At 42.8% G+C, this 72,089-nt stretch overlaps 1 protein-coding gene across 1 annotated transcript; it reads right to left on the bottom strand.

Moving 5' to 3' along the window:
- Positions 1–41,209: 41,209 nt before the first annotated feature.
- LOC143297615 (uncharacterized) lies at positions 41,210–56,191 on the bottom strand. Its single transcript, XM_076610031.1, has 5 exons — positions 56,125–56,191; positions 51,146–52,264; positions 44,133–44,794; positions 42,217–42,923; positions 41,210–41,308 (listed from the first exon to the last, which is right to left on the bottom strand). Exons 2-5 carry the CDS (start codon positions 52,234–52,236, stop codon positions 41,210–41,212), a joined length of 2,559 nt encoding a protein of 852 aa, XP_076466146.1. The 5' UTR covers positions 52,237–52,264; positions 56,125–56,191.
- Positions 56,192–72,089: the final 15,898 nt, after the last annotated feature.

A 72,089-nucleotide genomic window follows, 5' to 3' on the forward strand; every position in this document is an offset into this window, starting at 1 on the left:
GCACGAGGAAAACTGAAGTTCTCCATCAGCCAGCCCCAGGGAAACCCTACGTTGAGCCCAACATCACAGTCAACGGTCAGAGACTCAGTGCGGTGGAGCGGTTCACATACCTTGGCAGCACACTGTCACGAAATGTGACAATCGACGATGAAGTGAACGTCAGGATTGCAAGAGCAAGCGCAGCTTTTGGTAGACTCAATGCAAATGTCTGGAACAGAAGAGGCATTAGTCTTGAGACCAAGCTAAAGGTCTACAGAGCAGTAGTTCTCCCCACACTACTGTACGCCTGCGAAACTTGGACAGTGTACCAACGACATGCCAAGAAGCTGAACCACTTCCACACAACATGCCTCAGGAAGCTACTGAACATCAAGTGGCAAGACAAGACCCCTGACACAGAGGTGCTTGCAAAAGCCACCCTTCCCAGCATCTTCACCATCCTGATGCAGTCCCAGCTTCGCTGGGCTGGACACGTGGCGCGCATGCCAGACCATCGGCTGCCCAAAAGGCTCTTCTATGGCGAGCTGCAACAAGGGAAGAGATCACACGGAGGTCAGAAGAAGCGCTTCAGAGATACTCTGAAAGTCTCTCTGAAAGCGTTTGATATCAACCCTGACTCCTGGGAGGAATCTGCAGTGGACCGTGACAAATGGCGCGCTGCTGTGCACAAAGGCGCCAGGTTGTGTGAGGCCAACAGGACTGCTGCAGCTGTCGAGAAGAGGCAGGCCAGAAAGTCACGGGCAAACAAGCTCCCTGACAATGATATGCCTGTCTTTGTCTGCCCCAACTGTCAGCGAACATTTCGTGCGCAGATTGGACTATTCAGCCATCTGCGCACTCACAGATAGATTCATGAGCATCCTTCCCCCCACCCCACCACCACCCTCCCCCCATCCCCCATCCCCCATCTGGATGACAACGATGGTCATCATCGATCTCGATGGACACACCATAACTACTACTACTACTATACTGTTGCTACTATACTTGAACACCCGGGGAATTTGTTGTTTTTTTTTCAAAATATGTAGTTGTCCGTAGGTTCTGCAAGGTGAACAGACAGTCCTTGAGACAAAATAAACTTCAGTCTCATAGGGTCTTTTTTCGGGGGCGTTGGGCGGGGGGAGGGGGGGGCGTAGCATGAAAGGCAGTGGGAAGTGGGGAGTAACAGCAGATGCACATGCTTCAGAACCAGCTAAAGCTTTTTGAGAAGAGGTGTAGACAAAGTCTCTCTGTCAGAACTAATATCGGGGACTTTATGAATACAAATATCCACGTTTCTTTCCGCACTCTCTGCTGGACCATTCGCGTACGATCGAGTGTAAGTGATTCTACAGCCCCCGCACAACGAATTGACGGAAAGTGAGATGTGTGATGCTGATTTATTTTTAAAGCTATGCTATCAAGTGCTGCTGGACGTAATTTGCCTATTGAAGCGTTGCTGTTGTTCTGTTGGTATCAGGGAATAATGCGTTTCCTTCAAAGCTTTATGAGTCCTGTGGCGTAAGCTTCGGTTCTTGTTTGACTCTGCTCGCACAAAAAGTTTGTGTGTGTGTGTGTGTGTGTGTGTGTGTGTGTGTGTGTGTGTGTGTGTGTCTGTGTCTGTGTCTGTGTCTGTGTCTGTGTCTGTCTGTGTTCATTTAATCATCCGAGCACTGAAGCAAACGCAAAACGGATGTACTTCCTTGCACTTGCTCTAAATGGGTATGTGATAAACCAATCACCTGGGGCAAGATTTACAGATGGGAACATTTCAGTGGTCCACCGTTGCAGAGCATGAAGTGAAAAAACAAAGAATGTTATTGTTTTATTCGCGAAGTCAGTTTGGATTTGTGTTTTCATGCCGTCTGCTCGTGTGTGTGTGTGTGTGTGTGTGTGTGTGTGTGTGTGTGTGTGTGTGTCTGTCTGTCTGTCTGTATCTTTCTGATTTTCTCTGTCTTTATTCTTTATGTTTCCCTTTCATTGTCTCTGTCTCTGTCTCTGAACATCAAGAGTATCAAAGCTTAGAATTCATCACCCTTCTCTCTCTCTCTCTCTCTCTCTCTCTCTCTCTCTCTGTCTGTCTCTTTCTTTGCCTATTTCTCTGTCTGTCTGTCTGTCTTCTCCTACTCAACACCATTTTCTCTCTTCTTTGGTCAGTTTTTTTTTTCGTGCCAGACTAAACGCGAATGTACGAAGGATGAACCAACATTCTTGGCAGCAATGCTTCTAAACTGAATCTTACAGGTCTCGGGATACACCCATCTACTGTGTACACACAGTTTCAGATACCACGACCAGTTTTCTAATGTATTTCGAGAGCCCTGTTGAGACAATGTTTTGAGCTTTAAAAAAGTGTATCTTTTGACAAGTCTTGAGCCGATTAAAACTTGCTTCCCTGAAGCTTCTCCCTCGAGACCGGAGACAAACTAGAGTCGCAAGAAGTGAAACCATGTCTACAAGATGGATGAGAGAAACCTGTGACCTTTCGTTCCTGTTGGTGAGTCACAGTTGTTGTCTTGTTCGTCATTTATCAGATGGATTCCCCCGTCTCCTCGACGAAGGCGGCAGTATGTCGCAGGGCCTCCAGTCCTCCGTAGAGATTCCGGGCCGCTGGGATTGGATCGGGCCAGGTTTTCTCTCGGAGCACTTGGTGGAGCGGGCAGAACTGCAGCAGACGTTCTGTTGTCTGGCTGCCTGTTCTGCAGGGGCACTGCTCTGTGTCACCGATACGGACTTTGGTGTATAGGTGGTGTTTCAGGCGGTTGTGGCGTGTCCTGAGCCTGAAAATGGCTACCTGTGAGTCACAGTGATCTTTGGTATAAAGAAACTGATGATATCATCATCAAGAGGAAGAGTTTCTCAAGTGCCAACAGTACAACGTTACCCGGGCGGACTGGATTACTTTCACTGGCACATGATCTCAACATAGCGTGTAACATTGAATGTGAACCTCTTTTTTTTTGCATGAAATGTTCATTCATATATGTCAGAATATCCATATTTTATTACTATTTCTCTGTGTGAAATTCGGGTTGCTCTTCCCAGGGAGAGCGCATTGCTAAACTCAGAGCGCCACCCCTTTATACTGCCTGCAGTTTTATTTGTTTTCCTGTTAAACTGGATTTTTCTGCATAATTTTGCCAGGGACAAACATTTGTTGGCGTGGGTTCTTTTACGTGCGCTAAATGCATGCTGCACACGGGACCTCGGTTTATCGTCTCATCCGAATGACTAGCGTCGAGATACCACTCAAGGACTAGTGGAAGGGAAGGAAATACTGGCAACTGTGGGATTTGAACCAGTGCACTCACATTCTCTCGCCTTCAAGGCGGTCACGTTACAACTAGGCCAACACTCCATATCTCTCTATATATGTACTAGACAATCTACTTCACACACAGCCCGCCATTCCCAGCAAGTCCTTGACATTGCAAAACCGACAGATCATCGGAGAGAAATGACAAGGAAATGTTCGCGCGCGCACACACACACACACACACACACACACACACACACACACACACACACACACACACACACACACACTAAGGGGCACACATTTACATCCACACCTTCTTGCACGTGAACTATACAAGTGTAGACGTAGTTTCTGTGCAAATGATAGGTCGCAAACTAATAGTAATTAAGACAGCAATTGCAAGAAGAAGAAGAAGAAAGGACCCGAAACAAATCAGCAGGAAGAATGTGCAATTTCTATATTTGCTCAAGCTCTTATTTATTGACATTAACCAGGAGGTAGATGGCAGAGTGGCTAAGACATTTCTCTACTAATACAGTGTTCGAATCCTGGTCTCGTCTTTTCTCCAACGTTTGACTGGAAAACCAAGCTGGGCATCCAGTCATTCGTATGAGACAATAAGCATAGGTCCATAGGGCAGCATCTTCTTGGCACAGTGAAAAAGAACAAATGGCAAAAAAGTTTTCTTAGTCTGGCCAAATTCAAAAGAAATCCACTCTTTAAGACACACAGATATATGCATGCACTCAAGGCCTGACCACTGTTGGGTTATGCAGCTATCGGGCATCTGTCTAGCAGATGCTGGTGTAGCGTGTGTGGATTTGTCGGAACGCAGTTATGCATCCTTGAGAAATTGAGACTGGAACCGAATGTAGCATTAACCACTGCAATTTATATTGTTGCATATCATGTCAGAATTTTGAATGAACAAGCAATGCTCGAAACGAATTACGTATATTTAGCAACAAGGTCTTGCAAACTGAAACGCACAGCAAGAGGTCTTTGGTGACTTTGAAAGCCTGGACAAAACACAACGTGCCTTTCATTCTCAAAAGACAATCACATCTGTTTGTACTGTTTATTTGATAAGCTATAAACCGGTATCCTTTTCCCTCCACCTGATTACACAATCCTCTCAACATATTCACAGACCAAATTCAGACCAATATCGCTCCTGAATGTAGAAGGAAAAATCTTCTCTGTCATGGCTGCAAAACTGACAAAATACCTCGCAGAAAATGAGTACCTGGATGTCAGTCCAGAAAGGCGGCATACCAGGAATTTCTGGTTGTGTAGAACATGCCACAATGATCTGACATGCAACCCAAAGAGCAAAGGCAGAAAAAAAAGGTTCTAGATGTGGTATGGATTGATCCGGCAAATGCGTGCGAGACAGTTCCTCGTGAGATGATCTCTCGAGATGCACCATGTACCAACGCATATCAGGGAAATGCTGAAGAAGTACTTCTAAGTCTTATCAATGCAGTTCACCACCAAAGGATTACACGACAGATTGGATCAATCTGAAAGCTGGCACAGCCATGGGCTGTGCAATTTCTCCAATCCTGTTCATGCTGGCAATGGAAATAATCTTGAATGCCTCAATGAAGGGCACGGATCGAGCCGACCTCGACAACAGCTACCAGACACCACCTTTGAAAACCTAATTGATGACACAACAGTCCTTTCAACAAAAGAGGATGACACCCGTGAAATATTGAAGCGGTTGGACAAGCTAGTTGCCTCAGCCAGGATGGACTTCAAGCCAAAGAAATCACCCTCACTGCGTAGAGGAAAGGCACCTGAAACAGTCACATTCACTGTAGCCAACTAAGCCATTCCAACGGTGTCAGAGCCTTGGACGATGGTATGATGAATCCCTAAAAGGTGCAAAAAGAGGAAAGGAAAGGAAACCAAGAAGACAGCAGAAGAAGGCCTGCACATGATAATCTGGTGTGTCCTTCCTGGCAAATACAACGTGTCGTGTCTACAAGCTATGCTGATACCAAAGCCCCCGTGGCGACTCCTGATATATGATATCAGTTGTAGCACAGTCAATTCGATTGAAGCTAAGATCAACAAGTACACACGCAAATGGCTTGGTATCCCACCTGGTCTCACTGACGTGGCACTCTACTGTCGCCAAGCAAAGCTGAGGTTACCTCTGAAATCCCTTGTCGAAGAATTGGGAAGGCAACACTTCTCAGCATGCTCCAAGACTCAGGAGAGTAGTGTGAGATCCAACCAACCCAAGCTGAAGACTGGCAGAAAATGGAAAGTCAGGGAGGCAGTCAGTGCAGCGAAAGAAAGTCTCAAGACGAAGGAAATAGTAGAACAAACCCAAACCAACAGACAGGGCCTGGGGTCGACAACGATGGAATGGTGGTCCAAGGCAAAGGGGAAAGCAAAAAAAGAGACATGATCATGCAGGAGATCAAGAAGGAAGAGGTTGATAAAAGAGTCCAGAAGGCAGTCCAGCAAGGCCAGCAGGGGCAGTGGACAACAGGGGAAAATGTACTCCAAATGTGCCTCAGCTGGAGCGACATGTGGAACATGGCCCCTCTGAGGATCAGCTTCATCCTCAGAGCTTTGTACGACCTCCTTCCCTCGAATACAAACTTGGTGACATGGGGGAAAGCAGAGGACCATGCATGCCCACTCTGCCATGGCAAACAAACAATGGAACATGTCCTCAGCTCATGCAAAGTGGCGTTGAGCTAAGGACGGTAGACATGAAGGCATAACCAAGTGCAAAAAGAAATTGCACACGTGGTGAGCACTGCTCAAGGAACACCCACACCATTAGAAGTCCTATTAGAGTTCCTTTCTGCAGAAGGCAAAACTTCTGGCCAGGAACAGCTGTAACATCCAAAGCATGAAAACGTGGGTGCTGGATGGTGCCGAAGATTGGGAATGCACAGTTTACCTACCAGAGGGGAAGAAACACACGGAAATCATGAGCAAGAGCGGCATGAGACCTGATATAGTACTCCACACCAAGGCAACGAAACCAGCGATTCTTACTGTGTGCCATACGAAAGCAGAATGGAGGAAGTCCACATCTACAAGACCGAGAAGTATGCTAGTCTAGCCAGCAGCCTGAGATAATCTGGCTTCCAAGCCAAAGTCCTCGCCATAGAGATTGGAACAAGGGGGGTTGTAAGCGCATCTGAATGAAGCCTCATCAAACAGCTGTCGATTTCTGGCAGATAGAGGAAATGGGCTCTCAAGGCAATAACGGAATCAGCAGAAAATAGTTCTATCTGGGTCTGGTCTACTCAAACTATGCGTACGGTGGCTCAGTGGTTAAAACGTCTGCCAGAAAGGTGACTCAGTCCTGACGTGGCGACAAACTTGGAGGCGTGGGTTCGAACCTGCTGAGGACCAGGTTGGAAAAAAAAGTAGCAATACAAGGTGTGACAGAGTGAGTTACGAATGCCTGTGGCCAGAGGAAGAACGAGAAAATTTGTTTGTACATTTACAATACCTGTATGAATATGAAAATGTGTTGCACGTGGTAAGTGTGGCTGAATCGTGAGCTGTGCATGTTCATGTGTGTGTGTGTGTGTGTGTGTGCTGTAACGTCAGTCTGAATGCATCAGAGCTCGGGTGATGTGTGTCTGTGGGACGGAGTGTGCCTTGACTGTTCCGAACATCAGGTGGGAAAAAAAATAAGTTTTTATTTCATTGTTTATTCAATGATTGGTTGCTGGATTATTTTATTCGAAATTCAACTTATGATTGAATAGTTTGAAAATTTAGTAGTTTTTGCTGTTGGTTTTGAAATGTTTGCTTTTTGATAAATTAATATTTTTTTTGTGTAATTTATAAGACGAAGTGACTCATAAATGAATATTGTATTGTTAATTGGAAAATTGTATGAATGCATGAGTGGTGTGAAAGGATAGCAAATATAAGAAAATAAAATAAGGGGACACTAAATGAAGGGGGAACATTAAAGAGGATTAGCTGGATGCTCGTTCAGTGTGTTGAAAGGAATAATTTAAATGGAGTGTGCCAAGAGCTAAAAACATGGAAAAAGTGTTATCAGGGCTCCATGTTGACCGGCCATTGAGTGGAGGGACCCCATGTGGAACTGGAATGTTCACGGAGGAAGAGGTGCCCGAGTTTCCCACGAGTGAGTGGGGTGGACATTGATACACTACTACTGTGAGTAGACGTACCTGGCCAGCCCTAGGACTCAGTTCGATCCTTGGATTGGATCAAGTTGTGCGCAGAGAGAATTGGCTTGCGACAGTTAAGACGTTTTGTTCCTGTCTTTAAAAAAACAAAAACAAAAAAAAACAACAAAAAAACTTGTTTCCAGGTGGAAGTGTGCATGAGTGGAGGAAAAAACTTTCTTTTTCATCTTTGCTTTAATAATTATAACTGGCTCAGGGGGAAATTCCTTGTGTCTGTTTTCTGTTTACTAAGAGAGCGAGAGACTGAAGACTGAAGCGAACTCGCTATATACTTCTTTCATTATCCTGTCTGTGCTCCTCGCCCACTTAAAAACACAACGGCATCCAGGAGTCAATGACCTGGGTGCGGCCCGGCCACCTTAGAATGAAATGAGTTAAGGGCCGAAACACTTGACAGAGGCTTGACAGAAGGCATGTGAAGCTGTAAAAAAAACAAACACAAAGGCGGGTGCTCCATGACCTGCATGCAACAAAGGCCACAAAGAAAAAATAGGACTCTCGCTACCTGTGTGGACGCTCTGTCAACGAGACCACCTCTCCGCTATCAATATTTTTAGTTTGCCATTGTTCATTCGTTCGTTCGTTCATTCATTCATTCTTTCTGTCTGTCTGTCTGTCTGTCTGTCTGTCTACCTGGTTGTCTTCTTCTTCTTTGCTGCATTAACTTCCAGAAAGACAGGGTACACTGTTTTAATGGAATACGGGGAAATGTTAGATTTTCCGTTCTCTCAATTAAACCAAATGAACACAAGAACAGGGAACACATGTGATTTTTCTCAAACAAATCAATTTTAATACATTCAGCCTTTGTAGTCACAGACAGGCGAAGTGCCTTCAGCGTTGACACTGATTTGCTGATGAGCCGCGTTGCTGTTCTGGTGGATATTTATACCTAACCATCGTAATATTTGTTCTTTCTTCACTACATTGGAGCGGATGCAAACACGGACGACATCTTCTGCCACACTCAGTTCCATCTTGGGCAGCTCAGACTGCATATTCCCTAGAATCTTCCTGGTTCTTTGCTGCAGTTGTGCAGTTCTTCTTTTCTCCAGTACTGCATTCAAAGTATACAGAAAAGGATTCAGGGCAGAATTCAGTGGCAAAATAAAGATGGCAGCCCAGACATTTACCTCACCAGGCATGGGAACTCCACGATTGGCCAGCAGGCCCATCAGACCAATAGGAAACCAGCAACAGAAGTCTGTGAAAACTACAAGGAAAAGGCGTCGAGCAATGGTCAGCTCTTGTGACCGCCGTTGTGCTCCTGCTAGTTTACTGGCATTGCAAACTGTATAGTAGATGACAATTTGTCCAGTCCCAATCAAAACAAAGAACAAGAAATTTAGGACAATGAAAATCCCGAAAGCGTAATACTGACCAGAGAACCGTTGGCGTGTGACTGGAAGAGGGAGGCAAATGCTTGTCGAACCATAAAAGTCTAAGTTGAGCAATAATGGTGCAGTTGCAATGGACAGACCAAGAACCCACACAATACCACAGACAACTAAGGAAGAACGCCCTTTCAGATGAAACTGACTTTTGAATGGAAAATACAAGACCAGCAGTCGGTCCAGAGTAATAAGACAAATAACCATGGCAGCCACCTCACTAGATATAAGGCCTAGGAATCCTGTAATTGTACACAATGAACTTCTCTTCCATTCAGTTTCTCTGGACACATAGATCGCACGGAATCTAGTGTCTGCGATGCCAATGATCATCATGTAGATACCCATGAAGAAGTCAGCAGTACAGAGGTTACTGACCAGTACACGGAAAGCAGGAGATGAGACCTGCTCTCTCACAAACATTCTGTACAACAGAATACAAGCGTTGCCTGTAACAGCCATTGCAGAAAACGTCCACAGAAACACCCTGAAAAAGTCTGACCGTAACAGGTCAGTGCACGAAGACAGTTCGTCGACAGGTGCATGGCACTCAGTCAAGGTCGGGTGAAAGTAACTGCAGCATAACTTTTGGTCATCAGTGAGCAGAATCTGCAGATTACTCAAGCCAAAAAAGATGTCTTTGTCATATGATTTGATCTTGTTCCTTCGGATATCTAAAGTCGTCAGCTTCATCAGTGCATGTAGCGCTCTATCTTGAACTGATTCAAGGTTGGTGTCAGTAACTACAAGATGTTGAAGACTCATCAGATCTGACGACTTTATAAACGTAGGGAAGTTCGAATCTAAAACCCTAACGAATGGATTTCCTGACACGTTCAACGTTCTCAAACTTGTCAGCTGCTCAAAGTCCAGAGATGACAAGTCAGCTAGATGATTAAAGCTCAGGTCAACAATTTTCAGCAGTGACATGTTTCTTAGATATGAAGAGTTTAAAGCACAATAGGAAATATTTAAAAAGTGCAACCTTTTCATAGACTGCAAGGAATACAATGAAACATTAACACTTCCACTAAGATCCAAGTAACGTGCTTGCCACAGAGCCTGTGGTTCAGACAGGTTGGTACAGAAGTAGGCATATCCTTCACAAACACAGTCTGTTGGGCAGGGAAGATTGCAGTAACGTTCATCATCTTTGTAAGGACAGTGATAGATCCCATCACAAATGAAGTCAGGATGCATGCAGTCCATAGAATATTGACAGATGTAAAACCCAGGGCATGTGACATTCTCAGAAGGGATATTCTCATCTTCACCAAAGCTACAGTCTTGCTCACCATTGTTGAGCAGGTAGGACGGGATGGAGAATCCATTATTGCATCGAAACACCCCTTCCGTATTACTTTCATCAGCGTCAGTGATCTTGGATGTCCCATAACCATCAAGAGTCACAACAGAATTAATAAATACCATAAAATATTCATGTCCTGCCTTTCCCTTGGGACAGCTGTCTATGTATCCAATGTATGCTGCAGGGACGCAACCTGTCCCTGTACACAAAACATGTTGTGGAGCACATTCTGAGCAGTCCACCTCGTCAGAGTCGTCAAAACAATCAACGATGCCGTTACACCGTTGTGATTTTACGATCATTTGCAGGTTGTCACAAATAAAGATGTCACCCGGCACTGAGGCGTCTGCCGTTGGTTCACAATCTAGTTCATCACTTCCATCAGCGCAATCACTGTTCCCATCACACACCAAGGCATAGTGAACAGATGATCCGTAACGACAATGAAACACAGCAAAACCGTTTGGGGACAATTGGTTCTTGGCATCAAGCTGGCAACAGTGGAACGTCTGTACCAAAGAATTATCAACACATTGCTTTGAGGGTATTTTGTGAAGTGGGCGACTGGGTGGAGGAAAGTGAGCACTTATGGATCGACGTACACCCACCCTGGTCTGAACAGAGTTACGTCTCATACAGACATAACCATCAGGAAGCAGGTCAGGAAGGACGCATCTCAAGGGTCGCAAATGAACGTATGGGAAAGCCTCAAGAGTTGCGCAGTCTAGCATAAGTCCAACTCTCTGGAGTTCTTGCTGTTCATAGGCTATGGGGCTGCCTTTGTCTCCCCATTGCCATAGGTATCTGTATGTATCATCAAGTAAAATAATCACGATATGTTTTAATCTAAGTTTCTGCATCACATTCATAAGAACTGAAAACAGAACAGTACGAACAATGGGTTTTATTTCATGTTAATCGTTCACTTGTGATTTGGTGGGCATTTTGTCTTTCCTTTTTCAGATTTCAGTTTATATGAAGTTTAAAATTGTGGATCTCTCCATATACACTATACCACATATGTTTTATTAAAAAGGGAGATGTCTGACCTAAACAGAGACCCAATGCGCTGATTAGGTCTTGGGACCCTTTCAAATGCTGGCAAAAACCAAAAACCTGTAAAAATTCAGTCTCTTTCTGTCTGTCTCTCTGTTATTAGTACTCTTCGGAATTATTATATATATATATATATATATATATATATATATATATATATATATACATAGAGAGAGAGAGAGAGAGAGAGAGAGAGATGCTTCACCTCCTCGCCCTTTGTATTTTATCTATCTATTTATTATATTTAATTCTTTCATTACTGCAGGAATATTTTTGTTATAACGGAAGAGTTGTGTACTTCTTACCCCCGTTTGTCTTCCTCCACTGTAATGTATGAAATTGATTTGGTCCCTGTGATGACTAGCATCTCTTCGGTCCAAGTAAAGGCTAATGTACACAATATTGCTCATGTATCAGTTTCCCTGATAATGTTTAGGTCACGAGAGATGAGTCGATAGATTATTTATGAATTATTTCATTGGTCACTGTTATTTCATCTTTCACAATAGATTTTGTCATCTCCCCCCCCCTTTTTTTTTCGATGGAAACCATTGGATTGTGATGTCTGGGGGGGGGGGGGGGGGGAATACCATGGCCACGATCTTCCACAAGGAATGAAACTAGTTATAACACGCAGATAACTGGCGGAGAGAAATCAAATCAAATATTCCTTGGTTGCTGATTTTGGATGTTTTATATGTCCAAAATTTCATCCAGCCTGTCCTTTTCAAAATGTAATTCACTTTATTCTAATTCTATGACTAATCTGATTAGTTCCTATTCATTTTCGAACCTCTTAGCAAAGTTATTTTGTAATGATGGGAGAGCTGTTAGCCTGCACGTATTTTCCTCCAGTATATATGTATATATATGCATAATGTTTCGGATATGGGGCAGTGTTTGAGGGGTGGTACCTCTGGAGGGTGAGCTGTCACACTATCTGGAGTGGCTCATCTTCTTTCGGTCCCAGTCAGCACCCAGCTTCAAGCTCTTACATGTGGCTTGTAGTAGTTATTTGCATGCAGAAGTGGCCACCTGCTTGGCATTGGCTTCGACAGGCCGGCCTAATCATGTCACGGTAGCAAACGGATTCTAACCTTTGGTGAGTTAGGGACTTTAAGCATCCCAGCTTGTGAAGATTGCTACGGCGAACCTGGCGGAAGAAATTTCCATGGTTCAGCATTTGGGAAAATGTATGACTCTTGAGCATTGTGGATTGATCAGGGCGTGACGGAGCACAAAAGACGTCACGTCAATTCACGAAAGCCAAAGAAGACTCCAAACATGATGATTTTCCACACATATTAAATGTGGCTTCTGTGGCCGAAAGAGTGAGATTGTTCCTGTACAGCAACAAAAACTCTCCCTTACAGCCTGATTCCACTTCATTTAATTTTGGTAAACTCCGTATGTAGTTATCACGATTTACCTCTCTTGACTTTCTATATCTCCAATATGCCTCCCTGAAAAATAGATCCAATCTGTTCTTCATTGAATAGAGTTGGTAAAATTTATTCGCTCTCTTCGACGTTTGGAGGAGACAGAAAATCTTTTGAAAAACTCTTTAATATACAAGAGAGGTTTGATGAAATTTTCCTGACTTCAGTTGGACTTTGTAAAAGAGAAACAGTAAATGTTTGGTTAGCTACAAATAAACATACAATTTGACATATTTAGAGAACAAAAAATATATGAAATGGAATCCTCCTAAATTCAAAACCCTTCAACTCAGATTTGCTAATTTATCAGAAATTAACATGTCAGATTATTCAACATTTGGTGAAAATACCTCTGGGCTGGTTAGCAGTGCTCGAATCACTTATTGTGCAGAAACTGGTTTAGTTGATGATTTGTTGCCAAACCCACCTCAGAGTTATGTGAAACAATTACAAGATAAGTGCTTTCAATTCATCATTCATCATGGGATATATGTATATAATGCTTACAATAGAACGAGATATTCAATGCTCAGGTAGAATTAAATAAGAGCAAAGAAATAGTAGCAGATAAATCTGTTTAGAATCAACAATAGATATTTTCATTTTAAAACCAGGACAGATAAAAGCATAGTTTTTGTACAGTATATCACAATGGAAAGGTTTCAAACCATGAGCAACTTAAGAGGGTGTTGAATATAAATCAATTGCTTTAAGTTGTGCTCATGCAAGAAAAAGATACATACAAAGTTAGAATAGTAATGATAAAAAAAAAGACAGGAGGATACTGAAAAAATATGTGGAATGAGCAAAAGAATAAAACCATATCACAATTTGCACCAACAAAAAGATTGAGATATTATACATCAAAGCCCTTGTAAATTGGGAAAGTAAACTGAATACGTAAATTAATTGTTCGACTGTATTGGAAAAAACGCAAAGAAATTAAACAAGTAGATTAAGTGGTTGCAGGTCAAAATTTCAGTATCTGTTTTAGTAGCAAATGATATTTTGAAAATAATGGGTGGAACATATAATGATAGGTGTAATTTTTTGTGATATTGAAAACGATGTGTGCAACATCATTTATGGTTTTGCCCAGTTACACGTACCTTCAAGCCAGTTTACACGCATTTATTACTGAACTCAAACATAAGCATAGAATAGAAAATTAAACTCCTATAATGGAAATGTAGTATCTTGAATTAGTGATGGAAGAAACATTAAACTAGTTTCTTTTTTTTCTTTTTTTTTGTGTGTGTGTCTTCCTATCTTGTTATATAGGCAGTGTGAAATCACATGTAATCAGTTACCATTGCACTTAATTATGGTCAAATAGAAAATCAGGGGTAATCCTGCAAATCTAAATAAACATAATTACCCAGCTTCTGTATTGAAGTTCTTGTGATTCCTGTGATCCATGAAATTTGATTGTCATTTTAAAATGTGGGTTAAGAATTAAGGTTTCATATTCTGCGTGCTGATCTACGCTTATGTTTTGTATTTTCCCTTTGTTTGCTTTTTTGTTAAAAATTCAGTAGCAGGTTGCTGTGATATTGTACACGCAATACAGTTGCAAAATGTGTTGTAAGTTGGCATTCTGTTACACTGGTGTTTTGTATAGACTGGGACTGTTAAGGTGATGATGGTGTTCAAGAGAAAATACAACCTTCTACGCAAGGCAAAAAAAGGTGAAAAATTGCTGGAGGTAGTTGGTTCCCATGAAATGTGGAAAATGAACAGGAATGGCCTGCTACTGTTGAGTGGATGTGCTGAGCATACACTGTGCTTTACCAACACCATCCTCCGGCAAACTGAGAAGTTCAAAACATGTGATCCAACGAGGTCAAAACAGTGACACCCGATTGGCAACGTCACAGTCAGGCAGAAAGACATACATGACGTAAGCATTACATGCGCCATGCAAGATGCAGGAATGATTGATGGACAAGACAGCCAAGGGAGTTAAAAACCATGCTGAAACCCACAACTCATAACAGTTCTTAAGTTCTCTGAAAGCCATTTAGGGGCCTTCAAAGTCAGAACCCACCCCCTTGCAATCTACAGATATATAATTTTAAGGACCCGGAAGGCCAAAGAAATAGTTGCGAAGAACATTTCAAACCGTGTTAAACGCGACATCAATAATCAACCCCGTTCCACTAGACCGAGTACCACAACAGCCTGAAAGAGACAAAATCAATCAACGTTCTTTGAAGGAGGTGACAAAGCATATCCTGGCTGAAGAAAACCTGCCAGAAACTCAGTGTGGCCTCCGCAAAGGCCACGGTATGGTGGACGTGATATTCACAGTGAGGCAGGTTTTAAGAAAAGTGCCGTAAGCAAAGGCCCAATTTCTGTCTTCATCAACCTCACCAAGGCATTTGATACCAAAAGCACGGGTGCCCTCTGGTAAGTGTTAGCCTGAAACAGCTGTCCACAAAATTTCTGTCCAGTTCATCATTCCACGATAGCTTGGTAGGGCGATCAGTCCAAGCCTCTCGATATTTCCAACAGGATTAAACGGATGTTTTCTGGATCAGTCTAGATCAAGGTGTTGTTTGCAAGTGTTATCAGACAGGTAATGCAGCAACTGGAAGTAGGTGTATACATATATTACCGCTATGATGACTTCATATTCCGCCTATGCTGACTGGCTGCCAAAAAGATACTTTCAATTACCACCCTGAAAATTCGTTTTGTCTCCAAGGATGGTTCCTTGGACAACGAGATCTCAGCCAGAATCAGCAAAGCAAGCCAAGCTCTGGGATGACAATGCACAAACTCTGAGTGTACAATGTTGTCGTTCTCCCGTCACTGTTGTCAGACAGTGAAACATGGACGGTCTACAGAATGTTGGAGAGATTCCATCGACGGTTCCTGTGTTCCATTCTTTGAATACAGTGGTAGAAAAAAGTCACCAACACATACATAATTAACAGGATTAAGTCTGCCTCTATTGAGGTGACTGATTTGAAGGTACTTCTCTGTTGGTCAGACCATGTCATAAGGATGGAGGGCTCTGTATCCATCTGCTGTTTGGAGAGGTCGCCCATGCAAAGGACATTACGACATGGACGACAGTCTACCAGTCTACAGGTGTGTGACATCTCTCCTGCTGAATTTGTCAGCACAGCATAGCCATGAATACACTGGCATGCTCTTACAATAAAGACATGGAAGTTACTTATCGAGAAACGCCACAAGACTCAGGCAGCCAGAGAACTTCGCCATTGAGAAGCGACTGTCCCTGCAACAATCAGTCTCGGCCTGCAGAGCCACTTCCGTAAGCATAGATGATTTTATTACTACACTATCATGTCATCCTTTAGACTGAGGGAGAACCATGATTATAAATGCATCACATAAAAGAACATCTCTCTCTCTCTCTCTCTCTCTGTGTGTGTGTGTGTGTGTGTGTGTGTGTGTGTGTGTGTGTGTGTGTGTGTGTGTGTGTACAGAGAGAGGGGGAGAGAGAGAGAGAGAGAACACAAACCAAGCTAGTTTTCTGATGCTACAGTTACAAATTGACTGCATACCACATAGAGTTACAGGTTATATGAATGAAAGGATAACCCTCACTTTGCAAACCACCACACCCACACCCGCCCAGAATACAACAGAAAAGAAAAAAAACATAAGACAACAGAACAGAAAAGCAAAATATGTTGTTGTTTATCTTAACGATTTGCTACAGGTATCTGTTTATTGAAAGAAGTGGTATCTAGTGATGACAAGAGGCATAACTGGTGTTCTAATGTGTGACTGCAATATTTTTGCAGCTGCCAACCTCATTGTTCGTGCAGAAAAAACAACTAAAAATATATCAGCACAAGCAATTAGGCACAGCGATTCATATGCACACCCATTTACAGAGCTCATGCAAAGATAGAGGACCTGTACAGGTTGCGGAGCTTTTTAGACAGTGGTTTCACTTTCTTGATGCCCACAACCACGTTGGAGTGACCACTCTGACGTAACATGTTGCCCACCAGTCTGATTCCTTCACGATCAGGCAATCTGGCCAGAATAGCCCTGTACTTCGAGGCGCATGTTTCCTCCGCTACATTGGGGAAGGTGGGAAGAGACTGACCAAAAACAAAGCTGTAAGTCCTGACAATGTCTAATTTCAAGCATTGATCCTTGTAAGGTACCCACCCTTTCTCACACCCCAGCGTTGTGTACTCACACCCCTCTTCATCTTCGTTAAAGACACATTGCTGGACCATGTTACATCTAAAAGCTGTGGGGACAGTTAAATTCCCAGAGCAGTCATATATTGAGAGACTTGTGATAATTTCTGTGTCATGCTTCACTTTGAGAGGCATTCTTGAGATAGGATGGGCAAAGAAAGAAATGTTTAAAATCGAAACTGTGGGTTTTGGGGAGATATTTGGGGCATCTAACACAACTTGGACTTTTGGTGCATGGAGCAGAAGAGGAGTAAAGTTCCAGGTGTCAACCGTGGGGGTAAACGTTTTCTGTTCCACTCTCTCTGTTCCCTCAACAATGGTGAATATCTGCAACTTCACTGACTCAGGAATGTTTCGCAGATGTATATGATTGAACTGTAAGATGATTCCATCACTGACAGAGGTCACGTGGAGATCCCACGTCCACATATCATTGCAATCTCGAAATTTCTCTCTTAATATGATGGTTCCAGCTCCTACCTTTCTTATTTCTTTCACATTCTGACATGGAGATTTATAGACTGTGGTGGTTAAAGCAAAAGGTTCATGGGTCAAGTTCCGGTCATTTAATCCCCCACTTTGTCCATTCCATGAACTGTCATCACTTGGAAGTCGGGTCACATTCAGATGCCTAGTTTTCACAGGATTATAAGATGTGTAAGTGGGTGACTCATTCCCACGAGACGAGATCAATAGCTCTGACTGTAATGGATGTTGCCATAGAAACAGCATCATAAAACAATGTAGACATCTTTCCCACAATCTCCTCGATCTTCTCTCCATTTCCATCACCTACCCTCGTGTTTGACATGAAACAGAAAAAAATGAGCGAATCAATTGATGGTTCCGTCAGATTAGCTACCAAGAAAAAACACAATAGCATTGCGACGATAAAAAAACAAACAAAACATTTTTATGAAAACACTAAGTCAGCAGTAATAGTAAATGGAAAAACAGCCAACTGGTTTTTAGAAGAAAGAGGATATCGACAGGGAGACCGGCTTTCTGCAAAATTACTTATTTTGTATGTCGAAATATTTGCAATCATGATTAGGGAATACAGTGATATGAAAAACATTGTAATAAACAATGAGGAGCATACAATTTTTCATTTTGCAGATGATGCACAATATATGAACAACGGAGATAGAAAATACGTTAATTTGGTTTATAAATTTGGAAAGGTCAGTCATGCATGCATATAAAATACAAGAGTGTGGCAATGATGCAAAAGGAACTTTCAAACAAGATATATGCAGCAATCGAACATAAAATGGAATCCAAACAAATTACCTTTTTTATTATTTTTTTTCCCGAACTGAACCTGGAGTGTTTAGTTGTTGGTTTTGCATCACCACTAAAGAATATGCATACACTCTGTACTTGGCCTTCTAAAGAAGGACTGCGCATAGGTTATCTAAATATCAATCACGCATTAAATAAATTGAATGACATGTCATTGAACTTAGAAAATTCCGGAAATCCTTTTCATTTGTTTTGTTTCTCAGAGTCACGTTTATCTGATCGCATATGTGACTCTGATGTAACTATCCCAGGTTATAAGATACTCCGCCTTGATCCAAAAGCTTCAAAGGAAACAGGTCTGTTAGTGTATTTCAGTCAAGCAATCACATTAAAGCGAAACATGAGTTTAGATCAGTTCGACATTAAATCCATATGGCTAGAAATTAAAATAAAACATCAGTTGGATTTATTTACAGAAACCCGGCTGAAAGAGTTAATTGGTTTGATGATTTTATTTCAATTATGGATGCTGCCATACTCGAAGATAAAGAAATTATTATGTTCGGTGACTTCAACATTAATCTATTAAAACCTCAGCTGCAATGGAATCGGATATATACAGCTTACAGTTTAGAACAACTTATCGATAAACCAACACGAGTAACTACTAGTTCCAGTACCCTCATTGATCACATTTATGTTTCATGTAAACAAAATATTGTAGAAATTTGTTCTCCAGTCACTGGAAAGAAAAGGTATTAAAATTCCAAAAGCAAGTCACAAAACCATTGAATATAGATGTTTCGACAACTTTAACACAGATACTTTTTTGCATGATTTACTTTCTTCTAAACTTTCAATACACCGATCCTGAAAAAGCTTTAGATTTTTGGATAAGAACCTTTAGTAATATTTATAGTAAGCACGCACCAATCAGGACTAAACGAGTGAAACACCGTATGCTACCTCCATGGATTTCTAAAGAAATAAAAAATGAAATGCACCTTAGGGATCTTCTAAAACCAGTAAATCAAGAAGAATATGTTATATATATAAAAAAAGGAATAAAGTGAATTCAATGCAACGAAAAGCTATGCACAAGTATTACCAACAGAAAGTGACTAACAAAAAAGACTCAAGATCTATTTGGGATGCCATTAACAGACTAACCAACAAGCACTATACTAAATCACAAAATAATACTAATGATATAACCCCAGATACAATTAACAACCATTTTATAAGTATAGCTGAAAAGTTAATTACTAATGATAGATGGAAATATAATGATTTAGAACTGGTAACTGATTACTGTCAAATATAAATTCAAAAGTTTTTATTCCTTGTATATCAGTTCCCGACGTTTTTGCCTCTCTAATATCCATGAAATAGTCAAATACCAAAGATATACACGAACTGGATAGCAAAATCATGAAGATTTCGGCACCAGTAATAACAGTCTCTTACCTACATTTATAATCTCTGCATTGATAAAAACTATTTTCCTGTATGTTTCAAACAGGATAAAGTTTTTCCACTCTTCAAATCAGGTGATCCTTCTGATCCTTCCAACAACAGGCCTATATCTATACTATCGGTTCTTTCAAAAACCACTTGAAAAGCATATCCAAAAACATATACTGTGTCACTTAAACAAATATCAATTGATTCACCCAGTACAGTCAGGTTTTAGAGAAAACCATTCTTGTCATACTGCTCTGACACAAATGATAGATGGCTCTTAAATATAAATAATAGTAAATTTACAGGCGTTGTCTTCGTTGATTTTGCTAAAGCCTTTGACGTAATAAATCACTCTCTTCTTAAGAAACTTGCTTGTTATGGCTTAGCTAAGAATACTTTACAATTTCTTTCTTCCTTCTTATCAGATCGACAACAACTGGTCTGCATTAAGTCTTCCAAATCAACTTTTCAAGAAATAAGGTATGGTGTACCACAAGGACCAATTCTTGGCCCCCTTCTTTTCTCCTTATACATTAATGATTTACCTCTTTATATCAAATCTAATTGTGAATTGTTTGCCGATGACAACTCCATACACTCCGACCATACATGCTTTAAAGTTCTGACATCCAATTTACAAGACAGTGTCAACAGATTAGTTAAGTGGACAGAACATAACCATATGTCTCTCAGTGCTAAAAAAAACTAAACGCATGCCTGTAACAACTTGACAGAAACGCCAGATAATGCCAACAATTTTTTTCAATATCTTCATTTCCAATGTTAAAATTGAAGAAGTCAAATCACACAAAGTTTTAGGTATAGTTATCGATAATGATTTATCATGGTCTGAACATATAACTTATTTATGTAAAAGGATGTCTCAAAAAGTATTCCAGTTATCAAAAATAAAACACTTTTTAAATACACATGCCCGAAAACAATTCTTTAATGCTCACATACTGTCGATAATAGATTATGCTTCTACGTTGTGGGATTCTACTAGCACTAATACTCTAAAACATCTTGTTAGATTATACAAACGTGCTTTGAAATTAGTTTTATTAAAGTCATGTTCATTAACTCCTAATGATTATAGGTCACTTGATATCCTCCCACAGGAGCTAAAACTAGAATATAATAAGGCTGTTTTTATGCACAAAATAGTAAGTGGCTACGCACCTCCTTCAATTATAAATAACGTCCCAGTAAATAACATAAGACATGTACATAAGGTGCATATACCTCGTCCAAATCTTGATCTTTTTAAGTCCAGCCTAACATACAGCGGGGGGCCGTATTGGAATAATTTACCATCATATTTAAAAAATACAACTAACCAGAACTTTAAGCAAAATCTAAAAATGTACCTATTCACAAAAATTGACGTCACCTGAAATCCAACATTGCTTTCGACAATTTGTGGGTTCCTCTCACTCTCTCTTGAGTGGGTGCATTTGTGCGCGTTTGTGTGTGTGTGTGTGTGTGTGTGTGTGTGTGTGTGTGTGTGTGTTTCATGATTTTTTTTTCTTTTCTTCTCTTCTTCTTCCTTTTGTGGAATGGCTTTGAATGGTGAAATAATGGTGTATTTTGATTGTGTTTTGATTTTGTGCTCATTTTCGCTTTTTTAGCTTTATTCCCTCTTTAGGGCGAGGGCTGGATGTAAAAAGGCATGTTACTTGCTTATCTATTACCCTCGATAATAAAGATTTTGTCTTGTCTTGTCTTGTCTTTTGTAATAAAACATTGTTTTAAACGGAAACAACACAATAAGTATAACATTTGATAAACAAGGAAATCTATTGCACTTCATAAACATTGATGGAAAATTTCTTTCGCAAAACGAACTCAACAGAAAGTATTCAATGAATGCACTTTTTAAAAGTTTCAATGGATGTTTAATGACTATTAAGACAAATGTACAGTATCAAAACCATACAACCCAACGCACGATACACCTTCAGCGTTAAACATCATATACTTTGTATTCAAAGGAACCAGGACATATTACAATACTTTGCTATCTGATGAAAAATTCCCATCGGCTGTTTTAGTGGTCTGAGAAATTGGAAGAGGAAGTTTCGTGGAAAAAAGTGATTGATAAAGGGCAAAAAATAAATAAATAAATGAATAAATCATCATCATGGCCTGGCTTCGCTGACGAAGATCTAGGAAGGGCGTTGTCCACGTCTGATGCAGGCACGCTCATGGCTGACAAGGCCAATGCGGGAAAAGCAGAGTCGGCCACAGCGGTTGCAAGGGAAAGTCTGGTCTGGGTTCGCGGCTGCAGCGTCGTGGTTCTTCCTCCTTCTGCGTTTGTCCTCAAGGCTGGCCCTGCGGTTGTTTTCGAAGGAGGAGACAGCTTGGTGGATGGTGCGTCGCCAGGTCTCTCGATCAGCGGCTACTGCGGACCACTGGCGATGGTCAATGTGACAGGCACCGAGAGCTTTCTTCAAGGAGTCTTTGTATCTCTTCTTGGGTGCTCCTCTGTCACGGTGGCCAGTGGACAGTTCGCCATACAGCGCGATCTTGGGCAGGCGGTGGTCTTCCATCCTGGACACGTGCCCTGCCCAACGTATCTGGGTCTTTAGCAGTACTGCCTCGATGCTGATAGTCTTTGCCTGCTCCAGGACCTCGACATTTGTGATGTAGTCACTCCAGTGGATGCTGAGGATGGTGCGAAGGCAGCGCTGGTGGAAGCGATCAAGCAGTCGTATGTGGTGCCGGTAGGTGACCCAGGTTTCGGAGCCATACAACAGGGTGGGCAGTACAACAGCTCTGTACACGCTGATCTTTGTGTCTTTCTTCAGGTGTTTGTTGTTCCACACTCTCTTGTACAGCCTGCCGAATGCGCTGTTTGCCTTTGCAAGTCTGTTGTCGATCTCCTTGTCGATCTTGGCGTCAGACGAGATGGTGCAGCCTAGGTAGCTGAACTGGTGGACCGACTTCAGGTCTGTCTCATCGATGTTGATGTGAGGAGCGTGGAATTCTTCCCGTGGGGCAGGCTGGTGGAGAACTTCCGTCTTTCTCAGACTGACTTCTAGGCCGAAGAGCTGCGCAGCCTCTGCGAAGCAGGACGTTATACGCTGCAGGGCCGCTTCTGTATGGGCGACGAGGGCAGCATCGTCGGCAAACAGAAGCTCTCTGATGAGTTGCTCCAGTGTCTTGGTGTGGGCCTGTAGCCGCCTCAGGTTGAATAGGCTGCCATCAGTGCGGTATCTGATGAAGATACCGTCGTCGTCGCCAAGATCTTCAGTGGCCTGTTGGAGCATCATGCTGAAGAAGATCGTGAAGAGGGTCGGCGCGAGGACACAACCTTGTTTCACTCCATTTCCAATTGGGAAGGGCTCCGAAAGGTCGTTGCTGTGTCTGACCTGTCCACGCTGTTCCTCATGTAGTTGGATGACCATGCTGAGGAATTTTGGGGGGCATCCTAGACGTTTCATGATCTCCCACAGACCTTTTCTGCTCACAGTGTCGAAAGCTTTCGTGAGATCGACGAATGTCGCATACAGTCCTTTGTTCTGTTCCCGACATTTTTCTTGTAGCTGTCTGAGAACGAAGACCATGTCAGTGGTGCCTCTGTTGGCTCTAAAGCCACACTGACTCTCTGGGAGATGTTCTTCGGCGATAGTAGGCACCAGCCGATTTAGGAGGACTCTGGCGAGGATCTTGCCTGCGATGGAGAGCAGAGTTATCCCCCTGTAGTTGGAGCAGTCCGACTTTTCTCCCTTGTTTTTATACAGGGTGATGATGACTGCGTCACGGAGGTCCTGTGGTAGTTTGCCTTGCCACATTTCAGCTGTTCAATGGCCTTGACAGTCTCTTCTAGGGTTGGTAGCTCGTCCAGTTGTAATTTCACTGGCTGTTGTGGGATGCGGAGAATTGCCGAGTCTTGAACCGTGCGGTTGGCGCTGAAGAGGGCCTGGAAGTGTTCCGACCACCTGTTCAGGATCGACATCTTGTCTGTGAAGAGCGCCTGGCCGTCTGCGCTGCGCAAAGGACTCTGGACCTGGTATGAGGGACCGTACACCGCCTTCAAGGCTTCGTATAAGCCCCGGTAGTCACCAGTGTCTGCACAAAGCTGAGCCCTCTCTGCCAGGTTGGTCCACCACCCATTTTGAATCTCACGAAGCTTGCGCTGGAGGTTGCTGCATATGAGCCGGAAGGTTGCTTTCTTCACCGGACAAGACGGTTGTGCAAGGTGAGCCTGGTGGGCTGATCTCTTCTTCGCCAGCAATTCTTGGATCTCCTGGTTGTTTTCGTCAAACCAGTCCTTGTTCTTTTTCGACGAGAACCCTAGGACTTCTTCAGAGGACTGCAGGATGGCTGATTTCAGCTAGGCCCATAGTGCTTCTGGAGAGGGGTCTGTGGGGCAACTGGGGTCTTCAAGTTTGTCCTGAAGCTTCGCCTGGAATTCAGCTTTCACTTCAGCTGACTGAAAGTTGCCGACCTGGAATTTCTTCCTAGGAGCTCCTCCTTTCTTTGGTTTGGGCTTGAAGTGGAGCCTGAGCTTGCTGTGGACGAGGCGGTGGTCAGTATGACACTCCGCGCTGGGCATCACTCGGGTGTGTAGGACGTCTCGTACGTCTCTCTGGCGCATCAGGATGTAATCAATGAGGTGCCAATGTTTGGACCGAGGATGCATCCACGTTGTCTTCAGGCTGTCCTTCTGCTGGAAAATGGTGTTGGTGATGGTAAACTGCTGCTCTGCACAGAACTCGAGAAGAAGGCGCCCATTGTCGTTGCAATTACCAACGCCATGCTTGCCAAGGACTCCTTTCCAGGCTTCTGAATCTTGGCCAACTCTGGCATTGAAGTCGCCAAGGATGATGACCTTGTCGTCAGCAGGGGTGTTCTGAACGAGGTTGCGCAGATCAGTGTAAAACTTGACCTTTTCTGTGGGGTCCGCTTGGAGGGTTGGAGCGTACACGCTGAACAGAGTGACATGCTGTTTGTTCCGTAGTGGGAGGCGCATGGACATAATTCGGTCTGAGTGTCCTGTTGGCAGGTTTTCAAGCTTGGAGGCAATGGTGCTCCTGACCATAAAGCCTACGCCATAAAGGCGTCTCTCGGTCTCTGGCTTGCCTGACCAGTAGAGGGTGTACCCAGCGCCGTGTTCCTGGAGGCTGCCTTCCCCTGGCAGCAATGTCAATGTTCAGTCTCTGAAGTTCTTGTGCGACTAGAGCGGAACGCCTTTCTGGGTGGTTGCTGTCTGCAGAGTCACGCATGGTTCGGATGTTCCAGCATGCTACCTTTAGTCCTTTTGCACCTAATTGTGAGGCAGGTGCCGGCCTTTTCTTCTCTATTGTTGTTCGACCGCGTTTGGAGATGCCCGTTGACCGCGGTTAGCCAACTGGGGGGTATGGAGATGAGCATTTGTTTGGACCACCTTTTCTAGGCCCCTCTCCGTGTGGAGCAAGCAGTGCTGTCCCTAGAAAAGGCTGCTTGGTCGTTCAGGGTGCTGCCGAGTGATGCTGTCACCTCCGGGTCAACAATCACGCGACCAATATCCTGAACCGCCTGCATTCAGGATTGGAACTGCGGCTTCCAGTGACATCTTCCACCGGCCGTTTTCGCCCCTTTCCCATCGCTACAGGGCTTGGAATAGTTGGTGGCGCGGACGTGGACGTGTCCTTCAAGCCTGCGCAATGGAATTTTTAGGTGGAGTGCAGTGTGCGCAGTACTGGCCCCACCCTTTACACCCGTGGTTCATCTGCCATAGCCTAGCAAGCTGGGACGGTGACAGTGAGGTCCTCAGGTCGTAGGTTTTATATCAGACTGTCCTTGTCCTAGCCTCTGGCTCAAAAACCTTCCTCGGAGGCACGGGGGCGCGGCTACTGAAAGTCGGGACATGGCCATTGACCTAGGGTCAATGCATGTCGAGACTGTCCTGCATTCCTTAGCACTTCATGGGTTTTACTTCAGACTTTTCCTTGTCTTAGATGGACTGCCTTCCCAGGCTATCGAGCTCCATCTGCCCACATGTGACAGGTAGCACAGGGTTACATGGTACCTGTGGCAGGTACAGACCTGACCTGACCTACAAATGAATAAATAAAATAAAATAAATGACATAAACATTAAAAGGCTACACTTAAGTATAGCACACAGAATTCTTGGAACTAAAGTTTTCCTGAAAGAAATGGCACTTGTAAATGACAATTACTGTGATTTCTGTATGGAAGCAAAGGTTGATATTGAACATATATTCTGGAGATGTATTAGCACAAAACATTTTAGTACAATTTCGAAAAGCTATCAAATGTTGTTGTTGTTGTTGTTGTTTTTCAAATTGCAGTGTGTACAAACATAAGGATTACAGAAAATATGGCATTATCTGGCATCGCGGAAAACGTGCGCACACAGCCAGGGTTTGACTTTTAATACCTATTTGTAAATTGTATATTTCTGGTACAAAACGGAAGATCACACCGAATTTACCTTCTTTCAAAAGCTGCCTGTTTTCGCGATTCAAAATTGAAAAACATAACGCAAGAATGGCATGGACAATAAATCACTAAATGGGGTTTGGCTTTTTTTTCTTTTGGCTTTTTTTTTTTTTTTAATGACGATGATTTTTTTTATTTTTATTTTACTATGATTCTTTTCTTCTTCTCCTTCTCTTTTCTTTAATAGTCATTGTCTGTGTCTAAATCATGAAATGTTGTGACGCTGAAACTACCCTGCTCATTTCAAAGAACTTTTACGCATTGTCTGATTTCGCCTTTAAAAAAATGAAATGTTTGTCCTTTTAATTGTGTTTATTATCATTTTCTTTCTTCCCTCTTTCTAAGTGTTGATTGTGTTATGAAGTGCAATTTTACTTCTTCTTTTATATTTCGTATCATTAATCTTTCACGTAAGAATGCGTCTGTTTTTAATGAGGTACCTCTTGGTTTTACAGGAAACTGTTATTCCGCTTCCTTTACACTAAACAAATGCTTCAGAAGTAAAGAAAGCTAATGCTGTTTAAAGTGTAATGAAAATTTTATTTGTTCACTTAGAATTTCTCTCTGGTCAGTAATAATTTCGGAGTAGAACACGATTAATGCATGGGGAAACTGATATGTACTCAGTCCATATTAATGATCCCCCCCCCCCTCTCTCTCTCTTTCTCTGTTCGTTTCATTTACAAAGTGAAAAAAAAAATCTTCTTTCCGTATACATATGAAAGATACATATCTTGATTTTTCTACAACACCCGGTAGATTCCTATGTTAGAACACAAGCTGTAAACCATTTTAATATAACGACCTTTCCTACCCTGCATCAAGTTTGTCTTACGCAAGTCACATCATTTTGTTCAGTACTTCTCCAGAACTCCAAAGATTTCCTCAAATGTCACAGATTCGATCAATAATGATTCTCTACGGATGAAAGTCTGGCTGTTAGCTCGGCTCGGAATAACAGTTGTGTCCGGTTGACACCATTGCACTTTTATCTATTTCACCAGAAGTGAGTTCCATCAATCAAATTAGAATCTCCACTATACTTTCTTTTTTACCCTTGAAAATCGAACGGTTTCTTCCTTTGTTTGAATTCACATAAATCAAGCATGTGATACACAATTACTGACAATATTTACGAGAAGTATCATGGACAAAATGTACGCCGCATCGTGCATTGTGTGTGTGTGTGTGTGTGTGTGTGTGTGTGTGTGTGTGTGTGTGAGTGTGTACTTACTAATGACTTTGACTCTGTGTGTTTGTGTTTGTGTTTGTGTGTGTGTGTGTGTGTGTGTGTGTGTGTGTGTGTGTGTGTGTGTGTCTAAAATTCAAAAATCGAGGAAAAGGACGGGCGAGCCCCTGTCCACTACCTCTACCACCACCACCCTATTACGAGGAATGTTCATTAAATATTCCCCTGACTTACTTCCTGTTATTGTAGGAGACTGAAATTGTACGTGTATAATACATGACTCCATAGCTTGCATGGTAACTGGATAATGGAGACAGTTGAATGCAGAGCAGTCACCAAGTTTCTGTACTTGAGAGACAGCACACCAAGTGATACGATGAATTGAAAGAGACTTTTGGGGAGGATGCCCAATCGAATATATATATATATATATATATATATATATATATATATATATATATATATATATATATATATTTTCTGGTAACAACGAATATTATTGTTATCGCACCTTGATTATATGGGGCTATGGCTTTAACGAATAAACCATCTGAATCTCTCTCTCTCTCTCTCTCTGGCTTGCAGACCCAACTAAGCAGTCTTCAAGAACATACACATAGATTGGGATTAGCTATAAATGTGGACAAATCTAAGGTGTTAGTGTTTAGGAAGGGTAGGTTTTAGGACTGAAGAAAAAATGGTGTTTAGATGGTAAAAAATTGGAAATTGTTAATACATACAAATTCTTAGGACAAACGTTTTCAACACGACACAGTTGGACGGCAAAGAGAAGTACAACAGAAATTCTTATAACCTTGAATAGAATAGATTGTAATTCTGCTGATGTATTTTTAAAACTGTTTGATATGCAGATTTTTCCAGTTTCAGAAATTTGGGGATTTGACAGATATGAACAAGTACAAAGGATTCAGCTCTATACTTGTAAACGTCTGCTGCATGTCACAGATAACACTCCTAACGATATGGTACACAGGGAACTGTGCAGGTATCCATTGTGGATGAATTCAGTCATTAAATGTATAAGATATTGGTTTCGATTACTGAAGCAGCCTGAACAATTATTTTCAAAGAGAACTTATAAAATGTTGTTAAAAATGTATTAGCATGGTACTCTCACTTGGGTGACCAAAGTTCAGAATGTTCTGTGTGAAAATGGATTTGAGCAAGTATGGTTGTTTGGATGTGGGAATGAGGGACTATTTTTCAAATAACTTGGAGAAAGACTGTACAACTCATTTTGTTATCGTTGGCATGACCACTTTGAAAATAGTGTAAGATACTCGGTATAAAAACAATACAAGACTTGCTTTGGAAGAGGGAAATACGTGGATGTTTTATGGATGAATACATATCGTAACACCCTTGCTCAGTTTAGGATGGGTATCATAAATTAATGTTCACAAATGCCGTTATTCAAGGAATAAAGAAAACTGGAATTGTCCATTTTGTAGTAATTCACTTGAAATAGAAATTCACTCCATTTTTGAGTGTCCAAAGTATGAAGACTTAAGATCTAAGTATTTACAGAACATTGTCAATTTTAAAAAAATCATAATCTGGAATTTGTGAGAGTTCCAGTAGAGAGTATTTTTGTTTGTGCGAAGTTTCTTTTTTATGTCTTTAAGCTTAGATCCCAGATCTTGAATGCAGACCAAAATGTACAAATATAAAGCAGCGTATTAAAGAAACCGGTTAATCTAGGTATCACGAAAATAATTATTTCCATGAAGTATTTGCTAATTACTTATGTATGATTTTGTTTGTTTATTGGGGTAATTATTGGGGGTTTTTTTGCTTGTTTTTTGTTAGTTTATTTTTGGGTTTTTTGTTTGTTTGTTTGTTTTTTGTGGTTTTTTGTTTGTTTGTTTTTGGTGTTTTTTTTGGGGGGAGGGGGGGTGTCTTTTTTTCTTTTCTTTTTTTTTTATTGAGGGGGTGGGGGGGTATTTTTTTTTTGTTTTTGGTGGTTGTTTTTCTCTCGTGTAAATAATGATATATCTGTCGACTGTGAACCCCCATGTAAAGGGGCTTTGGGCTATTCAATAAACTAATGTCAGTGTCAGTATCTCTCTGGCTAGGTAGCTAGCTAGCTATCTCTTTTCAGTGTATCTGTGTGTGAGTATGTGTGTGTTTTTTGGCTAATGGTTGTTGGGATGGGGGGGAGGGACGGGCGTAATCAGGAGAAAATTAAGCAGATTCATTTTCCTTTGTTTTTAGATGCTGATTCCTTGAAGCAAGTTGGTTTTATTTGATTCATCGAACAGTATGATAGGTCATTGCAAAGGGAAAAAAGGCAAAAAAAAAAGTAATTAAATATAGTCGAAAATCAAATGTAATCATCCTACACTACCCCTCATCCTCAACGCGTCCTACTCTTCCTTCCTCATACCCCATCCCACCCCCCTTATCTATTCCAATGTCCTACTCTCCCCTCCTACCCCCATGCCCACCCCCTTGCCCTCTCTTCACCCGTGCCCCCTTCACCGTTTTACATTACTGTGCATCCCATACCCTCTCCCGTGTCCTGCACCCCGGTATTCCCTCCTCTCCCCCACAGGCGAGGTGTGGTTGTGTGAATACGAAAGTACAGACGCTACGTTGATGACGATAAAGACAAAATATAACGACAACGGCGATGAAGAACAGAAAGTGACAAAAGGACGACAAAGATGAGACCAGGGAGGACAAAGTAAAGTACGACGATGAAGACAAACGTAGAATTCCTGGTAAGTGCTGAAAATATCGAATTGAAAGGCCAGAGAACACTGGTGATGGACGACAGTGGAAGGCGGATGAAGTAAATGAAAGACCTCGGAAATCAAGGAAAGGCAGTGAAAGCTAAAGGAAGACAGTGGGAAGCGGAGGAAGCCAATGAAAGACCCCGGAAATCAAGGAAAGGCAGTGGAAGCCAAGGGAAGGCAGTGGATGGTCAGTGGAATGAAACGGAAGTGGGACCACTGAAACACAGCATAAGACTATTATACACTGGTAGGATTCACTCCTGCACCCTCGATTGAACAAGCAATAGAAGTACACCTAGCCAAGAACTTACCAAAATATTTCCCCCAAAACTTTATTTTACCTCCTTCCCCAACACATAACCCCCAACACATAAACTATATCAGAGTGCAATTATGAACAGTAAGGTTATTTCAGAAGGAGCTGACACATAAAACTGTCTAACATTACATTAATAAAGTCTCGATGGCCGACAACAAAACCGCCCCCCACAAAAAACAACAACAAACAAATAGATATGACGGAAAAGGAGGTAGCTTTCATGTGCTAGTTAATATCATATACAATGTAACCTTCCGTGCAAAAAAACATTAAAAGCCAATCAGAGAAAACTTAATCCAGATTTTGTTTGAACCTATTCAATAAACGTAAATGATCACATCATCACATACTGATGAAACATGTTAAAACGCATACACATCCTACACAGGCATATAGAAACAGCAATGAAAATATTTACATTTACTTAAACTCCCATTCATCTCTCTCTCTCTCTCTCTCTCTCTCTCTCTCTCTCTCTCTCAGCGTTGTTGTGATTCACCATATTTTTTTGTGAATCTTTAGGATCAAGTCTAAATCACTGAATTACAACTGTTCAATTAATGCTCGTGAAGATATGTGGAATATATCTGTGTGAGTTTTAATGTAGAAACTATTCTTCGACTTAAAATAAACAGCTTTCTGTGTTTCAGACTGTGGTTATGAACACTCCCTGTTTCGTGTTACGGTGACCAAGATACACAACATACCTGTGTCTGTGTCCGTGTCCAGTGGAAGCAATTAAAACCTGAAGCAAGTAATGCTCCCTTCGTGTATGATCAGCGGCCCTGATCTGTAGGAGTCCTAGCCTTCAGTGGATTTATATGCTTTCAGTGGATTTATGTGACGTGACAAAGTCATAGTGATTCATGTGTTTCTAAACACCCGACGAGGTCCGGCACTGCGACAGACTTCACCAGCATGTGTGACTGTAAGTACTGTGTTGTGTTTTAATTCACTACATATAAGGCAGACACTGATACAGACTCGTGTGATACCAAACTGAAACCTACAAAAGATTACATACAGAAACGTTTTACGTAAGGCAAAGATGAACTGCCTGTTTGGAGAAATTGTCTCTTTTACCGCTACTCTGTAAACCAAGCGGAGGAGATAGCTGTTCAATGCAATGACTACGATAACAACGGGACTATTCTAACTCCATCATCGATTCTTACAACCGTGCCTCCGTCACCGGCTATTTCCAAGTATGTTCCTCATATTTTATGGAAGTCGACAAAATGTATAACAACACTTTTTTTTTTTTTTTTTTTTTTTAGGAGAAATCAGTGGATGCCTAAAAGTTCTGCAAGTGAGCAGGATAGTTTCAGCATACCTGGAAGGTTTTTTTTTTGTTGTTGTTGTTGTTGTTGTTGTCTTTCGTTGTTGTTTTTTATTTTTTTATTTTTTTTATTTTTATCTTTTTGTCTCTTTTTTTTTTTCCCTTCCATCATCATTTTTCTCCTTTCTGTTGTCTTTTCTTTTTTTCTTTCCTCATGTTTTTAATCTGTCCTCTTCCCAATGGCATGTTCAAACACCTACAAGACCATGCAACATATATTACACATACATGATGGCTTCACACAAAATCATATTCCCTGAAAGAGAGGCATGGTATACATACACACACACACCCTCTCACTCTCTCTGAGTGTCTCCTTTACTCACTCAATCCCCTCCCTCTCCACAAGCTCTACACCTAAGTACAATAATATGTATGTGCACACTGAATACTACCCTCAGGATTTTTTGTGGGCCTGACTCAGTGTTCTGGTATCTTAACGGATACTGATCATAGGTTACGTAGGCTGAGTTCTGATTCAAAGATAAGGTCAAGATTTTTGCACTTGCCGTATTTAAATTTGGAGATGGACAGTTTTGCTATTAACAATATCGTATTGATTTCCTTTCGTTTTTCATCAGTTGGAATGTCCATTTTTGTTGTACCAAACACAGCTACTTTTTCATCCATGGGAATCAGCGTATCGTAGCGTGTGAGAATGAGTTGTTTCACATGTTTCCAAAAAGAGGAAAGTTTGGGGCAGGAGTAAAAGGCATGTTCAATGTAATCGGTTTCTTGGCACCAGTTACATTTGTTTGTGTCCGTTACACCCATTTTAGCAAGCAGAATATTCGTTGGGTAAATATTATGTATGAATTTGAAGTGAAGTAACCTCAGTCGTGATTCTTTCGTACATTCGTATGCTAATTTGAAGTAGTCGCTTATATTGATGTCTAGCTTACGTTTCCAAAACTGAGCTGCACATATTTCATGGTTTTGTTTGAAGTAGTCGCTTATATTGATGTCTAGCTTACGTTTCCAAAACTGAGCTGCACATATTTCATGGTTTTGTTTTCGGGCGAATGTTTTCCTTATTTGTTTATTTGACAAGGTATTGAGGTTCCCCTCTTTTGTTGCAATGTCGTTTGGATTTTCATCGTTGTGGACATCATTAGCTAGATGGAGTTTCCATGTTTATGGGATTGAGTTTATTATGGCATTGTATTCAAAAAGAAGGCCAGGGTCAGCGCCTAATTTACGCACTATTTCTTCATACGTCATTATATTTCCGTGCTGCCAAAGGTCCTGTACGACACGGATGCCGCCTTTACTCCATTTTGGAAAGTGTAGCGCAGTTCCTTTGTATTTTATATTTCTGTTATTCCATAGCGGTTCTGTTTTTATGTTTTCTATCGGTCTGTCTTCGTTAAAGATGGCCACCGTTTTTATTACATCTCTCCAAAAGACTGACTGCACTTTTTCCAGTTTTTTTAATTTCTTTGGGTGAAACGTTACACTTGAAACTGCTATGACTATCTTGAAAAAGGGGACATGTTGTGTCTCGCCAGAATGCTCCAGTGAAATTTTGTCTCTTTAAGGAGTCTGGTTGCCCATTTCACCAAGAACATTTGCTGCTGGTGTTCGATGTTGATCATGTTTAAACCACCATCTTCTTTGTCGAGGCTGAGAACGCCTCTTTTTATTTTTTCAAATGCTTTTTTATTATTAAACGTTTTTTTCCAAAGAAATCTGTGCATTAATGTGTTAATGGTGTTCAGAACTTTAACTGGTACAGACGCTACCTGTAGGACGTGAGAGAATTGTGACAGTAGAAAAGTTTTTGCCAGAATAACTTTACCATATAGAGAGGGGTTTCTGCGTTCCCATTGTTTTATCACCTTAGTTATTTTTTCAACTTTGGATTTCCAGTTTTCTTCGATTTCCGAAATTTCCATTTTTACTGAGAAATATATTCCCAGAAGTTTCAGTCTGTCAGATCCCATGGGAATGCCATTTATTTCACCTGTTTCATGTTTTCTTGACCCTAGCCACATGCCCTCAGATTTATTTTTATTTAACTTCAGACCTGAATACTCCTCGAACTGCGTTACAATATCTGTAGCTATTTGAATATCTTGTTCACCTTTAAGGGTTAGTGTTGTATCATCTGCAAACTGCTTTATTTTAGAGTTGTTGCTATGGTTGCACATATTGTCGAGCGGAGTTAGGTCAATCCCTTGAATATCTTTATTACTTCTAATTCGAATCGCCAGTATTTCTACAGCAAGTACAAAAAGAAGAGGGCTGAGGGGGCATCCCTGTCTGATCCCTCTTTCTGTTAGAAACCAATCAGACAACCATCCACCATTGTGAACACAGTTTATTGTCTTGTTCATTATGGTCGAAACACAACTTGTGAATCTTGGGCCAAAGTTAAAAATATCTAAGGCTTCGATGATACATTTTTTTTGATAATGTATCAAAAGCCTTGGAGAAATCAAGGGCAATGAGAGTCCCTGGTTGATTGTTTGTGTTCAGATATTTTGTGAGATCATCGAAAAATCTCAAATGGACTGCGATGTTTTTACCTTTTATGAAACCTACTTGATCTTCATTTACAACTGATTTGATTACATTTTGGAGTCTCATGGCCAGCGCTTTCGTAAATATCTTGTAGTCTGTGTTTGTAAGAGTAATTGGTCTATAATTTGCGAGGTTATTTCTGTCCAAGTCATTGCCTTTGTGTATTAAAGTTATGATTCATTTTTCATTGAAGAAGGTAGTTCTCCTTTCTTAAGTGCATCTGTAATACAACGATAGAATGGTATTTTTAATTTGTCCCAGAACGTTTTGTAGAATGCTGGTGTCAAGCCATCGCTACCGGGTGCGGAGTCTTTGTTTAAATTAGTAAGGGCTAGTGTCAGCTCGTCCAAAGTTATTTCTTTGTCACAGTGGTCTTTTTCTTCTTCTGTAAGTACTGGATAATCTTCATTACTCAGGAAATGGTCTTTTATATGTCTTCCTCTTCCTATGCATATGTCCTTCTTGTATAGGTTTGTGTAAAATTTCTCGATCTGGTTCAATATTTTCTGTGAATTGTCTGTCATGTTTTCGTCTATGCGTAGAGATGTTATAATGTTCGCAGCTCCTTTGATCTTTTCAAGGCGGAGGAAATATTTTTTGTTTTTTTCACCATCTTCTATCCATTTGGCTCTTGAGCGGATCTGAGCACCTCTTGCTTCGTTTAATTCTTGTAGTTCTATTTCTTTTCTTAGTTGCCCAGCTTTCATTAACATATCTTTATCATGAATGTTCTGATGTAGTTTTTGTTCTATTTCGTTTAGTATTTTGATTTTGGCGTGTTTATTGGGAGATCGATTTTTGGCGGTTTTTGAGCAGCTTATGCAAAATGACTTGTATCTAACATTAAACATTTCCCAGGTCTTTTGTGGGTTTCGTTCTTGAGATTGTGAAAAATGCGAATCTATAAATGTGCTTGTTTCTTCTAGAAACCGTTCCTGAGATAGGAGTGAGTTGTTAAATTTCCAATATCCTGGACCTCTTTGAAACTTGTTTGGACTAAATATCGCTTTCACAAGTTTATGGTCTGAGTGAGGGAATAATTCAATGTCTGCTTTCTTCGCAAGTGTAATGGAAGTAGTGTCGCTGAAAATATAATCAATTCTTCTAGCTGTAAAAGGAGCAGATCTTGACCAAGTGTATTCTTTGGCATCTGGATGGACAGACCTCCACGTATCTTCCAAGTCAAAAGAGGCTAACATTTCTAGAAGGGCTTCTTTTTCTCGTTGTGAATGAGGCTTGCCGGCTATGTTATCTAGAGCATGGATTGTAGTGTTAAAATCACCCAGAACCCACAGGTGGTCGTAATCTTGCTTATGTAACAAGTTGCCGAGTTGGTTAATGAATGATATTTTGTCAACGGTCGTATTGGGTGCGTAGCAATTAGCTATGATAGTTGATTTGTTGTCGTGTACAGTTCTTATTAACAATATTCTCTCTGTTGCTTCGATGAGTTCTGCATGAATCTGTTTATGGCTGGAAATTAGAATTACAAGTCCATTGCTTCTATTTGTACCTACGCTATAGAATACACTTCCAGACCACTGCACATTAATTTGAGGCAATATATCATCTGTCACGTATGTTTCCTGCAAACATGCAATGTCTAACTTTTGTTTTTTGAGGAAGTCAAATACTACTTTCCTTTTTAGGTTATTTCTAAGCCCTCGAACATTTAGAGTACCAATGCATATGTCATTATTCATATTTGAAAAGGTGGTATCAATTTTTCAACTTTCTGATGCGGAATTTATAATCGCCGATCGTTAATCAAAAGTCCGTTAATCAAAGCCAAAGGTCGTGAGGGAGTGGTCAGGCTGGCTGGGAGAGAACACGTGTCAAGTGTTACCCCCCTCCTCCGACATGCTTTCCGCCTCTGCCTCTCCGTTGTGTTCTGGCTGTGTCAGGACAGCGGGCCTTTGTTTTCTGGAAGAAGACTTGTGGTTGGGGGAGACTCGCTCCTTTCCCTCTTTTTTTCCGGCGCTGCTCGCTGTGCCATGAGCAGGCTTCGCGTGGCTGGTTTTCTTTGCCGCATCGCTGGCGCGCGCTGGCGGCTGCACACGGTGTGTTGGTGTGGTGCTGCTCTGAGCACTGGGCATTTCCTCACCCACTTGCTTGTGCTCGGTTTCTTCAGACTGCTCTGCTGCTGTTCCCTCCTCCTCTGTAGCAGGGGGCACAAGAGAGGGGCAGTCACACATTTTGTGTCCCTGTTGCAGACATCCCCTGCACACCACCTCTCCCTCACAGTTTGCTGCCAGGTGTCCGTCCTGTAGACACTTGCTACATTTTATTGGTTTTTGCTTTTGTTCCTTATGGTAGAGAGCCGCGGTGAACACACCAAGTTTTAAGACTGGTCGCAGCGGTGTGCTCGGCACAGAGATGAACACAAACCTGCGGCCAGTCTCGAAACGTGTCAGCCGTCCATCGGGGTTCCTTGCTTGCTCATTTCGAAGTGAGGATCTGATCTCCGCTCCTAGGTTCTGCAGTGCGGCTTCAATGTCTTTGTTGTCCACACTGAGAGGTACATTGTTTATCCACAGTTTGGTGGTTGGTTTCTCATCAGTCTGGTCTCTGATAACGAAAGGATTTTTGTTCAGGAGAGAGACACGTGCTCCCCTGAACAAGAACCCCTCCAACAAGAGCTTGTCTCTGGTTTCATTTGTTTTCGGATAAATCCGCCACAGACCACGTACACGCTGAGCACCACGAATTGTCTCACGCCCACAAACCGCTTCCGCAGCTACACACACATCGTAGACTGTAGGCAGCGACTCATAGTCTGGCAGTGCACGCGCCGTAACATAAACTGGGGCTACTGGCGGGGCCGGCGTTCCCGCCGCCATGATCACTTAGGCAATGAAAAACTCCTTTCCAATGAATTTTTTTTTGGCGTTCTCCACACAGAAGATGTTATTTAGATAAACACAATACACACCACAATACCTCACTCACAGACTGTGCTGGTGAACATTTAACTGATGTCTTAGGTATATTACTTTCACAGTTTTTTTTTTAATGATAATTAAAAAAATAAATAAATAACAACAACACTTTATTTTATACATGCCTCTGGTGGAACTTCACTTTGTCAAGAAGCAAACTTTCCACTTGGGATACAAAAGAATGTGAAAATCTAAAAACACTTCTGCTTGATTTTCTAAGGGACCATAATGTTACTGAATTGTCATACTCAGTTTTACGCACACCACTGTTATGGCCATGGAAAATGTTTCCTCTCCAGACAAAAGTTTCACTTCATCACCCCAACAGTCCCAGCTCTTGATCAATCCTACTTCAAGAACACAAGACAATGTGGTTATCCTCCCCCCAACCCCACCTGTGGCCCCCATCCACCCAGATGAACTGAGTGACCAAACTCCCACCCCCACCCCCCAAAAAAAGACCACCCTTGTTGTGAAAAGAACCAGGAGTCAAGTTCGACATTCTCTTTGCCACTCGTCACACGCCCGCGCTGTGCCAAAATCCACTTGTATGATCAATGACGCAATGGCTTGTGAAAAACGAAATCCGTGTGTGCATTTCAAAAAACATGATGCGCCCAATACTGAAAATGAAAATACAGAATCAGCTGTTACAAACCTTGAAAGAAAAAACAAAGAACTCGCCAAAGAAAATAATTCAATGAAATCCCAGTTGGGTTCTCTCCACTCATGAATTGAAAGAAATACAATCCAATCAATCAAGCAAAAGTTGTTACTCAGACCCCAGTAGATCATGTATGTCAGCAAAAACATATTACTTCCCAAAATGATGTTGATATTCAAACTGAAAAACACATTCTCTTTACTCAAGGTTCAGATACCAAAACACCAAATAGCGACACAAAACCCACAAGCACTGATAAACAGTCACACAGTGATCGTTCAGTCAATGATGGTCAGAAAGAAAATCTAGCACATAATACAGACTGTTTACCTCATGACAATGTCACAATCCACGAAGACATTTCTACATCAATTCCTTTGCAGTTCTTGCTGATAATGACTGAGAACAATTCCATTCCACACAGTCCCAGCAAGCAAAACAAATATTAACAGACAAACAGAAGAACCCATCAGAAAATGATTCAAGCCCCAGAGATGTTTTGGACCGTATGACAGTTCCCGAAAAGGCAACTATGCTGCTTCTTGGAGTTCAGTTTCAGTTTCAGTAGCTCAAGGAGGCGTCACTGCGTTCGGACAAATCCAAGCTGTGCAGTTTGGGGCAGCTGATCTTTCGAAGAGCCCTGAAAAGGCCGTCTCTGCTGACTAGGTCAAAGGCCTTGGTGAGGTCAATGAATGCGACATACAGGGGCATCCTCTGCTCTCTGCACTTCTCCTGGATTTGGCGAAGGGAGAAGATCATGTCTACCGTGGATCTCTCCGCTCGTAAACCGCACTGTGATTCCGGGTAAACGCGTTCGGCCAGTTTCTGCAGGCGAATTAGGAGGACCCGAGCGTAGCCTTTGCCTACAATGCTGAGACGTGAGATGCCTCTGTAGTTGTTGCAGTCGCTCCTTTCACCCTTGTTTTTGTAGAGGGTGATAATCTTGGCATCCCTCATGTCCTGCGGTACAGCTCCCTCATTCCAGCATTGACAGAAGACTGTGTGCAGAGGATGCAGAAGAGTAGTCTTGCAGTGTTTAATGAGGTCTGGGGGAATTCCGTCACTGCCAGGTGCCTTGCCTGATGTCAGGCTGTTAATGGCCTTGCTGAGTTCGTCCTCAGTTGGCTCTGCATCAAGTTCTTCAATGACTGGCATGCACTTGATGACATCGAGGGCTGAGTTGGACACCATGTTTTCTGTGGAGTAAAGGTCGGAGTAGTGTTCTGCCCATGTGTTCATCTGCTGGCTGGCCTTTGTCAGTTCTCTCTCTTTTGCTGTCTCCTCTCTCGCTCTCTTGCTTTCTCCTCTCTCTCCCTCTTTTGCTTTCTCCTCTCTCTCTCTTGCTCTCTCTTCTCTTTCCATGCAGCTCTGTACATATTTGATAAGACCTGCGCCAGTCAAATTAAGCGATTCCGCTTGAGCTTCATATGCTCAAACTGATCCGTGGACGCCAAATCCAAAGGAAACAAAATCACCAGCCAATACAACCATGTTAAGTGATTTTTTTCGAAGTACTGCACTGATGACTTTTAAAGAATAGAACAACTATAACAATACTAAATATCTTTAGCACTGAAAAATATAAGAAATGCAATTCAAAACAGAAAACATCAAACGAAACAAACACGTAAGTCAGGGGTCACCAATTGTAAAGACATCCAGTCATACCCGTTCAGATATAGACAGAAAAGTTCACTTTTCACTCCTCTCAGTCAGCCATGTTCACGTGCATAAAAAAGAATCACACAGGAGACGGATATCTTTGCAAATATTTATATACAACAACAAAAAATATTTGAATATTCACTCATTCACTCACACACCCATACAAGATATGGTTGTAGGGCAACAACACACAACACACTGCACAACACATTGTCCTTCAAGTAAGTTTCACTCCAGTCCCCAGTTCCGGACACAGGCTGCTCCTCAGCGCCTTCTCCCCAGCTTGGTTGCCCTCCACAGTGGCGCCGTCAGCGGTTACTGCTGCTGCTGCTGTTGCTGTTGCTGCTGCTGCTAGGTCTCGGCCCAGCGCCAACCCACAAGCACTTTGAATCAAAATAAAAATACTTTGTTCATTTTTGCTGGTGTACGTGTTTATGCTTGTCTACGTATTGTCTTGTCTTGTCCGTTAGTCCCGTCAGTCACATGTGTGTGAGTGGGTGCGTGTGTGCCCTGTACTAACTTCCCTAGGTTCAGTCACACATCATCCTCACCATTAATTTACCAGTTATAAATTCATAATTCCTTAGCTGTCGTCTTCGTAATAGTAATATTTTTAGCCTCTTTCTGTCTTTCGAATCCAGTCATGTATGTTTTCTAAGCAAGCCCTAGTAATTACATATCACAAATTTATATTCCATTATTCGAGCGTTACGAAGAATCAAATCAAATCAAAGTATGGTGCTTGAAGCCTCGCCGACCACCAACGCCATCCCAAGGCTATCGCCACGTTAAGCGTTAAGAAGGAAGTCTCAGTCGAAAGCATTCTAATAATGATACAAAAAATAGGTAAAATCCAGTGTAAGCAAAACAATATTCTTTTCTCCCTGTCGCTGCAGCAATGACATTATGTGCACTTGGACAAAACGGAATCTTACTGCCAAGTTTAGAAACAGTGTGATACAGTGTGACCATCAAATGCACATACAAATACATTTATTCAAATTACTCCATGTTTTTATCCACTCTCACCTGTGCACTAGAGTCACAGAGCCAAAGTTCTCTGGAGCTGTAAGCCGAACGGCCGCACAGGTACGACGACAAACAAGTTGTGCCAGAGAGCACGCATCTACCTGAGCTCTCACCTGAACATCCGTATAAGAAAACTAAATGTTCACTCGAGCGCCCCATGCGCCTTGTGCAACCACACATATATCTTCTTCTTCTTCTGCGTTCACTCGTATGCACACGAGTGGGCTTTTACGTGTATGACCGTTTTTACCCCGCCATGTAGGCAGCCATACTCCGTTTTCGGGGGTGTGCATGCTGGGTGTGTTCTTGTTCCCATAACCCACCGAACACTGACATGGATTACAGGATCTTTAACGTGCGTATTTGATCTTCTGCTTGCATATACACACGAAGGGGGTTCAGGCACTAGCAGGTCTGCACATATGTTGACCTGGGAGATCGTAAAAATCTCCACCCTTTACCCACCAGGCGCCGTCACCGTGATTCGAACCCGGGACCCTCAGATTGACAGTCCAACGCTTTAACCACTCGGCTATTGCGCCCGTCACACATATATCAAAATTGACTCTCTCAAGAAAGTGTTATGCCACACGAAAAAAAAACGTCAACTTCGTTGTGATGATTTCGATCACAGAGTTGTGTGGGACGCATATATCATTGATCTTGTTATTTGTATTCGAATTGTATTCTATGTGACTTGTTATTTGATGACGGTAAAAACTTTGATATATTGTTGACCTTATTACTTGTATTCGATTGTATTCTATGTGACTTGCTATTTGATGACGGTCTAATCAGTGATTAAGTATATTGCACACTTTGTGGATGGCGACGAGCTGAGGGGAAGCTGTGGAAAGTGCATCCCGCAGAAGGGCCATCACATTTTCTCCAGTCTGCAATATATACGTTGATTGTTTCAGTTCATTATCTGATCTGATTCTTTTTTTTAATGGATTCAGTACATATTTCTTGCAATGATTATGTCTCATAACTTGATTTACTTAAGTGCAACGGAGACTACTGAAAATGACATTTCATGAAAGAAATTGTCGAAAAACAGCAGAAAGGAAATACGTTTTAAAATAGAAAGAAAAAACAAGAAAGAAAAGAATGCTTTGTTTTTCTTGTTGTTTGTTTGTTTTTGGTTGCTTATTTTCGTTGTTTTTGTTTGTTTGTTTGGGTTTTTTGTTTGTTTTTTTTTGTTGTTGTTGTTTTTGTTTTGTTTTTGTTTTGTTTTGTTTTTGTTTTTTTGTGGGGTTTTTTTTTGTTTTTTTTGGGGGGGCGGTGAAGAAGGCATGTGAAGCTGTAAAAAAAAGCGGGTGCTCCATGACCTGCATGCAAAAAAGGCCACAAAGAAAAAATAGGACTCTCGCTACCTGTGTGGACACTCTGTCAACGAGACCACCTCTCCGCTATCAAAAATTTTAGTTTACCCTTGTTGTTCATTCGTTCGTTCATTCATTCATTCTTTCTGTCTGTCTGTCTGTCTGTCTGTCTGTCTACCTGGTTGTCTTCTTCTTCTTTGCTGCATTAACTTCCAGAAAGACAGGGTACACTGTTTTAATGGAATACGGGAAAATGTTGCGTTAGATTTTCCGTTCTCTCAATTAAAACAAATGAACACAAGAACAGGGAACGCATGTGACTTTTCTCAAACAAATCAATTTTATTACATTGAGCCTTTGTTGTCACAGACAGGCGAAGTGCCTTCAGCGTTGACACTGATTTGCTGATGAGCCGCGTTGCTGTTCTGGTGGATATTTATACCTAACCATCGTAATATTTGTTCTTTCTTCACTACATTGGAGCGGATGCAAACACGAACAACCTCTTCTGCCACGCTCAGTTCCATCTTGGGCAGCTCAGACTGCATATTCCCTAGAATCTTCCTGGTTCTTTGCTGCAGTTGTGCATTTCTTCTTTTCTCCAGTACTGCATTCAAAGTATACAGAAAAGGATTCAGGGCAGAATTCAGTGGCAAAATAAAGATGGCAGCCCAGACATTTACCACACCAGGGATGGGAACTCCACGATTGGCCAGCAGGCCCATCAGACCAATAGGAAACCAGCAACAGAAGTCTGTGACAACTACAAGGAAAAGCCGCCGAGCAATGGTGAACTCTTGTGACCGCCGTTGTGCTCCTGCCAGTTTACTGGCATTGCAAACTGTATAGTAGATGACAATTTGTCCAGTCCCAATCAAAACGAAGAACAAGAAATTGAGGACAATGAAAATCCCGAAAGCGTAATATTGACCAGAGAACCGTTGGCGTGTGACTGGAAGAGGGAGGCAAATGCTTGTCTCCCCATAAAAGTCTAAGTTGAGCAATAATGGTGCAGTTGCAATGGACAGACCAAGAACCCACACAATACCACAGACAACTAAGGAAGAACGCCCTTTCAGATGAAACTGACTTTTGAATGGAAAATACAAGACCAGCAGTCGGTCCAGAGTAATAAGACAAATAACCATGGCAGCCACCTCACTAGATACAAGGCCTAGGAATCCTGTAATTGTACACAATGAACTTCTCTTCCATTCAGTTTCTCTGGACACATAGATCGCACGGAATCTAGTGTCTGCGATGCCAATGATCATCATGTAGATACCCATGAAGAGGTCAGCAGTACAGAGGTTACTGACCAGTACACGGAAAGCAGGAGATGAGACCTGCTCTCTCACAAACATTCTGTACAACAGAATACCAGCGTTGCCGGTAACAGCCATCGCAGATACCGTCCACAGAAACACCCTGAAAAAGTCTGACCGTAACAGGTCAGTGCACGAAGACAGTTCGTCGACAGGTGCATGGCACTCAGACAAGCTCGGGTGAAAATAACTGCAGCATAACTTTTGGTCATCAGTGAGCAGAATCTGCAGATTACTTAGACCAAAGAAGATGTCTTTGTCATAGAATTTGATCTTGTTCCTTCGGATATCTAAAGTTGTCAGCTTCATCAGTGCATGTAGCGCTCTATCTTCAATTGATTCAAGGTTGGTGTCAGTAACTACAAGATGTTGAAGACTGACCAGATCTGACGTCTTGATGAACCTAGGGAAGTGTAAATCTAGAACTCTAACAAATGGATTTCCTGACAAATACAAAGTTGTCAGATGTGTCAGCTGCTCAAAGTCCAGAGATGACAAGTCAGATAGATAATTAAAGCTCAAGTCAACAATTCCCAGCAGTGACATGTTTCTTAGACATGAAGTATATAAACCACAAAGGGAAAGATTCAAAAAATGCAAACGTTTCATAATCTGTAAGGAATGCAATGATACATTAGCACTTCCGCTAAGATCCAGGTAACGTGCACTCCACAAAGACTGCGGTTCAGAGAGGTTGGTACAGAAGTAGGCATACCCTTCACAAACACAGTCTGCTGGACAGGGAAGATTGCAGTATAGTTCATCATCTTTGTAAGGACAGTGATAGATCCCATCACAGATGAAGTCAGGATGCACACATTGCCTGGAATACTGACAGATGTAAAACCCAGGGCATGTCACATTCTCAGATGGAATATTCTCATCTTCACCAAATCCGCAATCTTGCTCGCCATTGTTAAGCAGAAAGGACGGGATAAAAAATCCGTTAATACATTGAAACATCACTTCTGTGTTACTTTCATCAGGGTCATTCATCTTCGACATTCCATTGCCATTAAGAGTCACAACAGAATAAAAAAACACAAAAAAGTTTTCAGTTCCTCTACCTGTCTTTGGACAGACGTCTAAGTGTTCAGCGTATTCATAAGGAAGGCAGACACCACCCGTGCACAAAATATGGTGTAGAGCACATGCTGAACAGTCCATCTCGTCAGATTCGTCAAAACAGTCGAACATGCTGTTACACCGTTGTGAGCTTTTTATCATTTGCAGGTTGTCACAAATAAAGATGTCATCTGGGACTGAGGAGTCTGCCGCTGGTTCACAGTTCATTTCATCACTCCCATCAGCGCAATCACTGTTCCCATCACACACCAAGGCGTAGTGAACAGGCGGTCCGTAACGACAATGGAACACAGCAAAACCGTTGGGGGACAACTGGTCCACGTCATCAGACTGACAGCGATGGAACGTCTGCACCAAAGAACCGTCAGCACACTGCTTTGTGGGTATTTGGTCAAGTGCCCGTCTGGGTGGAGGGAAGTGAGCGCTTAAAGGTCGACTTACACTCACACTGGGCAAAGTGGGGTTGCGTCTCATACAGACATAACCGTCAGGAAGCTCGTCAGGAAGAGCGCATCTCAAAGGCTGAAGATGAGTGTTTGGGAAAGCGTCAAGCGTGGCACAGTTCAGCATTACCCCAGTTCTCTGGAGTTGTACTTGTTCGTAGGCTATGGGGCTGCCTTTGTCTCCCCATTGCCATAGGTATCTGTACAGGTGATCAAATTGAACAATCGCATTTTGTTTTGTGTTAGGTTTCTGCCTCCCATTTATACAGAAATCTGATTTCTATCATTAAGATAAACAAAAAAAATAACCATTGGTCTCGTTTCATGCTGTTCATTTATACACGTCAGGGATACTTCTATCGTCCTTGTCTTAAATTCAAAGGTGTATATGTGTACTTAGATGTACGAATTCATGTCCACTATACAGCAAATGCTTTTGAAAAGAGAGAAAGAAAAGGAAAGGGAAGAAGCTGCAGAACTGTACATAGACCCATCGCGATGCAAAAGCCTTGAGAGCCTACCAAATACAGGAAAAGACACAAATACATGAACAGAAAAACATCTCTCTCTCTCTCTTTCTCTCTCTCTCTATATATATCTATCTATTTATATATATATATATATATATATATATATATATATATATATATATATATATACACACAAGTATATGAAACTTTTCTCTCTTTATTTGTTTTGTCTTTCTTTGTTTTGTTTTTTTGTTTTTTTTTGGTATTTTTTGTTTGTTTGTTTTTTTGGGGGGATATATATATATTTTTTTTCTTCTTTTTTTTTTCTTTTCTATCAACATAATACCCTTTTTGCTGTGTATGCTAACTGTCCATCTGCAAATTCAAAAGTCTAACATGAGCAGTCACTGCGGCCCCACATCTACCTCTTTTCCTGGTTAAAATCAGTTTTTAAGGTTAAACATTTACTTGATGCTCCTTCACTGCGTTTTTGAAAAATGAAGTGACCAGGGCCAGCAGTTGTTACTGACTCTGTTATTGGTATCCTGCAGTATCCGGTGAGTTCTTCTGGTGGGCGTCTTGGCGTATGTATCTCAGTGTGTGTGTGTGTGTGTGTGTGTGTGTGTGTGTATGTGTTTGTGCGTGTGTGTGTGTGTGCGTGTGTGTGTGTGTGCGTGTGCGTGTGAGAGAGAGAGGGGTGCCGCGGCAGAATTGGTTCTTCTTTGAACTTCTGATCCAATGTTCATCAGCGACCGGGGTTCGAGGCCCCGTTTCGGCATAATGTTTTGTCCCTGGAAAACGCAGTTTACTCTTATTCTCTTCACTCCACTCCACCCACATGTGACTGGGGAATGGGTGCCTGATTTCGGTCAAAAAAAACTTAGTGGAAGTATAGGATTGGACCGTGTATCCTATGGTGAGCCCTAGACAAAGTATCTCTCTCTCTCTCTCTCTCTCTCTCTCTCTATATATATATATATATATATATATTATATATATATATATATATGTGTGTGTGTGTGTGTGTGTGCGTGTGTGTGTGTTTGTGTGCGTCTGTGTGTGTTTGTGTCAGTGTTTGTGCACGATTGTGTGTATCCAGGACAGGTCTTCATTCCCACCAGCGGAACAACCACCCATTCTTCGTGCCGTGGAAAGACTCCACGATAAACACTCATGACACACGCTCTTGCTTGTAGATCAGTTTGGTCAATTATTGGTGGATATCATCCTTTCGGTGACGAAAGTAAGGACTACCATATACAACACTCCCACCCTGGCAGTGCTCATTTGCCTGACATTGCATGGGTTATAACAGTCCAGCTCCCCTCTCATGCTGTACTCACAGCTGTGATATTTGCATCTTGTTCGCATTCCCAGGAATAAGGTGCACACACACAAAAAAATAATATTTAGTATGTGCTCCATTAGCTGCTATTTCTTTTTCGACATACAATTAGTCGTCTTGTTTACTTCTTTTTCATTACCCCTCATGGGCAGGTTTTGGAAGTCATTGTATTGTGATTGATTGGTGGGTTTCTTTCCCGCGATGGCTGAGCACTATTAATCTGTGACAAGTGTCTCTGTATCACTGACATGCCGGAAGTATCTTGCTAGTCAACATGGGACGAAACTGTGGTGACATCAGACATACTTTTGCTCTCTCCTTCAAGAGAAATCAAATGGTTCTCAACTGTTGTCTTCAAAGTTTGTTTTTTTTTTATATCATCATCCTGCAACCTACCCCTCCTCCATCCCCCCCCCTTTTTTTTATTCATTTTATTTGTTGCTTCGTTTTATTTTTTACTTGTTTGTTTTATTCAGTGTTTACACATCTTTGATACACTGTAACAGAAGAAACATTGTTTACTTGCTACCTGAACATGTTCTCCTCCATAAGTATATTGCTGAATGCGTGCACGTGTGTTTATGTGTGTTTGTGTGTGTGTGTAGATGTGTGTGTGTGTGTGTGTGTGTGTGTGTGTGTGTGTGGAGAGAGAGAGAGAGAGAGAGAGAGAGAGAGAGAGAGAAATAACGTGTGTGTGTTTTTTTTCAAAATTCACTATGGACCATAGCCCCTCATGATGGTGTGGTGTGAAACCCTAGTTCATCAGTGATGGAGTCTCTCGTCGGGCCGACGGATGAGTCAGCAGGCAGGCTTATCTGTCGGTGTGTGCTTTGCTGTGACTGGTGGTGAGTCCAAAGCGCCTGCAGGAGGTTGAGCGCGCAGTCATCAGCGAAGAGGAACTCTCTCAACAGTGCCTCAAACACGTTGGACCTGGCGTGGGGTCGCCGCAAGTTGAAAAGTCCATCTGTGCGAAACTGAATGTAGATGTCCCGGTCACAGTCTTGGAAGGCGTCGATCAGCATGGCAGAGAAGAGAATGGAGAACAGTGTGGGAGGTTCCCCAGGATTTCAAGGATGCTTCAATTGTCCACATTATCTTCGCCCCCATCATACTGAACAGTCTGGTTGACCATGTCTCCAATACAGTAATCCTTGAAGCACAGTGCGGCTTCCGCTCAGGCAGGGGAACATGTAACATGGTGTTTGCCGTACGTCAGATGCAAGAGAAGTGCCGTGAGCAGAACAAGGAGCTCCACATGGTCTTTGTACACCTGGCTAAGGCCTTCGACACGGTGAACCGCCGTCGTCTGTGCAAGATCCTCCTAAAGTTCGGCTGCCCAGAGAGCCTAATCTAGCTGATTGCGTCATTCCACGATGGCATGCATGCGAGAGAACAGGAAAATACTGACATGTTGGATCCATTCCCTGTGGTAAATAGAGTGAAGCAGGGCTGCGTCCTGGCACCCACACTGTTCTCCATTCTCTTCTCTCCCATGCTGATTGATGCCTTCCAAGACTGTGACCTGGGCATCTACATTCAGTTTAGCACAGATGGCAAACTTTTCAACTTGAGGCAACTCCATGCCAGGTCCAGGGTGTTTGAGGCACTGGTGAGAGAGTTCCTCTTCGCTGAAGACCGCGCGTTTGCTGCACACACCCATGAGGACATGCAGTTCATTATGGACAGGTTCTCAACCTCCTGCAGGCGCTTTGGACTCACCATCAGCCTCAGCAAGACCGAGTAAGTGTACCAAATAGCGAGCTCACAGAACGCCAGTGCCTCCCCCCCTGCCCCCCCCCCACACACACACACACCATGCAATCACGATCGATGACACAGAGATCAAGTAAGTCGACAAGTTTTGCTACCTGGGCAGCACCCTATGCAGCAACGGAGCCCTTGATGCAGAAGTAATGCTACGCATCGCCAAGGCCAGCTTCCGCCTTTGGCTGACTCAACAACAGGCTGTGGAACAACAAAGGCATCAGGCTCAGCACCAAGATGAAAACCTACAGAGCTGTTGTGCTGACCACCTTGTTGTACTGCTGTGAAACATTGACGACGTATCGCCGTCACATTCAACAACTTGGGCAGTTTGACTAGAGATGCCTACAAAAGATCTTCGGCATAAAGTGGCAAGACAGGGTCTCCAACCTCCAGGTCCTAGAGAGGAGCGGCCTGCCCAGCATCGAAAGCCTGCTGATCCAGTGCCAGCTACGCTGGACAGGGAACGTTGTCCGCATGACAGACAGCATCCCGAAAATGCTTTTGGGGTTTGCGAACTATCACAGTGTCGTCCAGTTGAATTTCAGCACTGCAGGCACGTCTTTCACCATCGGGTACTGCTTCATCTTTTGTTTCTTGTTGGCGCGGTGTTGACAGATACTGGCGTCTACCTGTGACGTGGACTGCAACTTCACGGGTACTTGGGGAAAATTCTCTTTGACTTGACACCAGACTAAGACTGATGCTGTTTGATTAAAGACGCTCGGAAGTTATGCAGTAACTTAAATCGTTCTTGTTTCCACATGGCTTTCCTTCAATGTGTTGCACTTGAATTCGTGGGTGTTAGAAGCTCTACTTCGGTGAAATGATGGAGTAAGTATTAATGATGTCTAACAGTTAGTCGCCAGAGGGTAAAGTTCCACAGAAATCAACACTTACTTATGACCAGGGACTTCTTTGGTAGGGGGGTCATGCTTTGGGATTCAGGGTGGTGATCGGGGATGGTTGACTGGCATGCCAGGCAATATTTGATAGTGTTCTCCAACTGGCGGTCGATATGAGGATTTTCACAGTTTTCTATGAATTTAACTATACCCTGGTGTCCTTCATGAGCATTTTTTGATGACGAGTTGCTGCAAAGATCGGGGAGATGACGATTTGTGTACTGTGAAGGATTTTGATTTGTCCATTGCTTTGCACAGTCTGGTGGAGTGTGATAAAGTCCAATATGTACTGACTTTATGACTGCTTGGTATGTAGGGCCATGCTCTGTGGCATGGGCGATTTTGCCCCAGGGTCAAGGCCTTGTCGTTGGTCATGAAGTTGACGTATTCATCTGCGATCTTGGTCATGTGATTGGTCTTTGCGTCAGCCTTGTACATCGGACATCTGCTCAGAAAATCAGCTGGGTTCCTGTCTCCAGGTTTGTATTGTAAAGAAAAGTTGTATGGCTGAAGTCTAAGGTTCTGTCTCTCGATTCCGGTTGAGATCCGAGACATTGTCGTGTAGATCCCATGAAGGGGTTTGTGGTCAATGGTGATCATAAAGTGTTGACAGAACAGGTACAGGTTGACATGTTCGCATGTCCACACGACAGACAGTGCTTCATGTTGTTTGGGAGAATTGCGACGTCAGTCAAAGCTCGGCTTGTGCAGGCTACGACACGGACATTGTCATTTTTGTCTCGCTGTAAGAGAACACAACCAATACAAAATGGGTTCGCGTCGACAGTAACTTCTTTCTGGAGATCAGGTTTGAAATATTTCATGACCTTGACACCGGTAATCTTCTCCTTGAGTTGAACAAACACCTCCCTGTGTGCCTCTTGAAGTCCATGACCAGGGTGTATTCTTGCTGGTGAGGTCAGACAAGGGGTTGTTATTTCAGCATAATCCATGGTGAAGTGCAAAACATAGTTGTTTATGCCCAGAAAATGCAAATTTCTTGTGCGTTCGCTGGTGCAGGCATGTCATTTTGGAATCTGGAGAGATGCCGTTTTTCCCACAAACAAAACCGTAGAATTCAATGAAGACTTGCACTTGTTGAACTTGCACTGACATGCTGACTGGCATACTTACATACTGCGCCGAAGCAATACTGGAATAAAGCCAGTCAGTTAGTCTCATATTAAGAGAGATAATGTGACCATCACCACGAAATGTGTAGGCTATGATGTCACCACCATTTTCAAAGAAATGTGCATTTCCCTTTCAACACTGAAAACTGTTTGTTAAAAAAAACCCGGACAAACAGTACTAAAGATACGAACTGTTCATGTGATATCATCTCCACAGACTGTTTATAAAATACTATGCTTAAGTTTTCTGATGTCATTAATAGTGACTTGATAACGGGCAAAGTTTATCCATTATTTGTAATCTGCTAGCTCCTCTGATCCTTACCAATAATGGGCAAGCATTGTTACCCATTAATGGTAATGTGCAAATTAACGCTCTGTGTACCATAATGAAACTGATTTTCTAAACCTGACTTCACAAATTTAACAGCATATGATATGGAGTTTTGGAACACGTGGTGTGATCAGTGCATTAGGTTTGTGCAAAGATCAGACGTCTCCTGCCTTTTTTTCTTTTATTCAGAAGATGTAGTGTGGTGTATAAGGATCAGTTAGTATGCTTTAGCACGCCCTTAAAAATGAAACTGAAACTAAAACAGTTGGAACACAAAAAGAAGGTAACCCTTCACCTTACAAACCACCACCACCTATGGCCCCACCTGACACCACCGCAAAAGAAAAGGAAAGAGTAGGTAAAAGGACAGATTTTTTTATATACAAACCTCCGTTTAGTTTAAGCAATGATAGGGGTATTATGTTGTGTGACTGCAAGGTTCTTTTTTTCTTTTTTTTCTTTTTTTACAAATCTTACACTCGTTTGTCGTGCAGTAAAACAGACGGACTTACATACATTCATTCATACATACATACATACATACAGCCACAGCAAAGAATGTGCACTCGCCCATACAGCGCTCGTGCAAAAAATGAGGACCTGTAGAGGTTGCGGAGGTTTTTAGAAACCGGCTTCACTTTCTTGATGCCCACAACCACGCTCGAGTGACCGCTCTGCTTTACCATGTTGCCCACCAGTCTGATTCCTTCATCATCAGGCAATAGGGCCAAAGTAGCCCCGTACATAGAGGCACACGTTTCTTCCGCTTTAGTGGGGTAGGTGGGCTGAGACGCACCAAATATACCGGAGAAGCTCCCCATCAGGTCCATTTTTAAGCACTGATCCTTGTAAGGCACCCATCCTTTCTCACACCCTAGCGTGGTGTACTCACATCCCTCTTCGTCCTCGTTGGATTTGCACTGTTGGACCATATCACATCTAAACGTTTTGGGCACAGTTAGATTCCCAGAACAGTCATACATTGGTTTACTTGTTACAAGACTTGTGTCATGCTCCACTATTGAGGGCATTCTTGAGATGGGATGGGCAGAGTAAGAAATTTCAAATTGCGAATACGGTCCACTAAAGACGAAATCAGGAGCATCGAACACCACAAGGACTCTTGGTACTTTCAGCAGAAGAGGATGTAAACGCCAAAAGAGAGGGTTTGTGTCGAACCTTCTCTGCTCCACTTTTTCTGTTTCACCAGCTAGGGTAAAGATCAGAATTTTATCAGTATAACTTTTCCGAAGATAGATATTATTGAATTGTAAGATGATTCCGTCACTGAGAGAAGACACTTGCAGGTCCCACGTCCACATATGGCTGCAGGTGTGGAAAGTGTGTATAAACAATATGAGCCCGTCTCCTACCTTTCTTACTCTTTCTACGTTCGGACATGGAGTTTCCTGCATTGATTTGGGTGAAACAGTAGGTTCATGTGTCAGGTACTGGTTAGACAGATAACCATTATTTGATCCCCCGTTTTGTCCGTTCCACGAACTGTTGTCAGTTGGAAGTCGGGTCACATTCAGATGCCTAGTTTCCACAGGCTCCTGTGACGTGTACGTGGATGCCTTGTTCCCATGAGATGGGGTATATTGTTCTGACCGTGGGAGACATGGCCAGAGAAACAGCATCCAAAGACAATGTAGATATATTGCCCAGAATCTCCTCGATCTTGTCTCCATTTGTATCCCGCTTCCGCGTACCTTCGTGCTTAACATGAAACAGAAGGGAAAAAAACGAATTATTCGATGGTTCCTAACTCAGCGTAATCGGATGAATTAGCTACTAAGGTAAAAACAACAACATTTCGATTATAAGTATGCACTGAACTGTTGAAACAAAGTCGCAGATTACTTTTTTTTTCTGTGTTCCCATTTCCAAACAAATTAATGGAAGTCTTTCTTATTTTTGGTTACCAAAAGCTTACCTATGTTTCTGAATTTCCAGTTCTTAATTGTTTTTTGTGTTTTATTTCTTTTTTTCTTTTTTTTCGTTTGCTCGTTTGTTTGTTTTGGTTTAATTCATTTTTTCATCTTTTTTTTTCTATTTTACACATTCAAGAAACATATAATCTGATCACATGTTGCATTTTCATATTCGTTTTCTAAGAATCTGTTTGTTGCTTCCTCTGTGGTTGCTGTACATGTCTTTAGAGCGCAGTTCCATTTTTGGAACATTATTTTGTTCGCGCACTATATTTTTATGATCAACAATAAAATGATATTATCGTGGTCCTTTAATGAGTCCAGTTATTTTTTCTTATTACTTCATTCCTTTTCTGAGCTTAGTGGGGTTTGGGGGTATTTTGTTTGTTTGTTGCGGTGTTGAGTTCTCTTTATTGTATCTCAAACCTGAGTTTCTCTCGTTTTACCGGTCTGCCTTTGAACAAGGTTTGTTTCACGGTGAACAGGTGTGCCTGAAGACTTTCATTCTAAGGATAGCTTACTCCTCTTTTCTTCTAATTTTTAAAGGCAATGTGGAAGCTGACGAAAATCATTTTCCTTTTGTGACAATATTTTACAAAAATTTAAAAAAAAGCATCCGTTGTTATCATTTTACATATTTCCAATTTTTCTTTACTATTCACTTTACTGTATTTTACAGGCAAATTAAGAACACAGTGTTCCTTTTGTATGCAAAGTCGTCATTCATCAAAGAAATGTTGTTTTAGTGAGGAACAGGGAAACAGCATTTAATTTTAAGCACAGCTGATTTGTGATCCAAATCTGGAAAAGTCCTGTGTATACACAACGCACATGAACCAATACTGCTGTCGGAAACAAGATAATCATCCAAGCGATATGCTATTAATAGTCTAAATGGACACCCTGTAAGCCCACGATTTATCGAAATCCACGAGTTCTCTCATTTTGAGAGAAAGAATGAGGGGCGCCCCCACGATTTCTCTAATCGTTGGATTGCGGAAAATCGTGATCACTCCCCTGCCACGTTTTCTCTCAATTGCGAGAAATCGTGGGGGCGCCCCCATGATTTTTCATAATTTGTGAGACATCGTGGGAAGTCCCCCTTATTTTTATCAAAAATATTTCCTTTATCATCAGAGTTGGTTTCTTGTCTTTTCTCAAAGTAAGTCTCAGAGAAAAATAAGAGAGAGAAAAAGACAAAAGAAAAAGGGGTGGTGGCAACAACAGCGACGATCATGACAATGACAGTGGCGTGAGCGAAAGCATCAATAGTAATGACACTGACACACAACTGATCATTGCATTTCACATAAAATAGATCACTGAAATGCATCGACCTCAAATTCAACATCGGAAATCAATAGCGAAAAACGAAATTCAGGCAATGCGCATAACTCAAACGGAAATATATGATATAATATCAAATAATATGACTTGAACCGAATCTTTCCTGGATGCTGAGAATTACATGAAAATGATTCATTTTTCTACATAAATGTGATAGCAAAAAGGTGTTTCACAATGCTTTTACCTCGCGTAGGGCGCGTGAAAAGTGGACGAAATAGTTTTGATGCTTGTTGTGATGCAACCGTTTCTGTCACATTTATTTAGAATGTTCTTCATTTCATGCTTGCTCATTTGTTCATCTGTTTGTGACAGCATCCTTCCCCATGCAAGGCTGTGCTGAAAATAGACTCTCGGTTTCATAACTGACACTAAGAAATGAACATATTTTAAAAACAGAGTGAAAGAAGACCAAATCAACCAGCCAAGTAAACATATATAAGGAAACACACACACACACACACACACACACACACACACGCCGCGCGCGCGCACGACGGTGCCGTCACCTTCACCCTCTATTGTTGATGCTTTCGCTAACGCCCCTGTCATTATCATGATCGTTGTCGTCATTTCCTCCATTTCTCGTTTCTCTCTCTCCTTTTTTTTTTGGGGGGGGGGGGACAAGAAACCAACTCCGATGACAAATATATATTTTTTTTTATAAAAAAAAAAAAAATAAGGGGGACTTCCCACAATTTCTCGCAATGGAGAGAAAACGTGGGAGGGGAACAACCAAAGTGAGAGAAATTGTGGGATTGCGAGAAATCGTGGGCTTACACACTTCGTGTATACCTTAACGTCGGGTTGATATAACAAGCACGCATCAGTGAATGTAAGGTTTTCAATGTCTTATTAAAAAAAAAAAAAAAAAAAAAAATAAAAATAATAATAAACACTTCTATTTCTGTTTCATCGCAAGCTAAAGTGGATATCAAGATCAATGTTTTGTATACATTTTAAACCACCAAGCATAATAAAATTACTTTAGGCTACTTAGTGTATTCACAGGAAACCTCTTCATGTTTCGATCTTTTTTTCTTCTATTTTTTCGGGTTTTTTTTTTTTTCCTTATTTTTTTTTATCATTTGGGCGCATATACATTTGCAATCAAAATAATGTTATGTTTTGACAGTACTCTTGACTGGCATGTTCCAAAGCTGATCATAATCCTGTTATGACTTTTTCTTGGTACCTTTTTTATAGTCGAAACAGAGGGTGGTATTTTCTCTTTCATCACGCAGTTTAAACGAATACACGCAGTTTTCAACTCGCATGGGCAATAACCGCGTATACACTCGTACATATGCACATTAAAAGCGCAAAAGCAAACAATGGCATTCCCATGCCAGCCCCCCCCCCCCCCTCCCCCCCCCCCGCCTTCCTACCCCTCCCCATTCCCCCCCTCCGCCGCCACCACTAACACTCTTCTGTGCCGCCACTCTCCAGGTGAGTACACTGTCCACAATAGGTGCTCAGAGACTGTTAGACATTTAAAAGTTTTGCGACAATTCGCCTTGTCTTATTTGATACTTTCTGTAAACAGCTCGTGTGGAATGTTAGCCTACATTTTGTGGACTTTTCTCCGAAAAGTAATGTAAATGTGGAATGTGTCTGGGCTTTTGTGGAAATTAAAATTTCAAACTGATGCCACACGCATGAGAGGATTTATATGGATTAATCTGAAGGCTACTCACACACACACACACACACACACACACACACACACACACACACACACGCACGCACGCACGCAACACGCACGCATACACACACACACACACACACACACACACACATGTATATATACACTGAATGGAAGTGTGTATGTAAATGAAAAGTTGCCATTTTAACACACAAACCTTTTTTGTGTGGTGTATTAACGCCCTATGCACACCAAATATTGAATTAGCACAAATGGACAGACTTTCGTTTCATTGAACAGATAATTATACAAGACTGTCTCTCCCTCTTATTTTCATAACCATGGCAGTCAAACTAAATTCCACGAAATGATGAGGTGCGCCTTTTTTTTTTTTTTCTTCTTCTTTTTTTCTTTTCCCTCCTTTCTTCTTTTTTTGCGAATAAGTGCGCCTTCTGTTTCAGTGACGTTGGGTTCTATGATATAACTGCAGTCAGCCGTTCACTTTGTGAAGGGGTTCTATTCGCCAAACCTACAGACAAAAAAAAAAAAAAAAAAAAAAAAAAAAAAAACCAGCTGCCGGATTCCAAAGGTATTTTCTCTGCCCTACAGCACCCAGTCACACCAAAGCAAACTAATCATTCTGAGTCTCAGCTCACATTTTCAGCAGTGCCAAACACCAGTGTTTTCAGTAATGTTCATGCAGGTACAAGCCGCATGATTTCGTTCAGTGATTCTTCAGAATTTTCCAAGAAGCTTTTTCTTTTAAATGTCACAGCTACGGTCATAAATCAGTTGGTTCGCGAAGAAAGGGTTACTGCAGCGACTAACGTCTAACACTCGGTATCAGTCGGTAGTATTCGGTTAACACTTTCTTCACCGTGGACTGAGTACTGTGAATCAAGGAATACTATAAATCAAGTGACGTTTTCTGTTGATCTTTCGTTTTTACCTGTGAAAATCAAAACCGAGATACCATCCTTTGTATGAATTCTCATAAATCAAGCATGTAATAAATACCACTGACAACAAATCACGAATGGAGTATAATTGTATGTATGTGTGTGTGAGGGAAGGGGGGAGGGTATGTAGGTGTATGTGTGCGTGCACATGTGCTCACGGGTGTGCGTTAACCACTGATCCTTTTTTATTTCCTGTTCGAACCATTACACACACACACACACACACACACACACACACACACACACACTTATGGGAACTGTATATAAGGGAAGTGAGTATGGAGTTAAGTGTTGATATTTCTTAGCCTTGAGCGTGAGTTATACTGCAGAGTTTTTAACTTTTTGAAGTTTGTCATCAAAGTGTATGGGACAGCCGAAAAGGAGAGCATTTCCACAGTCTCGTCTAGGTAGGGCAAATTAATAAACCGACGTTTTTGTGGTTTCTGTGCTAGATATTGGCGAATGGAGCTGATTTGTCGGAGCGCAGCATATGCTGACCTACAAATGTGGTTGCTGTGTATGTAAAGTGTTATGTCATCTGAAAGCATGTTCCCTAAATTGCGCGCAATGTCTAAGGTTTCTACCAGGATAGATAAAGGCTTAGGAAAGTCAGAAAATTGAGTGAATGGGAAGTACTTCTGTTTATCATCATTTATTTGTAGTTTGTGTTCTGTCACCCATGATTGACATCTGTGATACATGAATGTAAAATTATGTATAGTTTCACCTATTTCCGTGAGGTGGCATGTTCTATAAAGCTATGTGTCGTCTGCGAAAAAAGTGGTTTTTATATGACGCTCTTCTTGAAGTGTTGTTAACACGTTTTCGTTATGTGTAAAATATATATGACAGGTATGTACTTTGACTCAATTTCTTCATGTACAAGCATTTCTGTTACGGCAAAGAGCATAGTGATGAAAAGACAATGAAATTAGCATATAGCCGGAAGGAAATAAAATAAGTGAAGCAGCCACTTGAATCCGCTTTATGAACCCTGCTGAGAATAAAAGTATCAAAACTAGTAAATTATAAGGGTCGCTTCGTTTTGTCATCTATGGTTAATATCGGAAGCACTGCCTGCTGGAGTGGGAAGGGTACAAGGGTACTGAGTGGACATTTTTTTCACCACCAGATTTTTTGTGTGGCTGTGGGATGTCTGTGGCACTCTGTTGTACCTACCAGGGGCCGTATTCAAGACAAAATTTACTTTGCCTTCAGCCAAGTTACCTTTGACAGGGTCGGCACCCGAGGGTACAGTATTACGTGAAGGTTAATTAAGTAATCTTCGTATTCAAGACACGCGTGGTGCACTCAGCAAGGTTACATATCGTCTATAAATTATACATCCCAGTCATTCCCCTCTGCGTATGCTCTCAGTTTTACTTCTTACTGCACCACACTTCAGAGCAATGTCAAGACAGTTCGCAAAACACGTGCTATCCACAAAACACGCCTGTTTTTTCCTTAACACAAAGAATGCAACAAAAGGATGCACTATATTTACCTCTGCTTCGTGGGCAGTCACCTTTGGCAGATAGTCAGGGTTTGCCTTTGGGTTTAAAGACCCGCAGGTAGGCTCTTGTATTCCTAATACCGGATATTGCTTATCCTCGGGCAGTTTCCTTTGCCTCAGACAGATTTCCCGCAGATACACATTAAATTTTTACCCACAGGCACGATGGTCTCTTGGCCCCAGCCAGGCTGTCAGCGTCATGGTGTCTTTGTACTCTGACCCCCTGCCACTGTCTCGACAATAACCACGTCAGGGGCTGTGTCCACAGTGGCCTTTTTTTTGCAAGCAGCAGCACCACCCATGTCTTTTGTTACCTCACTGACTGACGTCAGTACCACACACCCACATACTGTGCTGGTGACCACCCACGTCTTTTGTGACCTCACTGACTGACGTCAGTACCACACACCCACATATTGTGCTGGTGACCACCCACGTCTTTTGTGACCTCACTGACTGTCGTCAGTACCACACACCCACACACAGAACTGGTGAACCCCCACGTCTTTTGTGACCTCACTGGCTGACGTCGCTATCACACCTACAGACCGTGCTGGTGACCTTGGGGTCACAGATCTGGTGGAAGGCGAACAGACGAAGAAGGGATCCAGGAGATCATATGACTTCTCACACTGCCATGGTCAGGCTGGTACAGGTCATGACAGGAGGCGTTGTTTTCTGCATTCTGCACTTCGGCTCAGCAGACATCTTACAAACTGCACCTGAAGCCTGATCCACTTTTCCTTAGAAGAGTCCACTCTTTCGTTTGGAATATGTCTGGTGGGTTTGCGGGAGTATTAGACTACTTCGTCTTGTGACAGGAACCAGCACTGGAGGACCGACATGGTCTCTGGGCTTGATGTTTTGCTGGTAAACGTCTGACAGGAGGCAATGTTATCTGTATTGTTAGAGAGTTGTGCGTTGTCAACGTGGTGCCGGTCATTCCAGTTATCAGCTCTCCACTGAGACCAGACTGTGATGGTAACCTGGGTGCGTGTTATGCCCACTTGTGTTGAACGTAGGGCCATGCATGGAGCGGTGATAAGGAGATGACTCTTTTCGATCCCGGTAATGCTAGAGAAAAATAGTCTTTCTCAAATGAGTCTTGCTGGTCTAAACTGTACTCTACCTGTCACGTTGCCCGGTGTGTGTGATGGCGGTGCTCAGATGAGGCATGGTTCTTTCTGGAACTGTCACTGTTCTCATCGTAGTGCTGTTGTCTGGTGGTCATGTTCACCCCTCACTGGGCTCCCTTTCTCTGACGGCCGTTTCTTTCTGATCATGTGGCTGCTCGATGGCCGTGGACATTTCGGGCTACTGCCGGAGAGAATGATACCGGCCTGTCTCCCTTCTGTTATCACTGAAGGCTGGTTGTGGACTGTGGTCCTTGGTTCTGAACAGTCTACCTTTTTTGAAGTGGACGTTTTGTTCCTGGTTTCAGGTCGTTCTGTATCTCTTTGGCAGGTGGTCAGCCATGATCGTGATATTCTGTCTTCTGAGGAGGTCTCTAAAGCCATTGTCAGTCAGAAAGTCAATTTTGTCAGACCATCTGTGAAAACGAAATACTTGATTAAGGTTCTGGGTGTTGGGAACAATGTCTGAAGCTGCCCATGCAATATGTTTTCTCAGTGTCTGTGAGGCTTCAAAAGTTGGAGGATAAGAAGAGATTCAGAAAGTCAACAGCCAGTTCTATATTCTTTTTTTACTTTCTTTGCCCGTTTCGCAAACATCGAGAAATTTCAGATAGTTCTCTTCTGAATTGATATCCAGCGTGTGTCTTTCCTGTTCTGTTTAATTCGGTCATTCTAGCATATTGACCCTTCTTGCAGACTGTGAATTTACTGGCATGTAAATGGACTTCCCTCGTGGCTTTCAATGTCGACAAGAAGAAGATTAACCAGATATTTGGCTCTTATCTACTCGTTCTGTCAGTACTGGAGTAAACAGACATGGTGGGTGAGCAGAATATCTGGTTAATGTCAGTCCGCATCCTCTGGCACCAGGAAATGTGTCGGAAAACAACAGCCACCTACTTGGGGATAGGTGGGGATGGGTTGTACCAATTTCTTTGGGATGGTGGAGGTAAAAAGCATGAACTGTCGACTGTTAATAACACATGTACCATTTTAAGAAAGCGTGTTTGTTTTTTGCTCAGTATGGACTGATCAATCTAACTGTTCATGCTTAAATGAGAGAACATTCGATGTATTTCAGTATTAAGTCGCGCATTCCATGTTGTTTGCAGTCAATGTACATTGTCCCCACTTCATCAAATATATGTTTAGAAGTCAGCTGAATGCAGAGCATCAAGAGTGTCAAAGCTTAGAATTCATCACCCTTCTCTCCCTCTATCTCTCTCTGTCTGTCTGTCTGTCTGTCTGTCTGTCTCTGTGTGGCAAAATCACTCTGAAACGCTGCCCAAGGCCCACAGGTTAAGATGACGAAGCAAATATATCAGACTGGAATGGTGAATTCAATGCATATAACGATGTCACTGATGTTCCCATTACAGAACTGAAGTGAAAGTTAATACAGCTCACGATAAGTTTGTTTTTTACACGCACACCCTAGACATAGACAAACAAAATGGGTGGATAAAGAGGAAGTTACTGTTAAAAACTCTAAGTTTGTTTCAGATCTGAACATTCAACAGCTAGTCATAGTTTACGTCATTATCTGTTCCACAGAAAGGTATGAGTGCAGGGAAATAGAAAGTATTACGTAGCATTCGTCGACTAAAAAAGCTTTTGAGAGAGCAAGACACAGAGAGAGAGAGTGAGAGATAATTGTGTGTGTGTGTGTGTGTGTGTGAAGCCTGACAGAATGATACAGGAAACGAATGACGAGCGCCCAAAGGCAGCTCTCAGTCACCTCCGCCCAGGAAGGCAACCTGTTGTGCAAATGACTCAGTGTTTGTAAACTTTGCACTTACAGCATAGTCGAGGATAGACGCTATACAAGAATCCATATCGTTATCATCATCATCAGCAGCAGCATCTGTACTGAAAAATCAGAAGGTAGATGTTATGTCGGCACTGGCTGTGACGTGGAAGGGTCCCCCGATGCAGCATGCTGTTTGTTTCCGGCATATACCTACTCTTCCAGACTCAAAAAAACATCCACATTTGAAGCCGACTAGTTCAAATTCTATGATCAGCTGCTGTTTGATTTCAAATAGCAGGTTCTGCATGTCTCTGCCGTGTGATAATACCACATAGCGGTTCGATAGTAAATCTTTAGAACTCGACCTCACGGGTGAGCAGTTCATGGTTTGATCCACCATTTTGTCTGACTGGTGTCACAAACTCATACTTAACCCAGAAATCACTTCATCGAAGTTGGGAAAAGAGGTCTGAAACAAACCCAGTGGAGAAACATGGATATCGGCACGCTGCAGTATTGCTCCACAAGATGACAACTCACGGGAGAAGCTGGTAAGCGGTATGATGGGTGGTTGGGGGTACTTTACGGCGTATGTGAGTACTTGCTGTGAAAGATAACGCTTTACTAAATACGGAAGAATGTGGGAGACATCAGACAGGTGACAAAATATCTTTTTCTCCCAGTGACAAGTTGCTCGGAAAGGCTCCGGACTTGGGACTAGGAAAGTGATTAGACCATCAACTTGAATCTCTGTGTGTGTGTGTGTGTGTGTGTGTGCGCGCGCGCGCGCGCGCGTGTGTGTGTTTCGAACGATTTTTTTTTTCTGGAAAAAAAAGACTGTTTCGATTTAAAAACATACCACCACGACTTAGTTCTGATCACAATAACAAACGATCAGCAACGTTGGACAATGGAATGACTCCGGGTTGATGTTTGGATTGTACTATACTGCTACAAGGAACTGGCACCACCTGGACTGTTAACATCAAGCCAGCCTAGCAAATCACATATGGGCCAACTGACTGCCCACATTATAAAACTGAGATAGTTTTGTCTCCACATGCTTTCACCGAGTGAAGGAAAGGCTGGGTGCACGTGCGAGGAATCAGGATGCAGCACCTGAAATTTATGACGCTGTTATCATGTGTCCGATGGCCTTAAGCGCAAGCAAGCACACACACGAATATCAAAACGTGTGTGGGTGCATGCGCATAGACACAAGCGCACACGCCGTCCAGTTGGCAAAGCTACTGTTTTAATCAACATTGTTTTATCTAAACTGACATAAATATGAATTATGTTGCCTGGTCCGCCGTCTGATTCAAGAAATAAAATCCTTTTGTCTTGATACCATACCTGGAATCTTGAGAGAGGGAAAAAGTTGCTGAACCCCTTTCTTTGTTTACACTGGCAACAATACAATTAAATAAGTATATGAAATTAAAGTGCTCAGAAGAATCCGTTCGCACAAAGCGGACGCACGAACAAACACAATCTAAAACAAGAGAGGCAAGGCCTTCAAGACTCACTTGTGACTGAGAGTAAAACACACAAGCTTTTTATGTATTGAGTATAATTTCAAAATGTAATGTCAATGTTAAAGTTTACCACGGAAACACACACACACCCACACACATACACACACACACACACACACACACACACAGAGACAACCGAACACCGGGTTAAAACATAGACTCACTTTGTTTACACAAGTGAGTCAAAAATGAAAAGGGGGAGGAAAGGAGGACCCCTGTCCACCACCACCACCACCACCACCGCCCTCTTACACCTCACATCATGTGTCGTTTGGTGGATAGTGGGTGGGAATTGCACGAGCGCCTAAACTTTTATGCACACATGTGTCTGCGCCTGCGCACGCACGTACATGCACATGCGTGTCTGTGCGTGCATGTGGAAGTGCTTGCACAAACGTGTCTGCATGTACAGCTTAAGGGAGGGCACATGTACAATCGTGTGTGCCCGAGGAAAAAAATTAATGCATGTGTATCTACGAATAGTGTGAAACTGTGCATATATTTGTATGAGCATGTGCATGTGATAAAGGCTGGCATATTTTATGTGTCTGTATACACAGGTGAGAGTGCATGCGCCATATATGTCTGCACATGAAAACGGGAGTAAACAAATGATTCCTTTTATGTGCTTGCGCATGTGAGTGAGAATGCATGCACACTTGGTTCTGTGCATCTTCGTGCTTGCACATGTGTGAACACGCGTAAGTGAGTACGTGGACACGCGCATGTGTGTGTGTGTGCGTGTGTGTGCGTGCGAGGCGTGTGTGTGTGTGTGTGTGTGTGTGTGTGTGTGTGTGTGTTCATGTTCCCACTGACAGGAAAAGGGGCGAAAGGCCGGTCATTGGCGCCATAAAGTCTGTTACTTCACAGACAGGGATCTTCAGTCTAGGCCGGTAGCTGTCTAAGTGAATGAAAACACTCATTTCAGACCTTCGCTGCTTTGTTGCTATGTCCACTCATGGGAAAGGCGTAGGGGAGTCAATCCTGAGGTGAAATCCGGAGTCAGAGTCCCTTGTCCCTAGGCATTTCTGAAACCATGTGTATTGGCACCTGCCTTTCCATTGGGTCATTTCAGCGACGTAGAGAATCGGGACCTACTGCAAGGGTCGACACAACACGGGGAGCAGCAGTCTACCTGTTATAAGACCAATCGTTCGACTGGTGCAGAGCTGGACGCTAGGGGCTGCTTCTGACAGTGGGAGAGATCATCGCATCTTATTGGGCAGACACTGCCTGCTTTAAACTGGGCGGACTCCAGTCGGAAGGGGTGCTGCCTGTCACAGTCCGCTAAATCACTGAGTGCGTAGGGTTAATTAAGGGTGACTGCCGTCAAATGGATCGTCAAATGCGAAAAACAAATAAAACAAGAGAGGCAAGGCCTTCAAGACTCACTTGTGATACACTTTTTTTTTTAAATCCAAGCTTTTTATGTATTGAGTATTTCAAAATGTAATGTTTAAGATGAGAAAGATCAGTTTAAAGCAAATTAAGTTCCCTAGCATTAATTACAGAGTAATTTCCCTTTTTTACTATCTGCACCAAAACGTTTGCAAAATAAATAAAACTTCCATGCTTAGCAAAAGAAGTTCCTGTTTTGAACAAAAAATTGTAATAATGACTGCTCTTGTTGTTGGGTCAGAATATCAGATCAAAGTGCCAAGTTTAGAGAATACAAAAAATATAAATATAACAGTAAATGTAGTTTGCATATATTTAGGCTTCATTATTTATTTTTTTGTGCCCATTCCAAAGGTGCAATATTGTTTTAAACAAGATGACTGGAAAGAACTGAATTTTTCCTATTTTTATGCCTAATTCGGTGTCAACTGACAAAGTATTTGCAAAGAAAATGTCAATGTTAAAGTTTACCACTGACACACAGACACACACACAGACACACACACACACACACACACACACACACACACACACACACACACAACCGAACACCGGGTTAAAGCATAGACTCACTTTGTTTACACAAGTGTGTCAAAAACTGCATTTTAAAAAAATAAATAAATAAATAAATTTTAAAAAATGGGTGGCGCTCTCAGTGTCGCGATGGGAGAGCAGCCCGAACTTCACACAGAGAAATCTCTTGTGACAAAAAAGAGTAATACAAACAGCGAACCACGCAAAAAGAAAGACCAAAACTCTTGCCCGAATATTTAAGCACATGGAACGCCAGGACAATGATACCAGGTTTCACTGACGACCAAGATGAAGTGAGCGACGGTCGCAAGACGGCAGTCATAGACATGGGAGGGAGACGTTTCCTGTTTTATTTGTGTTGTTGTTTGTGTTGGTTTTTTTCTGGTAGGGGAAAAGAGACCAGAGTGAATGAAGTTGAATTTGCTGTCAGAAACAGCTTACTGGGATCCATCATTCCACACATATGGGGAACTGAGCATTTCCGGTCTCCAGCTCTACTGCTAATCGGGACAAAACAACCTAATCATTGCCAACGGACCAACTATGACCATTCCTGCAGAAGCAAAGGACAAGTTCTAAGGTGATCTCAGCGCCGCCATCACGATCATCCCTGAAAATGAGCCATTGATCATCCCAAGCGATTTCAATGCCAGAGTGGATGCCAATCACAAATCCTGGTCCGCTTGTATGTGTCAGTTTGGCACTAGGAAGATGAACGAGAAATAGGAACGCCTGCTGAAGGTCTACGTCAGGAAGATGAACGAGAAATAGGAACGCCTGTTGAAGCTCTGTGTCAGGAAGATGAACGAGAAATAGGAACGCCTGCTGAAGCTCTGTGTCAGGAACATGAACGAGAAATAGGAACGCCTGCTGAAGCTCTGTGTCAGGAAGATGAACGAGAAATAGGAACGCCTGCTGAAGCTCTGTGTCAGGAAGATGAACGAGAAATAGGAACGCCTGCTGAAGCTCTGTGTCTTCCCCCCATTTTGATCTTCTGCTTGCGTATACACACGAAGGGGGTTCATGCACCAGTAGGTCTGCACATATGTTAAGCTGGGATAATGGAAAAATCTCTACCTTTACCCCACCAGGTACTCCGAAACAACACCGTCATAATTCATTCAATCATTCATCAATTAACAGTAATGATAATCACAATAATGACTATTTGGACGCCCTATCTCCGGAGATCCCAGAGCGTTTACAAATAAAATTACACATACATACACTGATGCAGGTACACTTCATAACATTCATCTGCCTATACACATCACAAAAATAAACAGGTCACACACACACACACACACACACACACACACACACACACACACAATATCATGTAGTCTTTCCCGTTCAGTTCAAAGTTGGCTCAAGAGAGAGGGTATTCAATGACGAAAAAATGATGCACGAAAGATGGGGGGTCGTTTTGCTGATATCTGTATGTTCTGGGGATAGACACACTCAATATCTTATTTTCCCCGAAACAAATCTAGTTAGAGAATCTACCCGCAACAAAAAAGAAAAGTGATACTGTCACAATGTTTCTAAAATATCAGTTTCACTTGCACATTGTTGAATAAAATGACCCCGCACCCCCACCCCCACCCCCAAAAAGCACCAAAATCCGAAAAAACAACAACAATCGTAAGTAAGTAAGTAACATAGCAAGTAAGTAAGTAAACACGTAAAGAAACAAATCAGTAAGGTCAGGGGCATAGCCCTTGCTACTGGTACCATGTAACCCAGTAATACCTGCCGCATGTGAAGTCTCCCAACGTCGGACCAGGCAGAGGAGGAAACCTTTTCCAACGGCTGTGAAGGCGGAAGAGGATGACCAAAGGGCAGGGGGAACTCTTATCCTTGGCTGGAAGTCCTCCTAGGAGACGGAACTCCGAAGAAAAAACCTGCACCTGCCGAGGCCGTCCTACACGTGGTAGTATCTGCACCTGTGGGACTGTGAGCGTCGGTAGGCGAGAGAGTGGGGAAGGGACTGCACAACTCCACTTCACTAAAAAAAAAAAAAGTCACCTGTGCTGGTCAGGCATCCAGGCTATCGTCGGACGAGCTAGCCCTTCAACACCCAGCTTTCCCAACCCCTGCGGCGATGGAGAAGTGGTAACGAAGGCAGGCAGAGGATGCTGCTGGCAGTTCCTTGTCACGACTCTGCACGCAGGCGGCTGTCGGGTGATGGTCGTCAGCCATAGACTCTCCCCGTATGGGGAAGGGGAGATGAAAGGATCCCTAAACAAAGCCTGCCTCACCTACTTGGACATCCAACACTAGCGATCGAAAACAACAGAATAAAAGAATCAGGAGTCATGCCCTGACTCTGGGTGCCTGGAATGTTCGCACCCTTTTAGACAGAAACGACAGACCAGAAAGGCGCACAACACTCATTGCTTGAATTCTTGATCGCTACCAGGTGGACATAGCAGCCCTGAGCAAAACCAGGTTTGCCGGTGAAACCCAGCTGGAGGAAGATGGAGGGGGCTACACCTTCTACTGCATTGGGAAGACAGATGGCACCCCATGAAACCAAAGGCGTGGGCTTTGCCATACGAACCAAATTTGCACGACAGCCTTCCACGTGGGATAAACGATAGGCTGATGACCCTTCGTCTGAAGCTGTCTGAGGATCGCTTCTCCACAGTCAACTGCTATGCCCAGATGATGGCAAAACCTGATGACATCAAAGAAGCTTTCTACGAGGAGCTCAGCCGCACCATTTCAGCGGTAAACAGAAAGGACAGGCTGATCGTCCTTGGGGATTTCAATGCCCGGCATGAACTTCTCTTCGTGGCCAAGAGTCCTAGGACAGCACGGCACTGGCAATTCCAACGAACTGCTTTTGCTCTCGCTCTGCGCGTTGCATGGACTGACCATCACCAACACCTTCCAACAAGCGGACAAGTACAAGAACACATAGATGCACCCCCGCTCCAAGCAATTGCACATGTTGGACTATGTGATTGTCTGGCAGAGGGACAGAGATGATGTTTCCATTACACGCTGCATGAGAGGAGCAGTCTGTTGGTCGGACCATTGCCTGGCATGCAGCAAGATGAACATCAGACTTACACGCAAGATCCAACCAGCCAGGCAGAAACCCCGTAGGAAGCTGAACATCCACCGCCTCCCTATCACCAAAGACGTGCTGTAGCAGCAAATCCAAGCAGCTCTCCAAGAAATTCCTGCATCAACTGATGTAGAAGAGGTATGGAGCACCTTTAGAGATGCTGTGTACACAGCAGCAGCTGACACACTCGGCTTTGTACAGAGGAGCCACAAAGACTGGTTTGACGAGAACGACTCTGGAATCTCCAAGCTCCTGAACACACTGCATATACGGCATCAGGATCACATTTCCGATAAAGACTTCCAGAGGAAGAAGAACCAGTTCTTGTAAACCAAGCAACTCGTACAGAAGAGGCTATGTGAGATGAAGAACACCTGGTGGGAGAGAAAGTCTGAAGAGCTTCAGTCCGCTGTTGATGCTCACGAGATGAAGACCTTCCATGATGGTCTCCGAGCTGTGTATGGGCCGAGAGTCACAGGATCAACCCCTGTCCGAGCCTTGGACCAGACCACCCTCCTGACAGACAAGAAAGACATCCTTGCCCGCTGGGCAGAGCACTTCAACACCCTCCTCAACAGGGACTCGTCCATATCTGACGAGGAAATTGCAGCTCTCCCACAGCTACCAGTCAATGACTTGCTAGCTGCCCCTCCCACCAAGGCCGAGACCCTGGAGGCCCTGAAGCTGACAACGTCAGGAAAAGCACCAGGAGCAGATGGAATCCAGGCTGACATCTACAAATATGGAGGCGAGGTGCTGACAGAGAAGCTGACTACCCTCTTCCTGTCTATCTGGGAGAGAGGGGAGGTCCCTCGGGATTTCAAGGATGCTTCAATTGTCGACATTTACAAATGGAAGGGAGACAAAGCATCATGCAATAACAACCGTGGAATCTCTCTTCTCTGCATCGCTGGCAAGATCTTCGCCCGCATCATACTGAACAGACTGGTTGACCATGTCTCCACAGTCACCCCTTAACCACAGTGCAGCTTCCGCTCAGGCAGGGGAACATGTGACATGGTGTTTGCCGTACGCCAGATGCAAGAGAAGTGCCGTGAGCAGAACAAGGAGTTCCACATGGTCTTTGTAGACCTGACTAAGGCCTTTGACACGATGAACAGCCGTGGTCTGTGGAGAATCCTCCTAAAGTCCGGCTGCCCAGAGAGCCTAATTCAGCTGATTGCGTCATTCCACGATGGCATGCAGGCGAGCGTACAGGAAAATACTGACATGTTGGATCCGTTCCCTATGGTAAATGGAGTGAAGCAGGGCTGCGTCCTGGCACCCACACTGTTCTCCATTCTCTTCTCTGCCATGCTGATTGACGCCTTCCAAGACTGTGACCAAGGCATCTACATTCAGTTTCGCACAAATGGCAAACTTTTCAACTTGCGGCGACTCCACGCCAGGTCCGGGGTGTCTGAACACTGTTGAGAGAGTTCCTCTTTGCTGGTGAGTGTGCACTTGCTGCACACACCCATGAGGACATGCAGTTCATTATGGACAGGTTCTCAACCTCCTGCAGGCGCTTTGGACTCACCATCAACCTCAGCAAGACCGAGTACGTGTACCAACCAGCTAGCTCACAGAACGCCAGTGCCTCCCCCCCCCCCCCCCCCCCCACACACCTCCCCACATCCCCCCTCCCACCTGCAATCAAAATCAATGACACAGAGATCAAGTCAGTTGACAAGTTTTGCTACCTGGGCAACACCTTATGCAGCAATGGAGCCCTTGATGCAGAAGAGACGCTGTGCATCGCCAAGGCCAGCTCCGCCTTTGGCAGACTCAACAACAGGCTGTGAAACAACAAAGGCATCAGGCTCAGCACCAAAATCAAAACGTACAGAGCTGTTGTGCTGACCACCTTGTTGTACTGCTGTGAAACATGGACGACGTATCGCCGTCACATTCAACAACTTGAGCAGTTTTACCAGAGATGCCTACGAAAGATCCTCGGTATAAAGTGGCAAGACAGGGTCTCCAACCCCCAGGTCCTAGAAAGGAGCGGCCTGCCCAGCATTGAAGGCCTGCTGATCCATTGCCAGCTACGCTGGACAGGACACGTTGTCCGCATGACAGACAGTAGGATCCCGAAGATACTGTTGTATGGCCAGCTGAAGGAAGGCCACCGCGAACTTGGAAGACCCTGCAAGCGCTTCAAGGACACCTTGAAGACAAGCCTCAAAGCCTGTGACATAGACATCGCTTCCTAGGAACCTGATGCCCTTGACCGTTCTCGCTGGAGGATGCTGTGCTCTAGTGGCATAAAGACGTTTGAAAACAAGAGAATGCTGGCCATTTTTAAGGAGAAGCGTGAAAGAAGGAAGCAGGGCTCAGCTTCTGGAGACGTTTTCCCTTGCAACACCTGTGGGAAGTGCTGCGCATCCAGAATCGGCCTCTTCTCCCATATGAGGACACACACCGAAAGATAAGCCTGCCTGCCTACTCATCCATCGGTCCGACGGGAGACTCCATCATCAAGGAAACAAACAATCAAACAATTGCCAAATAAATATATGAAACGAATAAATAGATACGCAAATAATTAATGGCGTGCACACAGACTGACACATAGACAAATTGCATTCCTGTCATTCAGGTCCTACATGTCACCGAACAATGTAACGGAGGAACAAAAACAAAAGATTATAAACATATTCACATACAAACAAAAGAAAGCTAGAAAAACTGAAGTAAAGATTGGAGAGGGAAGAAGACAGGGGATAAAGAAAGAAAGATGTTATTCGAGCAAGCAGGTGCACATTATTCCAGATTTTTGTTTTGCCTTTCTTTTCCTTTTGTCCGTGACTCACCGGGTCGTTCGGGGGGGGGTGGGGGGGGGGGGCGGGAGGGGACACAAGGGATGGGGGGGGGACACAAGGGATGCAGCCAACGTCACTCTCCTCCAGCCTGGTCTGCTCTCAGCCTCTGACACCAGCTCTGACATCTTCCTGCACAGGCCAACTTCCTCCTTTTGATGGTGGCCAGGAGGGGTTCTTGATGTCCGGTGAAGGCTTCGGCTTTGCTCCGGACATAGTCGTTGGTCTTGTGTTCGACCCATAAGATGCGGAGCAGCTTTCGGTAGCATTTCATCTCAAATGCTTGGATCCTCTTCTCAAGCTCGGCTGACAGTGTCCAGCTTTCACATCCATACAGGAGAATGGCCAGCACTAAGGATCTGTACAGTTTGAGTTTGATGACAAGGGAATGCTCCTACTCCTCCAGTTCTTGTCCAGTTTTGCCGTCGCTGATGTTGCTGTTGCGAGGCGGATCTTCACTTCTGTGTTCGACCTGCCGTCCTTTGTAAGTGTTGCTCCCAAGTACTTGAAAGCTCCCACCTCTTCAAGTTCCTGGCCATTCATGGTGATGTTGGCGTGGGCGTTGATGTTACTGTTAACCATCACCTTGCTTTTCGTTTACTAAAAAGCAAAACAAAACAAAAACAATCATTCCTTGCCAAAATGCAGTGTGAAAGCACCACTTGCACACACTGCAAGAGAGAGAGGAAGAGAGTTTTACGTTCAGAAGGAAGCACGAACTACACGTGCGTCTCGAACTCAGAGAACTGCAACCCTGTACTCACCTGCTGCATGTCAGAAGATGTGTGCCTATTGGAAAACATTCCTCTGGATAGACGGCTGACAGACTTACCTTCACCACAACAGGTATGGAATATCTTCTTCTCTGTGTTCAGTCACATTATGTACACAAAATTACAAGGAAACTTCTGTCATTTCAGTCTTTCGCTGTGAACAATGAAGGTTGATTGATAGGTACTGGAAAATTTAGTTGTCATGTAAAAATCAGAAATCATTCATATTTCCTACACCTAGATGTTCCGCTCGTCTGACTTCTTCATAAAGAAGGTATCTTTTCGTATCTTTCCGTGTGTGTGTGTGTGTGCGTGTGTGATCAATGATTATGTTGCTTGTCATTCAAAACAGCTAGCAGCCCTTTTGAATGAAAGGCCAAGGGAAGAGAGGTGGGGAAATCCATGTTATTTATAGTTGCCTCATGATGACATACACACATGGTGTTTTGACTTATCTAGTTTTATATAGAGAGAAATATATATCTTAAAGGGGACTTCCCACGAGAGAAAACGTGGGAGGGGAAAGACCGCAATTTCTCGCAATCCCACGAGTTCTCCCAAAGTGACAGAAATTGTAGGATTGCAAGAAATCGTCCCCTGTCTATCCCCACAACCCGAACCCCCACATTCCGCTCCTCAGTTTGATTCTAAACAGAAAAGTATAGGTTAGCTGTGATTAGTTACCTTTCACTGTGTTAATACATGTATTAGAGAAAAATGATGAAACTCAGCGAATTTTGCAAACCAAACACGCCAGCCGCGCTGTTTTCTTCAGTGGAAAGATATCCTATAATACCCCCCCTCCCCCCGCCTTTGACGTAGAATCGACTGAGCTACACGCATTTCTTGCGCAGTTTCTGATCTGCAGCTGTTTCTTTCTTGCTTCCTCTGGATCAATTATCTATCCATTTATTTAGTTTTGTTTCACCACCTTTCATACCTTTCAAAAGCACCAGCAACCCTCATGACCGCTCCAAAGAATGTAGTGTCGTGGTCGTGAGATTGAAAAGCTTTATACAGATCATTGTGCTGGGTAGAGTAGCAGTTCATCAACGTTCCATAACTATGCTACTGAATATCTCGTGAAGGTGGACAGCTAACGATGAACCGGGAAGCTGAGTCATC

This window comes from Babylonia areolata, chromosome 23 (genome assembly GCF_041734735.1).
Source record: "Babylonia areolata isolate BAREFJ2019XMU chromosome 23, ASM4173473v1, whole genome shotgun sequence".
In the NCBI taxonomy this organism is placed as follows: Eukaryota; Metazoa; Mollusca; class Gastropoda; order Neogastropoda; family Buccinidae; genus Babylonia; species Babylonia areolata.

Coding starts and splice junctions, on each gene's coding strand:
- LOC143297615 (XM_076610031.1), bottom strand. CDS start 52,236: ATGGAGACAAGATCGAGGAGATTCTGGGCAATATATCTACATTGTCTT. Junction 44,795..51,145: donor AACCTCCGCAACCTCTACAG/GTCCTCATTTTT, acceptor TCACCTGTACAG/ATACCTATGGCAATGGGGAG. Junction 41,309..42,216: donor GTGTTTGCATCCGCTCCAAT/GTAGTGAAGAAA, acceptor TATATATTGCAG/ACTGGAGAAAATGTGATGGC.